The following is a 72,089-nucleotide window of genomic DNA, read 5'->3' as shown; positions in this document are numbered from 1 at the left end:
TTTTTGCTAGTTTCCAGTGTTTACTTCCAATTTCCAATAAAAAATGCCCATTGGGTATAATGCATTTACATAATACTTAAACAACATTTTAAATTTCCAAATAAAAGATGTTCATATCCTTATCTTCATCATGGTTACATATCTCATACTAATCAAGAACCTGGATAAAAAGCCAGGCCTTCAAGGCTTTCTTGAGGGACAGCAGAATAAGCACTGCCTTACAGGGGCTGCCACAAAGAAGAAGGAGTCAAGCTATTCTCCAGAGCACCTGACGACAGGATAAGAAGCAATGGATGGAAACTAATCAAGGAGAGAAGCAACCCAGAACTAAGGAGAAATTGCCTGACAGTTAGAATAATTAATCAGTGAAACAGCATGCCTTCAGAAGTTGTGAATGCTCCAACACTGGAAGTTTTAAAGAAGAGATTGGGCAACCATTTGTTTGAAATGGTGTAGGGTTTCCTGCTTGAGCGGGTAGTTGGACTAGAAGACCTCCAAGGTCCCTTCCAACTCTGCTATTCTGTTCCATTCCATTCCATTCTATTCTAAGACTTAGGGGGGAATGCTATTCCAAAGGGCAGGCCTCAGGACAGAAATGGTTGCTTCTGGATCCCACAAGATGGTGCTGCTTAAGAAATGGGATTTATGGCATACCAACCAAAGCAAAAATTGGAGAGAGGCAGTTCCTCAAATATCCAGGCCCAATGCCAGGTGGGGCTTTGAAGGTGTGACCAGCATTTTGAATTGTACTCCGAAGTTGTTGGGTAACTAGCAGAACTCACATAGCAAAGATGTTACATGGGCATACATACCCATTACTGAGCAGACTGCTACATTTGGAACCAGCTGTGGCTTCTGAGTGGTTTACAAAGGCAGCTGCTGGTAGAGGGCATTGCAATAGTCCACATTTAAGTGTTCTTGGAATGGGTGATGGTGACAAAAGCCTTCCAATTTGGGAGAAGAAATTCTTGCTTGCAATAATATCAGTAACTTGCTCCTCAGTCTAAGCTGCAATGATGGAAGAAGCAAAGAAGTAAAAAAAAAAACCCTTTTTCTCTGGTCATGATCTAATTTAAGTTTCCCTATGCTGGATTATTTTTTTCCAAATGAGTCATGCAAAGAGTTAGTGACATTTGGAGAAAATTAAAATTACAAGCTGGACATCATTATGCACTCCTAACATGCCAAGGACATCTGCAAAATACTTTTGAAAAATGTGTTGTGTTACATTCTTTGGGGGTTGTATTTCTAGTTGATGTTCAGTGTGCTACCCAGAGTCACTTTGTTTGAGTTGGACAGCAATATAAATGCTGCAAATAAAGCAACTAACCAACTTCTCTTATCCTCTGTTATCTCTGGCTGGGGATCTTGGAAGCCACTAGAAGAACGATTTTTCATGGCTCTGCTGCTTTCATAGGAGCAACACTAAAAGAACATTGTAGAATTGGGAAAAGTCTCAGTCAACCTGGAAGAATAGACTGACAAGAAAGGACTACAGTAAAGAAATCAAGGAACAATGAACAGAACAAAGGAAAACTGGTAATAGTATAATGAGAATTAAACGTATTAGTCAAAAACATGAAGCACTAGAATTTATTCTGCATTGCTTCTTCCTTTAAGAGCCATGGTGGCACAGTATTTAGAATGCACTACTGCTGGCTAAATCACTGCTCACTCTAGGACAGGCTTGTCCAACCCGTGGCCCGTGGGCCGCATGCGGCCCAGGTTGGCTCATAATGCGGCCCAGTGCCCACCCCAACCTTCGTGCAAGAGGACGAGCCAGCGAGGAGGAGGAGAGGCAGGCGCGAGGCAGGGAGAGGCGAGCGCCACACCAAGCAGCAACAGAAAAGGCGGGCGCCGTCAGAGTGCTCCTCGTGCCGAGGCAGCCGCAGCCCAAGAGTCCGGCTCCGCCACCTCCTGCTGTTGCCACCGCCGCTGCTGCCGCCAGAGCTGTTGTAGTGGCTTCTGCCCCCGCCGCCAGAGCTGTTGTAGCGGCTTCTGCCCCCACCGCTGCCGCTGCTGCTGCTGCTGCTGCTGCACCGAGCCTCCCGGTCCTCGCCTTCCAGTCCTGCCTCATCCAGCCGGGCCATTTGCAGGAGGAGAGGTAGGCACAAGGTGGGCAAGCTTTCTCCCCCCCACCCCCACGTTCCTTTATCCCTGGTTGACTATTTTTTATGATATCTTATGAAAAAAATGTTTTCTATGGGTTTTTTGGATGATCAGGTATCGTTACTGTTATTTTATTTTATGTGCGGCCCAAACCAAATTTTCATCTTCTAATGTGGCCCAGGGAAGGTGAAAGGTTGGACAAGCCTGCTCTAGGAGTTCAATTCAGAATGGCTCAAGGTTGACTCATTCTTTCAAGGTTGGTAAAATGAGGACTCAGATTGTCGGAGGCAATATGCTGACTCTGTAAATCGCTTAAAGAGGGCTGCAAAAGATTATTTAATGGTATTCCTTGTAAAACACATTTTAGGCTTTGATACCCTTGTCATATGATAGATATGGTTCATTGCACAGAAAGTCAGATCTGGATTTGGCATTTTTATCCACCCATCAAATCCTTCCCAAGGACCTGGGATAGGCATCTATTGATCTTTGATACTGTTAAAGCTATCAATGCAGGATACAAGCTGTTCCAAATAAAGCTGCCTTTTGTAATTGATTAATGGTGATTTTGTCAATGCCAACAAGTTGGCAAGAAAACAAAACTGGTTATGTAGCTAACTTTAAAAACCACTACAAAACCTTATGCCGACAGATAAAGGCTGAATGTACCAATCACCATTGCAAACAGAAGGAAGAGCTGTTAAACTCAAACTCCTCCCAAGCCTTCTATAATTTTGTAAATGCCAAACGTAAAGACTCAAAAATTATCCCACCCCTAAAAGGGCCTAATGGGGAAGACTGTAATGATGAAGTTGTTTGTTGAGGTAATTCCCTGTTAGGAGAAGGAGTGCATACAAGGAGACATAGTGAGATAAGTGTTTGAATAATACACACACAGCACACAGATACACTGTACAGTAAATATAGATTTTTACTTCCAGAAACTTTTAAGCAAAGTTCAAAATAAGCAGTCCAAAGTCATTCACAGGTAAAATCAGTCAGTTTTCAGTCTAGGGATAATCCAATAACAAAGTCCAGTGCCAAAAACAGTTCAGTAACAGACTTACATCAAATCCAGGAATATCAGTCAATTTAGGAAAAAATGGAGGAACGACAAAACTCCCCAACAGAAGGAAAAGGAGACTCACTCACACTCTCTTTTGAGACTAAGACTAAACAACCCAGGTTTCTGGCTCCATCTTATGGCCATCTGAGAAACCACACCTAATTACAATTTTGCATTTTCTTAAAGATACAGTTTTAAAATGTCTATCCTGGTTTATATATTTCCAACCCAAATACCTGTTAAGTGACTTATATTCCTAACACTGTTAAGCCAACTTCTTCAGTTCTTCAGTTCAGTCTTTGTCGACAGCAATGGCTGTTTCCCCCTATTTCCTAGTACCGCAATAAATTGTAACAATTTACTACATATTGATTTTACAGTAGATAACATTGAAACAGCACTACATAAGCTAAAGCCATCTCTATCTATTGGCCCTGATGTGCCTACTTTTTGAAAAAAGCTTTCCACTGCCCTAGCTGAACCTCTATGCACAATGTATGAGGTATCTTTCAGAACCAGCTCCTTGCCTGATGTATGGTCATTAGCCACAGTCATGCCTATTTTTAAAAAGGGTAACCCTAGTCTAGTAGAAAATTACAGACCAATCTCACTGTTGCGTTATCTGTAAAGTCATGGAATCAATTATAAACCAATCCATGACCTCCACTTAGAAACAAACAACCTGCTTTCTAACAAAGTTTGGTTTCAGGAAAAAATTGTCCTGTAATCTGCAACTCCTACACTGCAGAAACATTTGGACTTAGACACAATTTACATCGACGTCTGCAAAGCCTTTGATTCAGGGATGCATGACAAACTACTGTTGAAACTAAGTTCTTACAGCATCTCCGGATCCCTCCACAAGTCGATAGCTGCATTTCTGTCAAAGTCAAACAGGCAACAAATAGTTAAAATAGGGAGGGCCCTATCAAATCCAGCACCAGTTAACAGCGGTGTTGCCAAAGACAGTGTTTTAGGATCCACACTTTTTCTGCTTTACATCAATAACCTATGCAATCATATTAAAAGCAGCTGCATCCTCTTCACCAATGGTGTAAAATTATTTAACACCATTAACAATGCTGCTGCCCTACAAAGCAACCTTGACTATGTGTCAGAATGGTTGTATGATTGGCAACTCCAAATTTCAACTAATAAATGTTCTGTCCTACACATTGGCAATAAAAATCAGAACACCAAATACAAGTTGGACAGAAACGATTTTATAGATGACCCTTACTCTGTCAAGGACTTAGGAGTACTCATCTCAAAAGATCTAAGCCCCAGAGCTCACTGTAACAGCATTGCTAAAAAGGCATTAAGAATTGTTAACCTTATTTTGCAAAGCTTTTTCTCCGGTTACATTGAATTGCTAACTAGGGCATACAAAACCTTTGCCAGACCAATTCTTGAATATAGCTCATCCACCAGGAACCATACTGTATATTGGACATTAACACAATTGAGCGGGTTCAGAGGTATTTCTCAAGAAGAGTACTCCACTCCACTACTCACAATAGAATTCCCTATGCCTCCAGGCTTGAAATTTGGGGCTTGGACAATCTGGAACTGAACCGCCTGCAGTCCAATCTAGGCATAGTGCACAAAATTGTCTGCTACAATGTCTTGCCTGTGAACGACTTCTTCAGCTTCAACCACAATAACAAAAAACAGGCAAAAAATCGATACAAACTCAAGGTAAACTGCTACAAACTCAATTGCAGAAAATATGACTTCAGCAGTAGAGTGGTCAATGCCTGGAATGCCCTACCCAACTCCGTTGTTACAGCCTCAAACCCTCACAGCTTCAATTCCAAACTGTCTACCATGGACCTCACCCCATTCTTAAGAGATCCTTAAAAGGGGCGTGCATAAGTATACTAGCATGCCTACCGTCCCTGTATTACTGTCCCCATTTATCTGTATTTACTTCCTTTGTTATGTTTACGTTCATACCTATACTTGTTATCTTGTACTTGTTTGACAAACAAATAAAATAAATAAAATAACATTCAGTTGGTGCTCCAGTTGTTCTGGGATTGTACCAGCATGCCTATTGCTATAGATGCTACCTTTCCTTTCTTTTGACGGAATTGTTTTATTTCTATTTGCAGATCTTATTATTGTTGAAAGAAGCCCTTTCAAATTCAGTTAAATATTCTAGTGCAGGAAAAAAGACCACTTTGGTTTATGAGATTGACAATGTCAAGATAAATCCACATTTGGTGTTAAGAGGGAAAATCATGGGATTTTCCCTTCCAATCCACTGAAGTTCACACAAGCTCATATAATTGTACTAAATTTTTCCACTCATATAAAAAAAGCCTTCCAAAATAATTGATTTTTCTATCAGATGATATTTTTTTTTCTGATGGGAATACATTATTGAGTAGAATAGAAAAATAGAATAGAATAGAATAGAATAGAATAGAATAGAATAGAATAGAATAGAATAGAATAGAATAGAATACCTTTATTGGCATTGCATTCTACAAATACAATGAAATTTGAAAGCTACTCCAGCACAGTGTCCCAAACATCACATCACAATCACACTACAGAGATAATAATAATAATAATAATAATAATAATAATAATAATAATAATAATAATAATAATAATAATACCTAGTCTAAAACCTATCTAAAACATATAGTAAATTTTAAAATGCCACTATATACATAGGATTAAATCATATATGCATTGTTTGATTCAAGACAATTATTGCCTTGGAAAAGAAACTGTTTCTCAGTCTATTAGTCCTCATTTTAAGACACCTATAGCGTCTTCCTGATGGTAACAGTTCGAAATATGAATGAACAGGATGAGAATGGTCTGTGGAGATTTTTAGTGCTCTACAGAGGAGTCTGGTCTTTGCAATCTCTTCCCAAGAAGAAAGAGAGCAACCGATGATTTTTTGTGCTGTGTTTATAACTCTCTGGAGCATCTTCTTATCCACTACAATGAATCAAATACATTGTACTAAAGCAAAAGGAATATTTTTGGCTAAAGGCTTACAGTACAATGTATATGATTTGTTTACAATTACACCAGTATATGAAGACAAAAAGTGATACAAATGTAAGCATTAGGATCAAAAGCGTTCTTTTTGGGAGGATTTCATCAAAATGTTTTACTTATTTTCAGACTGAGGAGCTCCAAATCGAAAAGTTAACAAATAAACCCAGTGAAATGTCCTTTTCAACCTGCTATACTAAAGATGACTAGAGGATATTCAGCATATAGAATGCCTCTTTTGACAGCTGAATGGAGTTTCTTGTTACCTTTAATCTTGAACTTCCACTTGACCTAAATCAGGATTAAGTGGTACTAGTTTACCATCTGTCATTGGTCAGCCCAGTGAAGGACTTTAAAGAGTACACTTTATAGCAAAAAAGCTTGGCCTTGATGTAGAGGCTATATCCGCTCCTACTTACATAAAAGTAAAAGTCTGTATTTAATTTCCTACCAACAGATGGAGGAGTAGGGCTTATTCCACTTTGTTGCTTCATCTGGATGTCTTAGGAGAAATAGAAAAGGGAAAGACATTCCAACCATGCTCTTGTTGTGTCCAGTGAAAAGACAAAGCAAAAGTGACTGGGGCATAGATTGGATCACAAAAAATTAATACATGTCAAGGAGCCCCAAATAAGGCTTAAAACATAATATTAACTCCTGGAATAATGGGAATAAATTCAGGTGCTGCCTCCATGAAGATGCCCTGGCTGAAAGTATTTTGATGTGATGTTGATTTTACATTGTTTTATATCTTTGAATTGGAAAAAGTTTTCCCATATTTATGTAACTGCTTCACAACATTTTCATCTTTGCCCCTCTTTCTTCTACACTAACTGTATTTTCCAGAACACCACATTATTACACTGCTAAATTAAATTTAGGGTTACCAGATGTAATAATCAAAGTTTAGATGGCTTTCAAACTCATCAGGGGACAATATATTGATCTCTATTTAGAGCCTCAGTATTTATGTTTAGGTTAATTGTTTGAGGTTGGGTCTGGTTACTGTTAGAAAGATGGCTCTACTAGTCCTTACCTTAGTCTCCTCTCCTCTAAGTCATATCCATGCCAACAGTCTTTTGATTATTCAGAAGAAATATAAATTATCAGATATAGCAACTTCATGGAGCACCTGTCTTGTTTTTATATTATCTACATACATAAAAACATAGCATATGAAAACCCAATATAAAAAAGGAGGAAAAACTGAAAGAAACAAAAATATACAAAATATATATTTAGAGACATCAATAAATTGAAGCCATAATTCACTGCAATAGCTCATAATCAATTCTGAAAATGGACCTATATATTTGTTTTTGCATTTTGATGTGTAAGTCCATTTTGTTTGTCCAGAACTGAAAATATTGAATCCCAAAGTTGAGTTAATGCAGATAATTGTTTTCTAATTTAATTTAAAAATGAAATTTAATATTAACTGTAGCTTACATTTACAATGTAATTGTAATAAAATCAATTCTAAGATATTATTTCTTGCTGGAAAAAGATGTAATCTAAAAAAATCTATTGCGTTTTTAATATGTCTTCTTTTTTAACCAGTTAAGTAAAACATGAAAGAAAAAAAGAAAATAAAAAATGTACATATACCTAGTTAATGTGGTGGAATATGAAATATATGACATATTTAATTTAAAATAGTTGTTACACAAAGTTATTTGTTTCTTTACAAAAATATTCTATCTGCCATTATTGTCTAAATTTGATTTAGACAATATTATTTTGTGGATTGAATGAATTTAAATTAAAAATTGTTTAATTTTTGTTACAGATGAATTCTAAATAATACAACAGTGTTATTTTTATCTGCTTATTATGAAACCTAATACTGAAAGCAGGGGAAAAAATACTAATTAAATGTGAAAAATAATCCATTGTAGTTAAATAAAGATTTTATTTGTGACTTTTGTATTCCATTTATTAACAAGATTCAAAAAGCACTGTTTCTTTTCTCTTCTCTTCTTTTCTTAACAAAGCTGAGAAAAGCAGGTTGGAACAAGAAAGAAAACAAGATTCAGAATGTACTTTATGCCACCTGAAACACTGTAATCAGTCTCAATTTTTGAACCATAAATCTTAATAATTTCTACTTTTTCTGATTTTTTAGCATTTTGTCATTTCCACAGGCATCTATAAACTGAAGCAAGCTATGCATTTTACCTGTCAATGTAGCATTTGATTTGTTGTAAGCATTTCCAAATACAGGCTAATTTCTTTTATATGGTAACATTTATGTCATTTAAAATAAAACTATTAGAAGAGATTTCTTTTTCTGTCTTTCTGAAAAAGAAAAGAAGAAAAGCCCTCAGGAAATTTCTCTGCTCCTTCCTCCATTTGTAAACTGAATAGTTGGAAGAACTGTTTAAAAATACCCAAAGTCTCCAAGTTACCAGACTGATATGCACCTCCACCAGTTTTATAAAAGTAGCTCTAGAATCAAAAGTACTACTGCCTCCTGTCTGGTGGTTCATCAGAGAATATTCAATCTGTTTCCAAGTCCCAACAATGCTTTTTCAAGAGGCAACTGGACTTTCTTTGTTTTTCCTTGAAGTCGTTTCACTTCTCACCCAAGAAGCTTCTTCAGCTCTGATCGGATGGTAGGAAATGGGAGAATCCACCATCCAGTCAGAGCTGAAGAAGCTTCTTGGATGAGAAGTGAAACTTTTTCAAAGAAAAACCAGAAAGTCCAGTTGCCTCTTCAAAGAGCACCTTTGGGACAATCGTGACCTGGATGACTGAGAATCTCCATAGACAATCTGTTCCTAAGATTGGGACAACTGATAGCCCACCACTGCTTGGATGGACTACTAATAGCCCACCTGTAGGTTACTTTGTGAAACGTTAGCAGCAAGATTGTATATTTCAATCTACCTGTGATTTCCCCGCTCAAATCCCAAAATAGAAAGCAAACCCATGCTTTCATTCCCACCCTTGAAACCTCTCCATTAAATTATAAAAAATTGACCATATGAATAGCACGATTCTCATATTTTTTGTAGGAATGGAAGCAATTTTCCTCTCACAAGATATTCACATTTAACAAATCTGTGAAGTCCCACCGCAATATCCCTGTAGCTCCAGCCCTTAGCAGCTTGTGCATCCCTGTCCCAAGGAATGTGGCCCAGAAGCCAAGGATGTTCCAATTTCAGCTGGGTAGGTGCTCTGGTAAATTCTATAGCAATTGTCTAGGTATAGGCTGCCTTTGAAGAATAGATCAAAAAGTTAAATTAATCCCAAATGCAACTGCCAGGTTACTAAATGAAACTAATTATAAGGTCTTTAAAGTATCTCATGGTATTTATAGCTCAAAACAGAACCCAAAAACAAACAACTGGTACAGATTAGGCAAAAAAAAATCTCAGGTCTAGTAGTATTGGTCATTGGAGAGCAATTTCTTGCACTAGCTAAATTTTTTAGGATAGCGCTACATCACTTGTGCTACTTATATACTACTAAAGCTTTTGTTGACGCGACCTTTAAATGTGAAACAGTGCATCATAGGGCAACAATTTTTAAACCAAGGTTTCTCAAATGCACTAATTTAGGAAATATATACAAAATCTGGGACACATGGCTTCCAAGGAAAACTGCTCAATGAAATTTGAGGCTGTTGTGTCTACCGGCTGCTGCTGTTGTTCATTCTGAATATTCCATGACAGTTTCCCAGCCAGTCTTGCAATCTCTTGCTCTGTCCCCACCCAGCAGAAGCTATGGATGGATGGATGGAAGGAAGGAAGGAAGGAAGGAAGGAAGGAAGGAAGGAAGGAAGGAAGGAAGGAAGGAAGGAAGGAAGGAAGGAAGGAAGGAAGGAAGGAAAATGGGGAAGCTGGCAGAAAGGCAAAAGTTACTTCTGTTCCCACTGCTTTCTGCCAACCCGTGGTCATTCTGCTTCTCTGTTTAGGCAAAGAAATATCTCTGAAATGATGACCCAACAGGGCACAGGTTGTTTAGTAGTTATCTAAAACTGTTATTGGCCTTGTTCCAAATCTCTTGAACCTTGCAGGTTTCTATGATGTGCATCAGCATTTGCTTCTGCAACAAAACACAGCATGTTTTCATACAAAACAATATTTAAGATTAAGAAAAAAAATCACATAATAAAAGACAGGCCAATGACAACAAGGTCGACTTCATTATTCTCCTCTGCCATGAAAAGCAATGGAAAGGTAAAGATGGAACACTTTGCCTTGCATAGCAATTATTCGGTTTGATTACCTCCTGCCCAGCGGCACCGAATATACACTTGCAGAGGTTACATTCAACGTTGATAGATCTAGAAATGCAGGGTATTGCTGTTCCCTTTCCAGCTGCATCTAGTGGAAGCTATTTGCCAGCAATCTAATTTTTTCCCTGCAATTTGAAGAAATGTAGCATAATATTTATTTCTCAAAAAGAAAGAAAATGAAACGCAGCTCTTTTATTAGCATTATGAACAAAGCACTTTCCATTTGAAACCTAACTTGTATAAACAACTAGAGACCATTGTGCCTTTTCCTGCTATTATGCTCAATATTGTTCGTTAATAGTTTATATTCTTTGTAATACATTGAGTTATCTTGTTGATATTTTTATTTTCTTTTTGCCCAAACAAATGAACTTACCAAACCACGGTCATATTGAAGAATAAACCAAATGGCTGAAACTACAGAAATGTAACAACGTATTTTTCTGTCCAAAGTATATCATAGTGTGGCAATTTCTGTTTCCATTTAAACATGAATTTATACCTTATAATGTATGGGTATGTGTACATACACACATACACACACATTTATCATGAATAGTTCTTTCTTTGGTTCCTATTTGAAGTAAATAAGTATTCCCAATGCCCCCCCACACACTTTTTCTACTATGAAGGGAATATTAAAAATTGGTTCTTTGAATTGCAAGGTGGCACTTCAAAATTTCTCTAGCGATATTTCCCAGCATGCAATTTTTCAGACTTTTCAGAACACCTGAGGCAGTTTTTATACCCCAAATATCCCAAGTTAGATTAATCTGCACCCCAAAAGCACCAGAATGGGGTTGGAATAAATGTGGTTTTAAGTGTGCAAGCTTTTGCACACTGAGCTGAAAGCAATTCCTATTTAATTCAGTAGGACTTATTTCCCATAGAACATACCTAGAATTAAGCTGTAAAGTCTTGCAAAACCAAAACCAACCATGCAAACAATCAATCCCAGATCATTTATAGAAATGTGTAGGATTCATGGAAAACCTCTCCCTTCACCATAATTTTCTTTATGAAAATCAGAAGCTTAAATCGGAAAATCCTAATTTGATCAAGGTATTAAAATGGAAATGGTTTAAAAGAAAAACTCCTTGCAGACATCTCTAAAAAGGTTTGTTACTGTTCAATCACTAAGCTGTGTCCAACTCTTTGTGAATCCATGGATGCCATTTCCCACCCCGTCCTCCACTGTCTCCCAGAGTTTGCTTAAATTCATGTTCACTGCATCACTGACACTATCTAACAAATGGGGGGATTCAATTTTTTTTACTACTGGTTCTGTGGGAGTGGCAGGGGAAGGATACTGTAAAATCTCCAGTCAGAGGTGGTATTTGTCGGTTCTGTGAACTACTCAAAATTTATTTATTTTATTTATTTATTTTGTCAAGCAATTATAAAACAGGTATAAGTATAAACATAGTTATGGATACATGAAATGGATACATGTAAGAAAAATAAAAGAAATAAAAATTAAAAAGAAACAATAGGACAGGGATGGTAGGCACGTTGGTGCGCTTATGCACGCCCCCTACAGACCTCTTAGGAAAGGGGTGAGGTCAATAGTAGACAGTCTAAGGTTAAAGTTTTTGGGGTTTGGGGAAGAAAACCACAGAGTCAGGTAGAGTATTCCAGACATTTACCACTCTGTTACTGAAGTTGTATTTCCTGCAATCAAGTTTGGTTCAGTTTACCTTAAGTTCATATCTATTGTGTGCTCTTGTATTGTTATGGTTGAAGCTGAAGTATTCTTTGACAGGTAGGACATTGCAATATATAATTTTATATACTATACTTAGATTGGACCGAAGGCGGTATAGTTCTAGATTTTCTAGGTCTAGAATTTCAAGTCTGGTGGCATAAGGTATTCTGCAATGAGTAGATAACTCCTCTTGTGAAATATTTCTGGACTTTCTTGACTGTGTTAATATCAGATACGTAATGCGGGTTCCAGACTGATGATCTGTATTCAAGTATTGGTCTAGCAAATGTTTTGTATGCTCTCATTAGTAGTGTGATATTACCAGAGAAAAAGCTACGTAGGATTAGGTTAACAACTCTTAATGCCTTTTTGGCTATGTAGTTACAGTGGGCTCTAGCACTTAGATCATTAGAGATGAGTAATCCAAGGTCCTTGACAGAGTTTGGATCATCAACAAGGTCTTGACTATTCAGCTTGTATTTTATTTTCTGATTATTTTTTTTTACCAATATGTAAGACAGAGCATTTGTTGAGATTTGAAATTGCCATTTGTTTGACCATTCTGATACATAGTCGAGGTCTTTTGAAGGATAGCAGTATTGTCTGTGGTGTTGAATAGCTTTACATCATCAGCAAAGAGAACTCAGTTGCTCTTAATATGATCACAGAGATCATTTATGTAGAGTATGAAAAGAGTTGGTCCTAGAACACTGCCTTGGGGGATACCACTGTTGACAGGTACAGAATTTGATAGGACGCTCCCAATTTTGACCATTTGTTGTCTGTTTGACAGGAATGTTTTTTATTATTATTAATAATAATAATAATAATAATAATAATAATAATAATAATAATAATAATAATAATAATAATAATATTTCCGCTACCGGTTCTCCAGAACTGGTTAGAACCTGCTGAATACCACCTCTGTATCTAACTATCTCATCCTCTGCCATCTCCTTTTCCTTTTGCCTTCAATCTTTCCAAACTCTAAAGAGGTGATAGATTTCAAACCTGAAAGAGAGAGAGCCCAAAGAAGCGTATGGATCATCCCTTCCACTCCAGTTGATCCAAGATCTCAGTGTCTAATAACATTTGTCAGCATATAGAGCTATATGTTTAAGTTGCTAATTGTTTTTCATTGTCCATCTGGCCAATGCTATTAAAAGTTTTAATTCATTATTAAAAGGCTATGAGATTCTCATCTTTACATAAGATACCCAATGAAGACTAACTAATTATCTTCTTTCAGTTTACCCAATCTTTAACCTTTGATTCAACTGCTTCCTATCATGCAAGGGTGAACATATTGTCCTACAGATATTTAAGATGATCCATCTGCCAGTAGTTGTTAGTTAGCCAGTATAGCTGTTAGTGATTAGAAATTGTAAAACTTGTATTTCCAATTATCTGGAGGGCGCCAGATTTTAAAATGGTGGTTTGGGACAACTATTTCAGATTTGCAATTCCTATACTTTTTTGTACAGTCCTCTCATATATCATGTATGAACTCTAGCTGAAATTTTAATTCAAATGAGAAGTCCCTGGAGTTTTCAGATGCATCTATTGGCAGTTCAGGGAATTACTCCTATCAGTATATCACACTTGAAGCCAATTGCACAGTTTAAAGCTTGATTGCAGAATTTAAAGCTATCAGGAATAGACATTCCCAAATGATTCCTGGCACTTCACAATCGGTGGCACAAGGAGCAACAAAGCAATATGCTAATGTCAGGCCAGAATACAGTCTATTTCAAATGGTGTTCATCTTAACCACCAGCAGCAGGCAAGCAATGCGATGGAAATTTAGTTAATTGCAGCTTTGTCATTTGCTGGTCTTCTCTTATTTCAGCTGTTGTTGACTTATGTGACCTACTTTACAAAGTGCGTTTTTATTGGTGCAATTTCAAAGTGATGGGAACATGTGATATAATTTGGCCACATGCAAAAAACATGATTTCCAACATTCCAGGAATAAAACAGAATCACACATTAACAGAAAACAGGCCTATTAAATTATAAGAGTTGATGGGAAGCATCATCATAAAGTCATTACAAATGTAAGGAAAAAATGTGCATACAGACCATTTTCCCAGAGTTGCTGCACTTGTACTAGCTAACACAACTGAATTAGTAATTCTTTCTTAATGAACCTTTTGTAATGAACCATCATTTAGAAATATTTCATATATTTTTGGTCCTTTACATATTGCTTGACTTTGCTCTGCTGGCTTGGAGTAATTGGACTTGACATTCAGAGAGCTAAAGGGTCCACTTCTACTTCTTTTAAAAGAATTGAGCTTCAGCACAGCAGTCAAAGAAGTGAGATCCATGTGTGGAACAACTTTATATATAGTTCAGCTTTATTTCCCACTGAACTAAATCCAAACAGAAAGGTCATGGCAAGGAAGTATATGTGTGTGACTAAAGCCTTCAATTAGAAGTGGTATTCACTACCCACATGTTGACATTATATGTTTCCCTTCTCACCTTAAAATAGCAAGACAATTTATAAACTAACCATTGCAAGATTACAATTCCATTAGATGGTGCTTTGGTTATTTTTGCTAATGATTTAAATTACATAGATAAACTAGACCACCAAACTCATACTTTCAAATCCCGAGGACCACTAATACGATTTTTAAAAAAATCTAATATATTTAATATAATTTTTTATTATATATATATATGTGTGTGTGTGTGTGTGTGTGTGTGTGTGTGTGTGTGTGTGTGTATACATACATACATACATACACACACATACACACTTATTTAATTATAACAAAAATGTAAATTCTTAATGATAACAAAATAAAACTTCAGGGCTGGCACTTTCCAAAGAGACAGAAGAGTGGGTGGTGTGTGTGTGTGTGTGTGAGAGAGAGAGAGAGAGAGAGAGAGCTGAGGGGCCTCAGGGCCACTGCCGCTGGGAGAAGCAGAGGCAGAAAGGGGGCTTTGCTCTCCTTGGGGGGCAGCGCCCCTTGGCTGCCACTCCAGGGGCTTCTCAGCAGGCATCTGCCTGCAGAAGGACTGCCACTCTTGGTGATTAATTGGGGGAGGGGAGTGGGACAAAGTGGGAGCTCCTTTCAGATCCCGGGTGGAGGATTGAAAGGCTCAGATCTGCAGCTGAGGAAAAGTGTCACCTGAAGACAGGCAAGGAAAGGTGTCCCTGGGGGCACTTCGCTGCCAAACCCAGCCACAGCCAGTGATTATTTGGGGGTGGGGGGGGAGAGAAAGCATCTCTCGCATTACCAGGGGAGGAAAGGAGACGAAACAAAGCTCACTCTTTCACTGAGACCTACAAAACGCCAATCTACCGTGTTCCAGGAGTTTTTCGAAATCATTAAATGCTCCCACTTGCAGTTCCCATGCCTCCTGGCTCAGGTCCGAGATGCGCGCTCCCACACACGGCGGTGGTGGCAACAACAGTCCCCTCCCCCCAGTGCCCGCTGTCAGCTCTCCCCATTAGTTTTCTAGCTTTGAATTGCTCCCGGCTCTCTTTCTCCCCCCCACGTGCGAGCAGGAAAGGAAAGGGAGATGGAGCCGTGCACAGCTCTCTCCTCTTTTCCAGCCCTTGCTGCCTCTCCCAACATCGAAGCCTCAGAAATGCAGGCAAAGCCGCCACAGCGGTAGCGCCCTCAGTTGCTTGCTTTTCCACTACTGTCTTCTCCTCCAGCACCACTTCCTTCTCTGGGTAGGGCGATTCTTCACTAACCGAGCTTTCTAAGGCAACTCAGGAGGCTACCACTGCGGCGGCTTTGCCTGCGTTTCCGAGGCTTCAATGTTGGGAGAGGCAGCAAGGGCTGGAAAAGGGGAGAACTGTGCATGGCTCCGTCTTCCTTTCTTTTCCTGCCTGCATGTGGGGGAGAGTGAGAGCTGGGAGCAATTCAAAGCTAGAGAACTAATGGGGAAGAGCTGATAGCAGGTGCTGGGGGAGGGCACTGCTGTTCCCGCCGCCGGGTGTAGGAGCTGGTTGGCTGTGCATCTCAGGGACCTGACTCCGGGGTCCCTTGGAGAGCCGCAAGAACTGTGTGGCCCAGATTAATTGCTTTTGGGGGACATTTCTTCTGCGGCCCACCAAAGTTTTTCCACGGTTCGCCAGTGGGCCACGGCCCACTGGTTGGCGACCGTTGAACTAGAGGAAATACTTTGGTTTTAGCTAGGATCACATGTACTTATTGGATTTCCTAAACTAACATGCAATTTTATATTCAGTCGCTTTTTTCCAAATGAACATAGAAAAAATTGCAGCCCTGGTTTGGTAATTCCTCGAACATTCTCGAAGTAACATGGAACATGATCTTTTTAAAAACACCACTGAAGGCTACCATTGCTAGTGTTGCAAACATAACTGCTAACTACTATGTATTGGCTTTTTGTTTTAATAGCCTTTTAACCAACTTTCTTAATGGACTGAATACTATTTAGATATAGAACTTGGCTAAAACGTAGCTTCAATTGACTATTAAAATTTAAGAGCCAACTTAGCTAATTACAAAAAATAAGAGGAAGAGTGAGCTAGCTCTGGTGATAATGCTAAGCAGAGTAAGTAATAGCAAATGACAGTCTGTCTAGTCTTATTCTCAAGAGGAGATAAAACTTTTAACTGAAAAGTCAACCACACAATACACAACCTTCTCCCTCACCACCCACCCTCTACCAGTTCTAATTGTATTAATGGTGTTATGGCATGTCAAATCTGACAGCTCATTCCAACTTAAATTTTAGCGTATCAAAATAGCAAACTGAATATGAATTTATAAATACAAACAATTATATATGTGTAGTCTGTATATATGCAAAATTACCATTCATATGAGTATATAGCTGTATATATGTTTTAATAATAGTTAAGACTCAATACAAGTAAAGAAAATACAATTATAAAGCAGGCACGTTTGCACATGGTTAAAATAAACTATGCTTACAATTAAATTGGATTCTCTCTGCAGATATTTTAGATTAGAGGGTAGGAAAGTAAACAAGGATCTGCTGAATGTTTACCACCAAAAGAACTGTTGAATGATTCATTATCAATACTCTCATTATACCATCAGCTGAAGAGCAAACTAGCTCTCCTGTGAAAAGGTCTCATGTATGGTGACCACTATGAAAAGGGACAAGGGGGAAAAATCCCAAGTATGTGGCGTTGTCTTTAATATTCCCTGACTCAAGTGTCTCCCTGCTGTGCCTGTAAATGTCAGTCCGGTTTTTTCATGGCTGCGTGCACAGATTAGAAACAGCAGGAGAGCTTGGGAATATGACTACAATACCGGTAAGGACTCTCGTCTTCATGGCAGTGCTCAAGTAATTCTTGGAATGCAGGACCCTGCTGTTTTCTAATATTTACACACAACTGGAGTCATCAAGAGCAGTAAATGCAGGCTATAAGGGAAGCTTACTTTCTTTGTGTAAGGGACTTTGCATTCAAATCAGGACTCCCAAGAGCTGCCACCCCCTTTCTACCCCACCCTCAAAAATACAGGTTATTGCAATATTTTTAACATTGTCAAATGCTTTTCCATTCTCTCGTTGCTTTTTAAAGCATCAAAGCTCCTAGGAAACGTATGTGTTTGTTCTTGAAGCTGCTCTACGGGTAGACAAACTTCCTGGTCTTTATCTTCAAAATCACATTTCCTGCCTGGATCTAGCTTCTATCCCAACATTCCCTTTCTGATAATTTCCACTTATCCACTTGTAATATATTTTCCCATCCAGTGGTCTTCTGTTCCTTGAAACGATTTAGAGATTTGTCCCTTGTTAATCCATACGTTTAGAAGTACCTCTATTTCTCTCCTACCAACCCACTGCTCAAATCTCATTTTCACGGAAGCATTGGGAAAACTGATGTCCTATTCCAATTAAACCAAAATATGTATCTTTGAACTATCAGTACATTCTTCCTGTTCCTCTGCCTCCATTTGATTTTTTTAACCTGGTTGTTCCTTTTTATTACTTTTTTAGACAATAAAATTGTAAGTATAGGTTTGAGCCAGACTGTGATTACATACACATGCACACATATGCAACCAACAACTTATAATTAAATTTTTAATATTTATTTTACGCAGACATTATTTCCTTTTTATTCAAGTTTATACAAAATAGCTGAATGCAAGAATGTGCAAAGAAATGCCAAAACACTGAAACTTTTGTAAAATCATACTAAACCAAACATTCTACATATAAGATTTAAAAACTTTCAGGCTAGCACTATAGATGTCTGTTTAAACAAATATACAAAAGATGAAAAAGCTAAATGGTACTGTAATAAGGTAAAATTAAAACAAAAGAAAAAAACCAACAACCCACTACGCAGTGCAAGTAGGAAACTCATTCTGGGCTTTTTAACTTCTGAACTCTCTTCCTTGGTTTCAAGTTTGTCTTGGGTTTGGGTGACATCTTCTGTAATTTGGGTTTGGTGGCTCCAATCTCTAGAGTTATTATGAATAAAGACAATTTCATTATTAAAAAGGCAGTTCACAGAAATTCTGAATTTAACCAAATACTTTTTTTTTACTTACCAATACTTTACAATCCACATCAAATTCAGGATATTAATAACTCTAAAAATGGCATACCTAGCTACACAAATTATATTTGATTGGAGCACAGGAGTTACTCCATTCCTTCTTGTACCAATTGGTTTATTCGTATCCAATCACATACATACCTTTTGGTTTTCTCCATAATTATTTTAAAATTTAAGTAACACAAATGAAAAATTTGAAACTGGGCTTTACATGTCTTTGCCTAAAGACATTTTCTGAAACCATTACAAAATAAAATCGCCTAAGGGTATACACTTAAAAAAACTAAAACTGAATGCAAATATTTAGGGCATGTTACAATGCTATCCTCCTGAGAGTCACTCATGAGTGTAGAGTTCCAGCAAATGGCATCATCAATTAAAGAGGGCCAATTTCTTAATATTCCATATAATATGTCCCTCTGTCCATGTTCCCAGGAAATTATAGAAGATTTTACACAATATTTATTATACTGTACTATTTCTGCTTTCAGCATACAGAAGATTTTTGGAGACCCTCTTGATAAAAAAAATAAATCATTTTGACCCGAGTCACATCAAATTGAATATTTAATGAATTTAGACAAGGAGCTATCACTACAGAGGCCAGTAAGCTTTGCACAGGCTGCTTCTAACAGATATGGTTTTATTAAGTTTCCAATATTTCTCCACTTTATCTGCTATAATAAAGTTTTAATATTCTTAATGATTTTTGCACATTATGATGTATATTATTAAAGTATGGATACTTTTATGTAGGTTTTAATTTATATGGTATGGCTGGTGATCAAAAATATAAATATATTGAATTGAATTGGATATTTGATTAGAACAAGGAACTGGCAACCCATCAAGAGTAAATATCTAGCCAACTTTCTCTGGCTCCAGCAAAATAAATTTCCTAAAGGAACAAAAAATGTCAAGGAAAAAATGATTTTGAAGACAGAAGCAATAGTGAAGTTGCTTAGTCTGACTTACATTGTTTATATTCAAGTTTTAAGTCTTACTCCAGCAACTGATGTGGAAAATGAAGTAAACAGCTGTGCTTTCAGTTTGATTGCTCAAATGGAAGCATAGGGAACATTTGTGTATAGCCACAACAACAAATGTGTGCTTCCCATGCATCCACATAAACTACCAGCCTTGAAATTGAGGGGAAGATACACTTACAGAAAAAGTATAATCCATCCTGAAGCAATATTGAAATACTTCAGTTTAGCTCTTTATCCTTAAATGAACTTTGCATCTAATCAAGTGTCCAGTTTTCCATGTTATTAACATGAGGATAAATACAGGAAAACATACATTTTACTTGTAGTTTCTTAAATCTGATTTTAACATAATGCACTTCAATAACACTTGCATTACCTCAGTATCTAAATTACTTTAATAATCACAAAAATTCACAGGCCTTTCATGCTGCCTGTTATGAGTTTCACATGTAATTCCAGACCATAATCGGAGTTCTAAGTTAGAATTCAATTCAAATAACATCTCTGTAGTTTCCGTATAACTTGTGACTAAAGCGTTGGGCAATTAATTCTTTATATGGGTTTTGGGATGTAATAATGCCTTAATAATATATTTCCCAAGATTGACTATTAAGGTCAATGAAAATGGGGTGCATCTAGAGTAAGGGTCTCCAAACTTGGCAAGTTTAAGACTTGTGGACTTCAACTCTCAGAATTCCTGAGCTAACAGGACAGGAGGAGGAATTCTAAGGAGTTGAAGTCCACAAGTCTTAAAGCTGTCAAATCTGAAAACCCCTGATGTAGAATATAATAGATGCACTGATGGGGTGCAACTAGAGTGTGATAAATTTCTTATTACACTAGGAGAAATTTCCCTCTGTTGAAAGAAATGGGAAAGTATTTTAGAATGATAATCTTACTACACAAATATGGTGGATCTGACTGCTAAACTAACTGACTGAGTTCGGAGAAGGTGCTTTTCTTCACTGGTTGCACTCATATGTATGATCAACTCTTGAGGGTGGCTTTCAGGAGTTTCTACTTGGCCTCATGGCTGTTCAACTGTGAGATACCACAGGAATCCATTCCATCATCCTTGTTGTTCAACATTTTTATGCAACAACTCATTGAGTTCATTGGAGTCTGGGGTTAAGTGCCATCAGTATTTTAACATCCAGTCAAGTGAAACAATATAGGTGTTGAATATCCATTAGAACCTGCTGATTGCCAATAAATTGAAGATGTTCCTATGAATAAGACATTGTGAATTGACTAGGAGCAGGAATCTGATCTCAGATTCTGAATAAGATTACTCTCCCTGGAAAAGCATGTATGCAGTTTTGCTATACTAGTGCAGAACACAGTTGGTACATTCTTCAGAAATTATATAACGCTGAACCTAAAATAACTACACTGCCTGCCTAATGAGAGCCAATTTGATGTCGTGCAGAGGGTTCTCCAACCTCCAGACTGCGGAAGCAGCGGGCAATCACGTGCATCTCCACTTGCGCAAGCGCTCACACACAACCCTACCACTCAGAGAACCATCACTTCTCTTCCCCCCACATCCCCGCCAGAAAGGTTGGGGCCTGCTGGTGTAGTGGTTCAGATGCAATAAAGTTGGAGAAGGCAGTACCTTATCTTACTGAGACTTGGGGTTGGGAGAGATCAAGCCTGAAATGGCTTGGAATGAGGTGGGTCCTGCCTAGAAATTGGGCGGGATTTAGTTAACGATGGCAGTGATAGGTCCAAGCCAGGCTGGGTGCATTAGCAGCAGAAAGAAAAACACAGCAATGGTCAGCTAGGCTGGCACAGACAAAACATAAGCCAGCAGGCCTGGCAGAGATAGTGTTGTGTTTAGTGATCAGAAGGGCAGAAATGCGGAATCAGGGTAGGGGGAGCACCTACCCTGTAATTGTAAGTGCAGGTGGGCTGCCAAGCACCCAAATTTTGACTACCTGACCATTAGGAGGCGGGGGGGAATACAACAGTCATAACTTTAGGGACTGGTCTTATACCAGTCATTCAGCACTACTAACTACAAATGATTATTAAACAAATAGTTGTTAAGTAAGGACCACTTGTAATGATATTCAGTCAGGGGTCCCAAACACCTGGACCTGATAGCAGGCTGCAGCCTGTTCAGAACCAGGCCGCACGAGCGATGGGTGAGCACAGAACCATCCTGTCTTCCCCACCCAAGCCGCCAGCAGTCCGCAAAACTGGAAAGATTGGGGATTGCTGCTTTAAGTGTCAAGTACTGATACTTGAAAGAGCATATCTCCCAGTATCTAAATACTCAAATGTTAAGACCTGGATGAGCTACAGTAATATAGTAATAGTAATATTTATAGTAATATTTGCCAACCGAAAGGGAGGGGGGAAGGCGTTTGAAAGAGCAGTGCGGCATCTTGGAAATTGAAAGTGCATTCCTTACATAGTTTTTCAGAGATAGTAACTTGATGTCTGAAGTTTCTGCTGCACAAAATTCTAACTGGAGAACATGATTGATAACTCTTGGCTATGGATGTGTCTCATTGGAGAATATGAATTATGATACACCCAGAGGGTGGGGGGAAAACAGGGTTAGGGGTGTCAAGGAATTATGTGTCTCAGAGTTGGCTACACCCAGGCAGCGCCGGACATGTTAACTCCCAAAAAATCCTTTGAAGTTTTGGAAGCTTGGCTCGAGACTCATGATTTAATTGGGGTAACTGCCAGAATCCTGACAATATGGCTGCAGGTATGCAATGTCATTTGCAGGTTTGTGCTGACATTTTCTGCCTTTCAATATGAGTGATGTGGTGGACTAGAGATGGAGCTCTCGCCTCACAATCAAGAGGCTGTGAGTTCAATCCTAGGTAGAGGCAGATATTTCTCTCTGGGCACACTGAGAATATATGTGCTGAACGAAACTCTGCACTGGCGACAGGAAAGGCATCCAGCCATTAAAATACTCTGCTAACTCCATTCAGTTGCCAGGCTCCATCCTGCAAGGGATTATGGGGTCATTAAATGAAGATGAATTTGAGTTGCCATTACTGTCACAGCCTGTTTATGCCTTCTGGCCTTTAGCTGTATCTTTGTTTTGGTTGTTGTGGCCGTGTCTTAACTTGGCTGTAGTTATATTTAACTTGTTTTACTATTTTTTCTTGCTTTCTTATAGATTGTAGATTGATGCTCTGAATAATAGGTTGGCTATAAATGTTTTAAACAAATAAAAATTAAAAAATGCCAAAAATATTTGCTGTCCAAAGCAAAATAGCTTCATTTTGTGGAGCCAACTCAAAAGATCAAAGGAGGAATATAATTCAAGACAAGCTTTAACTCAAGAAAGTAGGACGCTCTGCTTCAACATTTTTAATAGCAACATTGAGGTGGGTTGGAACCGCCAATCCAAGTGTCTTCTGGGCATGAAAACTGTTGCAAGCCTTTGAAGTGATTTTTTGATGTATACCAGGTGCCACTACATTTCACAGAACTGCCTCAAAAGTGCGCCTTGATTGAGGTTTCTTTCAAAGAGAAGCAATCCTTTGATGCTTTGCACAGTCCTAACTTGGAAATGATACCATCTGCCACAGTGCCTTTTAGAGATGGGCTATAACTCACAAGCAGCGAATGTGTGAGGTCCAAACTAATTCCTGGCATTTCCTGCTAAAAGAATTGGCAAGCCTTCCTTTCAGTCGTCCTGCTGATGTGCATCTGCCGGTCATAAACTACAGTTTATGCCAAAATACTACCAAGATTTTATAGTCTATCTGCATAACTCCCCTTTCTTAAGTAACTGCACTCACTGTTGCAAGTGACTACTACTGCTACTGCTACTGCTACTGCTGCTGCTGCTGCTGCTGCTGCTGCTGCTGTTGGTAGCCTCTGGCTGCAACCTGCTGTGATGACTTGGTTGTAGGGAGTCAGCACTTCCTGACAGTGAATTGGACAAGATAGGTGAGGATAAAAATGAAAACAGAGAGGAAAATAAATGGTGGGAAAAGGGGTAGGGAGCCACCGTCAACAACTTTCATTAACTAACTGTCATCAGTTTTATATGATGAGCAATAAATATATTTCACATTTGCTACTCGCAGATAGCTGACAATCTTTCTTTTTCCATGTTACCCAACAAAATGGTTAACATTTATTGTAGAATTTAAACATCTTTGAATTTTTCTATAGCGATAAATCTGTGACAAACACTAATAAGAATGTTTGACTTACTCGGTGATGCAGGCTTTCTTTTTTTGGCATTTTTCACACTGTCAACAGCTATTTCAGCATTGTCCTCATCAGCAGTAGCTGTCCCTGATGCAGCAACTAATTTTCTTTTTGTCTATCGTCCAAATCAAAACAGAAAAAGTGCACACAGGCAAATTAAACAAATGATAACACCATATATAAAATTGCTAACCATATTTCTCAAAGTTTTCTATCCTCTGAGTAATTAACTCAAAAACCTTTTAACAGAAAAGGCATGTTATCTTAGGAATCATGCTATGATTTTTAATATTTTATACAGGTTCTGGCATGAACCTATTTTAGTCAATTCCACAACAAGAGTGTAGTTTACAGTAATCAGGTACAATTACAACAGCACATTGAGTGTGGACCTTCCATACAACAAGATTTCTTATGCATACAAAATTTGCTTCTTGCACTGCCTAAGCAGCTTCCTTTATATTGAAATTTTATTTTAAGTGATTGGAGGGATTCTTGTCTTGTACAAATTGCAGACACTTCTCTGCTAAGAAATTCAGGCTTTACACACATTTAGGTAAGAATTCAGATATTCACTATATTTCATATTTTCAGAATAATGAAATATAGTGCTAAAACAATGAGAAAAATACATATTCCAATATTATTTTTAAAAGAATACCAATTACTATATAGTGTAGAATTATAGATCATGAATTAGAAACATTCATTTATTATTTAAGATCAAAATTTAAATTATAGTCAGTGAACCCCAAAAGTTAAATTTCAAGCAGCCACCATTGACAGCCTCCTTTCCATACTGATTTTTAATAGTTTGAAAACATTCCAATTAGAAAACAACATAAATAAATAAAGTTCTGGCTCTTCCTGGGATTCATTTTTTAACGTAAAAGAGATTTCTAAAAGCTTTCAGACTTATTTGGTTAAAATGTTGTTTGTTATTCCCTTACCCTCCACAGCGAGAACTGCTTCTCAACCAGAAATGCATCAGGTTAGATCCCTTATAAATGGTGCAGAGAGGACAACATGCTTCAAAAGAAACTGGAACTGTGCATATATTTCCCCTGTTTTACTATGAATGTTAAGAAACCAAAATGTTTTTCAATGTTCTTAGCCTATCAGCATAAAAAGTACTACTAAACTTCCACTCACTTTTTTGGTAACTTTGATCAAAGTATATCCATAGTGAAAGAGCTGAAGTGGCTACAAGCTTATATAGCCGATGCGAAAAGGGGAGACTGCATTACATCTTTCCATCTTTCACGATTACCATCTAAACCCCGCTGGGCTGAACAGATTGGTTCGATAATTACATACAATAACTGCAGTGGGCAGGTAACCCTCAGCTGGCACAGGGCAGCTCCCCTGGGAGAACTTCCATATGCAAATGGCACTGATGGAGTGCATTAGGTACATCTTTCTTGCTGGTGCATAGGCCTGATTAACACCAACTCAAACTCCAAGGTTAGCATGTCAGGAGATTTGTGATGCATTAGGCAGGAATAAATAGAGACATTTTTTCTCATTCTGACCAAAATTAAGAAGGAATCTTTTCAGCATTGTATTGCTTTTATATACAGGATATAAATGCATCCTTCTTGTCCAACTGGAATAGAGCTGTGCTTTTTTAAGACTTACTGTTAAAGCAGCTATTCAGTACTCTCCACATACTAAACTAGTTTTCCAGCTTATACAGTGAAAAGCACATTCTTAATTTTGATTCAGGCCAGCTAGATATCAAGGAAAGTCAGGTATTGTTCTCTGTCAGAGGCAACACTCAAGTCTGATGCAGAGTGCACAATGAACTATGAATTACTAATTCATATTTATTTCAGTTCAAATGTTTTCTAGCTATTATCAAATGTCATCAATGGACTCATCACTAAGCATATTCCATGGCTTGAGTAGTTTACAAGCTCAATAATTGTAATTTCACTGCATGAAATTGAAGGAAACTTCTCTTTTGGCAGAAGTTAACTGAACAAATGTAACTGTTACAGCAACATCATCCAGTTCATATGAAAGTGAATTAAATTTAAGCCTAGTAGGGAATGCTCTCTCATTAATAAATCCCAGAACCAGAATCACTTAAAATGCACAATAGAGAAGATGAATAACTCCCTCTGTAACCAATTTCAATTAGCTGGGCAGCAACTCTTTCTACTATTTCTCAATTTACTAGCCATTATGATGTGGCATCATTATATGTACCCAACAGAATGCAGTTTTGAGGTTCAACTTGGAATAGATTCCTAGCTAATATTGAAATTGAAAAATGTATTGTGCAGTCCTATGCATAATCAAAAGTATGTCATTACTGGAGTTTGTTCCTTAGCAGGTATACAGCTGTACACCAGTTAATGTTCTACAGCAGCTCATTTGGTGGTGGTGGTGGGCGGGGGGAATGGTGGGAGAGAGAAGAGTAGTTCATCTTATACTGGTCTGAGAGCTAAGGAATATGGCATGCTGAGTTAAGAGCCTGAGCCTCCTTAAGCTTGTACACTCCTACCCTTTCCTTCAGATCTAGCCATTGTTTGTTTGAGAACCAACTAGCTTGAAAAATGATGGCATATATATAAAACTTTATACAAGAGCTTCTCCAAAACCAGAAGGGAAGAGACCTTTGTTCAGGTGGGAAAAAGTGTGTGTGAACAAACCAGAGAATTGTTATGCAAGTCTTTATGGGATTACAACAGATTTAAGAAGTAAATCCTTGGAATCATCAGAATAATCAAAATAATTATTTCTAATGAAATGCTACAAGGCTTATCCATCTACCTTTATAATAGCCTGCCTCATTTGAAAAGAAGCATTCCTGACACATAAAGCAGGTTTTTACCAATACAGCATCACTGTAAAGAGAGTTACATTTTATGCATTATGAACTTACTCTAAAGAATTCTACTCTATTTTTATAAATCAAGTCTCTTGTCCAATTATAAACTAAATAAATGCTTTTAGGATTTTTCTTCTACAAAGTACAATTAAACTGACACAGTAGAAATGAAAATCTCAGTACACAAAATCTATCTGGTTAAACCTTGGAATTATATTAAGACAACCATTTCTAGTTTTTTTTCATTTCACATGCTAATCAAAAATAAAGAAAGCCCAAAGCATAGAGTAATAGGAAGCAAGCTGCAAGTTCCTTGAAATATTTAAAAGGATTCATGTTTCCAGTTAGCTCCTTTATAAATCAAATTTTCAACTGAAAAACATTCTATTCATCTGGCTGCAGAGCTGCAATCCCATTAGGTGCTCCTTGCTTTGTAACACCTACAAACAGTAGTCCTCAACTTACAAACATTTTGTTCAGTGACTGTTCAAAGTTACAGCAATGCTGAACGCAGGGACTGAGAACTGGTTCCCAAAGTTACAGCAATGCTGAACGCAGGGACTGAGAACTGGTTCCCAAAGTTATGGCTGTTGCAAAGTCCCTGTGGCCACATGATCAAAATTCAGGCACTTGGCAGCCTGCCATACTTACACAGGGTGGCTTCAACTCCCCAACCTGCCTATCTCTGCTCTTTTGCCCCCTGAACTCTGCAGCCTCTGCCGCCCTAGGTGACTTTTGCCATCTTGTTCTCATTGGCCACATAAGGCTTTGTTGACCGAGTTGCTCTTGGTGGTTTTCTTACGGGACTTGGGAGGATGGAATGGCCTCATATGGTCAGCAGCTGCCTCATAGAGGGTCAGGCTGGGAGTACTTTGCCAGCAGCAAAAGCAAGAAGATAGCAGAGATCACTTTGGGTGACACAGAGCAAAAGGGCCTCAGAATGCAAGAGAGCAAGGGGGCTGTGATTGGGACTGGGCTTCACTGCAGCTCAGGGGCTTCTTGTAGTCCCAGAGCTGCAGCACATGAAGAAGCCCCTGAACTGCAGTGTGACAAGCAGCCTCAGGGTTTGGATTGGGGTAGGTCCGTGATGGCGAACCTATGGCATGCGTGCCAGAAGTGGCAAGTGGAGCCAGCTCTTCAGGCATGCGGAGCCATCACCTGTTGCTCTGCCTGGTTTCAGAGCATGCATGCGTGGCAGCCACCTGGTTTTCAGGTTTCTGGCATGCATGCGTGTGCGAAGACCAGCTGGCTGATGCACATGTGCACACTGGAACCCGGAAGAGCAACAACCGATGGCTCCACGTGACCAGACATGGAGAGGGGATCCCAGCAATCACTTCCTAGGGGAGTAAAGCTGTCGGCCAGGACGGGTGGGCCGGGCTTCTCTCCCTCCCCTCCCAAGTGGGCTTCTTGCGTGGGCCCAGCCTTCCAGCCCGCAGCATCAATGCACATCGATGGTCCAGTGTGCCTGGCCAGCTTGGATGCCGCAGAAGAGCAGCAGCAGCAAGGGGCAGGAGCAACTGGCCAGCCCCCGCAACCACACCCCCACGAACCAGCTGGGCTCTCGGCAGTGTCTCCATGTGTGAGGAGCTGTGCTCTCCTCTGGCCCTCCTGGGGCAGCTCATCTCCCCGATGACGGCTAGTCCACTTCCTCCTCCAGCATCCCGGCTGGAAGCGGCAGTGTGAGGGGCTGGAAGCGGTTCTCGCAGTGCCGCTTCTGGCCGAGATGCTGGAGGAGCCGCTATCGGGGAGGCGAGTTGCGCCAGGAGGGCTGGAGAGCACAGCTTCTCACGCATGGATACGCCACTGAGGGCCCGGCTTGCTGCTGTGGGAGACGCTGTGGGGGCCTGCCAGTTGCTCCTGCCCATCACCCTGCGGCTGCCGCCTTTATAGGGTGATGAGGCTACACAGGAACTGAGTCCGTGTGGGAAGAACAGCTATCTGGTGCCGGGATAAGAGGGGTGGGGGCAGGGGGAGGGGCTTCTGAGGCCAGCTGTGGGATTGGAATCGGCTGGATGCAGGAACCAACACCGTCCATGGCCCTGGTGCGCGGCTCGCTTACGTGAGCCAGCCTTACTGTTTGGAGGCTGAATGGAGCAGAGAAGCACTGCGGGGCCAGGCCATTCGCACCCGTGTCCAGCCAGCCAGAATTTGCTGCGCCGGGGCAGGAATGAGACACTGTCCTGTGGTGCCTGCTCCCGCTTGAGCAGGGAGGACAAGGAGGAGAACAGCAAGAGTTTGCGCTGGCTGGCCAGGCAGGGTGCAGGTCAGGCAGTGCTGGCTGGCTGGTTGGAGAGGGAGCAATCGTTAAGTGGCTGCCGCTGCTTCAGTGGGGAAGATGCGGAGAAAAACAGCTCCTGTCCCCTTCCCCTGCCACATCGCCATTAGCTTAAATGCTCCAGCTAAAGCAGGGATTGCATGCTCGCACTCTCATACAAACACACACACACACAAACACAATTTGTAAAGTCCCTTTCCTCTCTCTCTCTGCAGCAGCAGTTGCACGCTTCCGTGCCTGGCTGGAAGGGCACTCAGAAAAGCCAGTGGGGGGCACAGGGGGCCAACTCCGCACCTCCCTGCCTTGCTTCATACTCCCTCCCCACCTTGCTGCTCAGGAAGATCCTGCTGCCCGCACTGCTGCCAGAAGCTTGGCTGAAGATCGCTCTCTCTCCCATACACACACACAGTTTGGAGAGCCCCCTCCCCGTCTCACCCCATTTGCATGCAAGCTCCATGGGACAACAAGGTCTCATTAAGTAGCTAAGTAGAAAGTAAGTTTTTTGGGGGGGGGGGAGCAGGAGACCGGCAAACACTTTTCGCAACGAGAATGAACATTTCTGGTGGGTTTTTCAGTGGCCATCAAGAAGGTACCGCTATCTATTGAAAGGAGTTGCGGGCGAACAGTGGGAGGGCAGCGGCGCTGCTGAAATGAAAGGCAGAAACTGGCAGGCCATGCTCTTCCAAGCATGGGGAGTGCGGCCAATTCCTATGCCAGCAGTGGAAGAGGAGAAAGAAGAGGCGGCGCTGTTGGCTGCAGCCATAGAAGCTGAAGTGGCAGATTCGCCGTCCTGGTCCTCTCGCTTCTGCTGCCCAGGGGTTCACTGGCAGCAGAACTGCCTTATCCTTATGTGCCTGTTTCGGGAGGAAGGTCTGTCCAACACTGGGGTAACAGGCATGCCGGCTGGGAAGCGGTCGTGCTCCCTTGGCAGAGGGGGAAGGATGGGTGGGGGGGTGCTTCATTAATACTTTTGTGGTTTCTGACACGTGTATGCTCACTGGCCAACTGGTCTGCACATGTGTGTCAGAACCCGGAAGAACAAGTGGCCAGCGCACATGCACGCCCTAGAAACCAGCTACTCTTCTGGTTTCTGGCACATAGGCTTGTGCGCATGCTCCTGTTTTGGCACTCAGTGCCAAAAAAATTTGCCAACACTGGGGTAGGTCCTCACATAATCAGTGGAATTCAGTTAACAGCAATGGGGAGTGTTGGGATTGCTGTTGCTAAGCGATGAGGTCACATAATGTCATGCTTTATGAGCAGATCACCTATGACAGAAACTCAGCTCACAATTGTGGTCATAAATCAAGGACCACCTGTTCATTTGAGATAGGCATCTTCAAGTGGAGTCAATTCAGCTCTTTCATCTAGAAATGGCTATATTAGAAGGAATGCTACCTTGGCAGCCTAGTCCCAACAAACCATTCACTCTAAATCTTATGGTGGGACAGGGACTCTATAATGCATTTTTTATTATGCTGGTCTTGAATATGGCTTGGATTAAGCAATTAATGCAAAATAACTGAGCAGCCATTAGCGAAAATAGGGATTACCATCACTTTATAGCTGTACTTTGCCAATTTCCTAACTTATTTGAGGTTTCAGAGACCTCTACCATATATATCTTTAAAAAACACTACTAGTAGGGAAACTGCTTAGTGAGTTTAGTCTTTTTTCATTCCAAATAATAAATTTCATTTAATATCTGTGTTAGTATATTTACTATAAATTTCCCTCTTCATGAATAAAAACAAGTCTTGGTTTTGGACAAATTGGCCACATATTAGGAGTCAGTATGTGAGATAAAGACAGATATATGAAACTTAACTTAGGTCAGTGTTAATAAAGCCTTCCTTTTAAAAAGAATGACCTACGTTAAATGTGCAGCAGTATTTTTTTCTATCTGATGTGACCAAAGACATATTACATAAAGAAATTTTCATTGCAAAAATGCTTCATAAACTCCAAACAAAGTTACATAATTATCATTGTCCTTGAATAATATATTTAATAATTAGGGTGATCAATTAATCCTGACATCCAATACAAATGCATGGATAATATGTCTGGATACAAAATGCATAGATAACTTGATCCCTATCAAATCCTTTGAAAGCTTAGTTTGAATGCAATTGGGGATGATGACTCATTTTAAGATTTTGTTGTAATTTCTATTTTTCAGTAATGAACTGGTTACCCACATAATTAAGTACTGCATACAAATTGCACGTTTCTACATCTGCTTAAGAGAATTTTGTGGCAAATTCTTTTGCCACCCAAGTACTCATGCTGAGTGTGATTTCAAAGGCAATTTTTGATTTGGTACTCCCAAATTTTAAAATATTTGAACCAAAGAACCACCTCCAAGGTGTGTGCAACTCTCAACCACACTTGAATTAATTCTTTGGATTGCAGATAGCTATAGGAAATTTAAATAAGCCAATGGCCCATTCAAGTCTCCTACACACAATTTTTCTTTCCCTTTACTGTCTTGATTTAACCATTTATAAAACCATTCTTATTTCAGTTGAAAACAAGATACATTAAATACAGATCTGAATTAAGAAGACCTTAGGCTTTGCTGGAACATCGCCATTCAACGAAACTTCAAAATCCAGTATGCCATCATCTTTGTGACCAATGTCTTGCAGACCTTGAAGAAATATTTCTCGTAATTCCTGGTAGGGTGGTTTTTCAGTGTAGGACAGAGTCATCACTTTTTCCATATACCTGGCTATTTCATCTAAAGAAATCAATGGAAAGTCCCAATACATCAATTACATTTTCATGTAGCAATATAGTGATAAGGTATAAAATTCAGATACAACACAGTCATAGCTATTTTCTAACATGCTAAGAAACGTATTTTCTTCTTCTCTGCTCACAGAAAGTATTTTGTTTTTGGAAACAGAATCTATAAAATACATAAAATTCTGCTTGGGATAATCAGTGTAATAGCTAGATCCAGATAAATATCACAGAAGAGTCAAAAGGAGAGCTTTCCTGACAATTTCACATCTTCAAAAATAACTCTGGAGGGGATAGATTTTTCGAATAAAGAAGGGCATCTTCTCCCATATTTGTCAGGTTCTAAGCAGATCTGAGGCAGTCATTTAATCTTTGTAGATTCATTTTATTCAGGAATATTGAAGTCTCGTAGAAATATCAAATTTCATAGTATACATAACATGAACTTTGTTTACAGATGAACAGATCCCTCTTTTAATAATTTATTTCTTAAATCTTTTGACATTTGAAAATGTAATTATAAAATAAATAACCACAGTAAATCTTAAAACAGAACTAAGTTTAATAGTAGTGTGATTTTAAAAATAAATAAGATCAGCAAATAGATTTAAACAGGGAAATTTATAATAACATTGGTCAGATTCTTTTGACTATCTTTTCTGAAAAGAAAAAGATTTCCTAGCAAACTAACTTTATTCAATTTCATGAGATATAGTTTCATTTATAACTCTTTTCTGTGCAGTAAGTAAGCCTGCAAACATATAGACCACAATAGCATCAGAATGCTAGTGAAACAGATATTGTTGGCAAAATGGGTTGCTTTTCCTTTCAACTTACTCTGAAACCTCAAACAAAGTATATGATGAGGGAGGAGAGAAAAAGTCTGTTTCCAGGCTGCTCTTATATCATCCATAAATATTAGACATGTGTTTTTATTCTGCCTGTAAATTACATGTCAGGACTATGGGGGACAATTTATTCACTCCCCAAATAAGAGACACTGGAATATTTTGTTTCAAAGAATTCCTTTATCTTTTTTTTTCCTTACATGAAAGAATTACATTTGTTTGATGAAATAATTTAAGCAGGCTCTTACCTACCTGGCTTGTCTTCTTTAGTGAAACATTTCAACATGAAGTCTGAAATGTTATCTGTATACCTGGGAGGAAAAACAAGATGTCAAATTGAGTTTAACAGATCAATAGTTAAATTTTGATCTGTTAGATTTTCTTTCCTGTCAAATATGCAATACATATATGCAGTACATGCAATACACACATACACTGATAGCAAGAAGAAGAAGAAGAAGAAGAAGAAGAAGAAGAAGAAGAAGAAGAAGAAGAAGAAGAAGAAGAAGAAGAAGAAGAAGAAGAAGAAGAAGAAGAAGAAGAAGAAGAAGAAGAAGAAGAAGAAGAAGAAGAAGAAGAAGAAGAAGAAGAAGAAGAAGAAGAAGAAGAAGAAGAAAAAATAATAAAACTATCCCAGCTTTTTAAAATTACATTCCGTTATTGAATAATATGTCACAATCATGCTGTCATGGGTAAGGACTGAAAACTTTCTGACATAGAAATCTTGTTGTATTAAGTTTTTGATGGGAATGTTAAGAGAAATGGGAATCTATAACATTTATTTTTATAAATAAAACAATGATTGTGAAACTAAAATGACTTTAGCATCTGGCTTTATGAAGATTATATACAGAACATGGCAAAACAGGATAAGTAAGCTAGGACCATGGGATCATAGACCATGGGCTCTATGACAATTCACCACGGCCATCTCGCCACAAGACAACTCACTGCAGGGCAAGAGATACACTAATATAAAAGAAATGGAATAGAATCATTAAAGAAAGGATGCAAAATGAGGGACAAAATGAAATGTGAATGAATGATAAATACTAAAATAATTATTTATTTTAAATAATTAAATTGAATTGTTAAATTGTCCCACAGCAAGTTGGTCGTGATAAGCTGTCCATTTCAAAGACCATGTTCACTTTCAGCTGTCAAAGGAATACTATATAGTGTTTATTTAGGACCGATGTGGATTCAGCAGAGCTAGTAAAAATAGCACTTAATGAATAAACATTTATAATTCTGTTCATATTAGAATTCTGTTGCAAGCTGATGTTAAATAAGCTTTGTGAAGGGAGGACAACAAAAAGCATGCACCACTTAAGAATAATATAACAACATTCAGCATTAACACTTTACAGGATTTCTAGTTTCAATGTTTCTGGCTTTATCTTAGAGTGCAGATAAAACAGTTCAAAAATCAAAATGTGCAGGTGTATCTGTAATAAAATCTCTAAATTTCAACATCAGAAGTGGTATCATTTATGAAAAAAATCTGTTGTACTAATTCAACATGCACTCTTTTGTTTGTTTACCTTATTCTTCTTTCACATTAAGCATTTTTGTCCCTTCTTGTAAGATTCAGCTCTACCTTCAAACCCAAACCAAAGGCTCATTGGCTGATTTCGGGTCAATTGCTCCTTCTCAGGTCAACTAAGCTTTCTAAGTTGTTCATTATGGAGACAATGGGAAGAGACAGTGCTATGTACACCACCTTCAGTTTCAGAAAGGTGATATATAAATCCATCAATCAGTGTTCAAGTTGCAATACGGCACTGCAATATCTAACTACATAGCCGAAATAAGAATGTCATCCAACTTCCACCCAATAATTCAATTTCAATTAAACCTGTCAAGTCTGTCTCACCTGGATTTTTAAGATGAAAATATGATATTTAGTTTCATCTAAACACATCTATACCAAGCAGTTTGAGTACATCCAATAGTATTGTTAAGTATGTTACAATTACCTAATTTTCGACTCTTTGACATAATCTGGATTTTTTAGATTATCTTCCCAAGGCAGACTACCGCTAAGCCAGCAGATCATACAATAACCCAAAATTTCCAAGTCACCGCGTCTTGATGGACCTAAAAAAGAAAAAAGTGCTAAATTCATAGTGAAGATGAAAATAGTTATAAAAAGTATCATTAAAGAACAAAAGGAATAATTAACTTAATACCCCTATGTCTTTTAAAGATGATTAAGAAGTTCTCCTTTAGGAAAAGATGTCAAGTTTATTGCATTGCAATATTAGTTACAATCTATAAAGGCAGAACACTCTCTATGGGTGATTATCTCAGTTACACGGAAAAGAAGTCATTGGTTGGAGAGTTTCAGATTGCCACGACAAATTTAAGACCACAGGAAAAAGTAGTACAGTATATAAAAAGAGAAAATGTTAATTGAATGAGACATGATTGAAGCTTTGACTGAAATAGTTATTCAAATTATATAAGAGCGTAATTGTTTTTGGCCAACATTTTTTCTTCTGAAACAGCTCTCATGAATCAAACATATTCTTGAAAGGCCATCCTATATCATGAATCAGAAGCTATCATAAGAGACTATCATGGTACTCAACAATGTTGACCAACTTTTGTACAGTCTCCAACTTTCCTTTTTTATAGAACGTTGTTGAGAGGATGGTTTGTGGTCAGCCACAGAGAAACTTGGGTTAACTAGGACTTTTCAATCTGGGTTCAGGCTGGGGTTTATTCCTAAAAAATCATGAGCTACACTTGTGGATGTCTTTTTGAGAGTGAGAAGTGATGCAACCATTATAGTTCTTCTCGATCTCTTAGCAGTTTTCAAACCCAAGGTATCCTTTTGGTCTGGCTTTGGAGATTGGGAGGTATTATTTAACTGAGGTTCTCAATCTTTTTCCATGGTTGGTTCTAGTCATGTGGTGGGATGGAGAGATCAAGCCCTAAATCCCTGCAATATGCCGTGACTTAGGTCTCTCATTGCTTTTCTTTAACATTTATATGAAACCGCCGGTATAGTCATTCAATGGCATTTAGTGTGGTGTCATCAATACCTTGATGAAAACCAGTCACACATGCCCACCATGGGACAGGCAGATGAAGCTATCGCAGAGCTGGCCTGGCCCCTCAATGTTATGAAGATCTGGATGGGAAGGAACTGGCCCTAATTGCACCCTGGCAAGAGGGAATGGCTGTATTTGGGCCTACCAGAGTCTGACAATGTGTCATATTTGACTCTGGATGGGGTGGTACTCCATTGTGCACAGGGATCCTCCTAGATTTATACTTCCTACTCTAGGAGCAGGTTGCAACTGTGACCAATGGATCTTTTGCGCAGATAAATCTTATGTGCCAATTGTGCAGTTGTCTGAATTGAAAGGCCTTGCTTATGGTCACTCATGCTCTGGTACTTTCTGGAATGTGGTGAGTGCAGGAAGGCCAGGGAATGAAGAGAATGGCAGAGTCAGAATACAAGAAGGTCAAGGGATGGAGGGTGCATCAGAACATTAAAAAGAGCAATTGTCCATGGGAAACTGCAATTATCATAAGTGCAAGCCTGTTGCCAAGAGCCTAAATTGTGATTATATGACTGTGGGGGCACTACAATGGCCCAAACTTTGAGGCCCAGTTGCAAGTAGCACTTGCTCAACACTGTTGCAACTTCAAACTGTTGCTAAATGAATGCTTGAGTAAGAAAAATGAATATGCATAAAAATAAAAACCATCTTACTCGCTCCCTTGTGTGCATCAATGCTAGTAAATTCAAGAGTTCCATCATGACATCGTTTGGGGTTTTCTTTGTAATCCTTGTGATTGCCTTCTGGAGAGTATCGAAAAGCAAGGCCATAATCTACCAAGTACACCTGTGCAGGTTTCAAGCACAACCAAATCAATCCAAGAATTAAAAACAGCCAACCAGAAGATGTACTTTATTTATATAATATTGACAAGTTCTCATTATTAATGTCAGGAAATGTTATTCAAAATATAAGTATGTATTCTCTTTTTGTACCAAGATTCTTCCTAATATTAAAAGTCTATATACTTATCCTATATACTTCAATAAAAGCAAAACATTATATTATTAAGTTTAACAGGACACCCAAGCAAATTAAAATAAGCCTACCTGCAATCCAGTAACATTATTCTAATATTGATATTAAAGGAACCAAAAAGCAAAATATTATCTGCACCCCTGCCTTATTAACCAGCTCCTGAATGAACTGATGTAGAACAAATTGTCTCAGGGGTGTAGATGGTGATTCTAAATATCATATTACCAGCACAAACCTAATTCAGAATTATTTTTAATAACCAAGGCTCACTTTTCCAGTGGATGCTTTCAATTCCCACCTGAAGTCTCATGCTGCTTTTACCACCAGTCTCAATTTCATTTACATCTCACAAATTGTTATAGAAACAAGTCAGCACCAGTCCTATCCTCTCTCTTTTCCAATTCAATCTGCTGGGCTATACAAAGCTTTTTAGGGCATTGGATCAGGTTATTGAAGGGACCAAGGTCTCATGGTTTCTGCCCTCCAGTAACAGACAGAATTGGTGCTCCCTCCCTCAAACAACTGCATCTATTAAGACCCAGGCCTTCTCTGTTGCAGCCCCTGCCCTCTGAGATTTGTGTAGCTCCTACTCTGATGATCTTGTGAAAAGTTTTTTTTAAATGGCCTTTCTCCCTGGCTACCGGCTAGGGTACTTATGGACCCTGTTGGTTATGGCTTTTTGATATATGGGCTGTGGTTATCCAGTCCATGGGAGGTTTTCTTTACCATTTTCTGTTTTTAAAGTATAAGCTTCCTGGAATCATTCTGGAACTTTGTGGCTTCTAAATTAAATAAGTATGTAAATTCATTTCCTGGCTCCAAATCTGGGTAAGTGGAAATTAATATAGGTTGTAAAAAGTCTGTGCTTACAGAAAAATCTTAGACTGGGGCTGCTAAAACTCCTGGTTTAATGAGCATATCATGAGTTCTCACAAAAGAGTTACCATGTAAGAAGGGGTCATCTTTTCATCAACTTAAGATTAGCCAACTACAAAATACCCATTAACCAGGAAGCCATTTCCCCCAGAATTCTAATGTGCCTGTTCTGAGCCTATTGACACATTTTAAACAAAACACTATATTGTGTTCCCACTGGGAGTAACTGTAAGACTCAGTATCAATGTCTCTGCTTTGCACTATGCCAGCTTCCATTTTACTTTCATTAGAAAAATGTAAAAAAAGTCAAATGAATCCTTCCCAGAAATGTATTATATAAGAAATAAGCCAATAATCCTAAGAATATTTGCATTGTCAGATATACTGTAATTCTGTATCAAGCTAAGAAGATACGTCAAACATTAAGATGGGAAAAGTGTCTTTGAAGAGTGAGCTTCTGTGCTACAAATTTGTCTTGATTACAATGCAAACAGTGCCAATTTAAACAACTAAAAATTTGTCTTTAGTGTATGTAATATATGTATGTGTATATGTTACTTTATTATAAAAATTCTACTATACAACACAATCAATAATTCCCCTTGGATTTTTGAAATTATTTTCATTTTTAGTTAATTCTCATCTTCCAAAATAGTATTCTTTATTAACAATTCATACAATGGTGATAAAAACTGTGGATGTAAGACAATAACTTTGACCTCAGGTTTACAAACAAAAAACAAATCTAAAGTGATGGGGTGATCAATCTCATAATACCTCAAATAATGTGAACAAGTGAACTTGTCAACTAAAAAGATACTCATTTGGCCTTTTTAGCTGCCAGAAAAAGGGACTGGGGGAAAACAAAGCATTCTTGAAATGCCTAGATATCAACTCAGCATCCTAAAGTTGTCGGAGCATCAGGTTATTGGACAGCATGAAGGATGACTCTTGGAGACTGATCTGTCCTATTGGAGAAGTCACTTCCAGTGGGTGGGGGAAAGACCAGGGTCAAGGGGGAAATGTATGATGTGATTTAGTACCGGCTGCACCTAGCAACGCACCAACATGGTAAGTTCTAATAAACCAATTTATTTTTTCTGAGATGCGACTAGAGACTTTTGCTTTGAATTAGGGGGATTTGTTGGAGCACTGACAGAATTATTTTTCCAGATGAATCTAGGAGCAGATCTTTTACTGTCATCCCTGCTTGAATAAAAGCAATGCAATCATCTAGTTACTCCTGGACCTCTTGTCAAGGGACAAAATAAACCTCACAATGTTTCTATCAATTTACATGGAAATATGAAATTGCCATCTCAAGAAAAGTATCTAAACCTGGAAATTATTCATTTGCTAATGATGACTACTATAACTAAATGATGATAATAAATAGACAGCTAGAGATATTTCTGTAAACCATTTGATTTGAACTAATATGTTAAGAAATCAGGTTTTCAAGTAACAGAACATTTATGCTTGATGGATTCTTCGAACAAAGGAAATAAAAAATTGACAAAGCAGACAAGCAAACATAATTCACTGGTGTAGCATATAATTTTAAACTTCCACCCCCAAACAGCTATTTGAAATTCATTTTGTATTGCAAGCATTCTCTTGAATATTATTCAGGGCAGAATAGCCAATTTGATCAACTGCCAGCAAAGTGAATAAAAAATGTACAACATTAACTAGATATAAATGTCAAGCAGAAATATTAACGCTGTACACATTCATAAAGGTAAGATTTCTGCTGAGGTTCACAGCAGTTCCATTTTCTTTAAAACAATAGGTTAAACACTGAAGGAGGAAAAGATTGAAAGTTACCTGATTTGGAATGTCGTGGCCCAGGAGAAGATTCGAGGCCTTGATGTCTCCATGTACATATTCATGTTCATGAATATATTCCAAAACATTAAGCTAAAAAAGCACAGAATGTCAGAGAAAAAAAACTTCAACAAAATTGATTTCAATGAGGTCTCTACTTACATTAACATAGAAAAACATTAACTTACTATTCTCAATCCCAACTGTAACACTGTTTTGCGCGAAAACTGCTTTCCTTGTTCTTCAAATATCTTCTGAAGATCTTTCCCTAATCTGTCCATCACCATAAATCTATAACTGATTTCAAAAAATACATTTAAGAAAATTGAAAATAAACATCGTACAAAAAAAATAACATTCAATCATGAGGACTCTAGACATGAAATTTTCTTAGCAACAATTAACAATTGTGTGCCATTAACTTCTTCCAGATCTTTTTTGACTTCCCAGTCTAATTTCCAGACCTGGTATTTCTTAATGGTCTCCTATCTACATACTAAGCAGGACAGAGCATGGTTAGCTTTTATGATGACAAAGGTTCTAGATGCTAGTCCTGGGCAATGCAGTGGCATTAAAAAAAGAAAAAAGAAAGAAATGTTTAAAAACTACTAAAAATTAATAAACAACCCCCTTCCATATTTTTTACAATTTCCAGAAAGTATGCAGGAACAAATGAAATCAGAACAGGATAACAGTTCAATTGATACTAAAGGCAAATTTCTGAAGTATAACAGAGAAGAGATCAGGTATGTCTCCTGACACCTGAACGAGATGAAGAATCTGTGCTATTCTAATTAACCAAACTTCTGCACCATATTCTGGGGCACCTGAAGCATGATTTCATTTAAATACCCCCCTTAGGAAACAATAAAAACACAGTTCTGTTTTCACTCATTAAATAACTTATAAAAAAAATATCAGTAGAAAAGAAAGAGGTCTTTTCAGTTTTTTTAAACAAATCTGTAATGCCTGTCACTAAACTACAAGCCAAAGAGAAGAATTAATCTCATTAACATCCCTTTCAATTAGTACATCTCCTGTTTGATATATTCTTAATGGTTTAATTTTAATGATAGTCAAATTTTGTTACTTTTTTATTTCACATATCTAGCAAGGTATTTTCAATTATCTCTTTGGTCAGATATTGCTGTAATTTAGTTGTTAGGTAGTACTCAAAATGGACTATTGCCGGTTTACTCTGTTCTGGCCTTGGGATGAAAAGCAAGAGAACAATAGCCAATATTGAAATCCTACTATTTGGCCAGAATTCTTTAAACATATTTAATTTTATTCTGATTGAATAAAGCTAACTTGGAAAGTTTAAACATCCTATCTTATACTTCCTGAGAACTACTAAGCACATGTATTAAATTTAATAGAATATCATAAAATTATTTAAGATTCACTTAATATGGACCACAATGCAAACTTCCAAGTTATCTAAAAAAAATACACATAACGGTACCAATTCCTCAATATGTTGATCATGATAATAGAATCACATTACATTATTGTTATAACTCATCACTTCACATTATTGTTATAACTCATTTTAAGAAATATTGTAGAGTTTGGAAATTTGAAATTAAGGGAAGTTACATTATAAAAAAATCTTTTACATTCTAAAATAACAAATGGTTTATACCTTTTGCCATTCTTTTGATGCAAACCAGAACCCCAATATTTTGGTACGCCTAAATATTTTAGTTTGTGAGAAGAAATCCATTTTTTAACTGAAAAAAAAAATAGATATTCAATATACATTTGTTACCATATAAGGCTGAAAACTATTATTACTGTCTATTAAAGCTTAATACAAACAGAAGAGGATGGTTTTTTTTTTTTAAACAGGGAACCTCTCTTTCACTGAAATTAATGGCACTGAAAAGTTTAGAATTTAAACTGTAGATCAAGGGTGTCAAACTTAATTTCACTGAGGGCTACATCAGGGTTGTTTTTTACCTCAGGGGCAGGGGGGCCGGTGTGTGTGTGGCCAGTGTGGGCATGGTCAGCTTGACGTCACTCATATCGGGGGCACCTGTGGTAGCCTAAGCACTCTGCCAGCGAAAACGGACTCCTGATCTACATTTTCAGTTGTGATGGCCTCCTGCAACTTTCTGCCAGAGACAATGGAGCTTGAGAGGACCACATGCAGCCCACCGGAGCTCCATTTTCGCTGGCAAAGGCACCACAGACGGGTCCTTTGCTGTTTCCAGGGCAGCCCCCTGGGCCAGATCTAAGCACCCCACAGGCCGGCTCCGGCTCCTGGGCCTTGAGTTTGACACTCCTGCTGTAGATGGACCGCATTTTTTTAATGTTTATACATTTTATCTTCAATTCCTTTTATAGTTTTAGCAAATTAAATATAATAAATGTATACCACATGAGCAAAAACTAGCAAACATGCAAGTGTGTTTAACATATCTTTTAAATAGTTGCTTATTATTCCTTCCCCTTTTCAAGCAGCTTTTAGGGACAAGTCTTAGATCCATTTATAAAAAAATATTTCCAATAAATACTCATTCTATCTTTATATTGTTATAATTAATACTCTTAAAATAACCATTTAGAATCCTATATGAATTACAATAACTTAATACTATATATTTCCCATAGTATTCTTATATTTAATGATTACATTGTTTTATTGGAAAAAATAGATTGATTTACTTACTTAGTTCAGGTTTAGCAGCTCGCATGTAGAAACTTAACTCAGTGAAAAGTGGTCCATTGTCATGGGGCTCCTTTAAATATGATTTTATAAATAAATGCAAAGTTTTAAATTTGATTTATTTGCTTTTTTCAAGCAAAGTTTTTACTAATATATAACACATTCTTCTACTTTCCTATAAAAATTGTTCTTTTAACTATTTAACTTTTCTTCCTTGTAATTCAGTTCACTGATAATTGTTATGTAATTGGGAATGAGATAATTTTAAAATAAAGCATTTCCATATATCACAATATAAATGTTTACATAAATATGGGATCTAAAAACCTAAATAATATATAGTACAGCTAGGTAAGTATTTGAAGGATCCAAGCAAAGCAACCCATCTAAAATGGAGGCATCTGCATCCTCCAGAATGCTTATCAAAATTATTCTATGAACATTCCAGGGTTGTATGCATACTTCTGCAGGTACAGTGAATGGAAGAGACAACATGGGAAAGACTTTGAAGCAGTAATAAAAAAATCTTTATTGAGCATGAGGTGGCCTTTCTGCTTTGTTCCTGTCAATATACTTCATCAAGCACTCTCATTTTCAGTATCCAAAATAAGACATATTAACCTAGTTGTCTCATATCAGGTCAAGCTACTACCCTATCTAGTACTGTGCATTCTATTCTGCCTACCAACACCTTTCCAGGATCTTAAGAGTTCTTCCCAAATAGGGATTGAACATGGGTTCTTATACATTATGACTTGAGATATAATAGTTATAGTTATGGTACTTCCCATACCTATAGATATTTTAATCAGAACATTTCTTATTAAAAAAAGAATAATGTCCTTGCCATTAATGGAAACAAATGTATGCATCAAGCAATCTACCAGAGAACTGAATTGTTGTACATGGCTTATGCAATTTTTGCTGACCTTCTCATTTTGAAATTGGTGTCATTTTTTAACTAAATCAAAATATGATTATAACAAGACTAAACCATTAGTTTTATTTATTTTTATAAATAAATTTTATTAATTTTACAATTAAAACAAACCAACAACAGATACACAAATGAAAGAAAAAGAAAGAAAGAGAAGAGAAGAGAAAGAAAGAATAGAAAGCAATTAAAAACAATTAAAAACATTATTTTTGTTTTATAGAACTATTAGAAGAGTTTTGGTCATGAACAGTGTGTTACTTGTGATAGTCCTTTCCCAGATGACCCTGACTTAAGTGACTGTTATCATAATGCAAATAGACTTCAATGTCTACACATACTATAGTTAACTCTATTCTATAAATCTATAGCTAGTGTCAAATGTCACCATCTCCAAGAGGTATTTTTTTCAAGCTATCTATTCATGCATAAATATAATTTATCACCTTACATTTAAATTCTAAACTATATCACAAAGCAGATTCATATAAATATTTATATCAGCCACCTCCTCTACTCATGCAGCTCATATGCATCACCAGTATGAATCACTATGCATTAATACTTTTCAATATATTTAACAGTAAAAAATGTGACATATACATTATTTTACATAATTATAATTGATTAATAGCATCTATAATTCCATACTGCAGATAAAAAGTAGCAAGAAAAAGACAAATCCACCTGATGCTACAATTAAGCAATATTATTTGCAGCAACATTATAATGCACGTTATAATTTGGCTTTTTTAATCGATAGTTTTCTCCAATATCACCACATATTGAGAATGTCAAAACTAAAGGACCAGGAAATCATAGTCCTATCTATCCACTCACCCATATTGGTTAATGGGAATATAAATGGGGTAATGAAAGGCAGATGAGAGGAAAATAGGCTCAACTTTTTTGAGGCATCCTGCATGCACTATTACTAGTTATATGGAAATCACTGCATGATCCCAATTCCTACTATTAATGAACTCATGATCAGAATGATCCTTAATAGTTCATAGATTCCGTAGCACACCATGTCTGCAAATGCCTTATGTTTATCCTCCTTAAGAACTCTAATTTTCCAAATACAAAATTAGAGTACAATAATAAATTCTACTCCTTTACCACATATCTCTAAAGTAGAATAGCTCTTAATTACAATTAGTTAAAAAATAAAATATACAGTGATTGCCCTAGAGAAATACATACATACAAGCTACAAGTCAGATTTCAGATTGTTGGTCCCAACTTTACATAAATTTTATTTCCTATGCAATTTCTGAACACTTCAAAGGAAACCAGTGTAAAGCACAAGACATTCCACTATTCAACACTCAATCCAAGGAATATAATAAAATTAGAGATTTGAGCAATTTGACAATAGCATTTATTTTAATTAAAATATATTAGCAAAGCTTAAAATACATTCTAGTTTAATTTAATCTACTTAAACAATCCATATAACACTGGCTGCTTAATGATTTTCAAGAATTTTACAAACCTACAAGTGGAAAAGTTTGTCTTTTCCATTTTATTCTTCAAATGTAGACTATTTCAAAAGAAAGAAATTATTTCCAGAGTCAGTCTGGCGTCGGGCACTCAAAAAATGAATGAGTGAATAATTAAACTAAACTTACCACTTTTATAACATAGGGTGCATCACTGGTGACTGATTCAGATGAATTAACATCAGCTGTTAAAATATAAGTAGATTCTATCAACAGGATTTAAAACTATCTTAATATCTCAGCAGCAATTTTTACAAATCTAACAGAGTAATTGGATGAAAACCAAATACAAATTCAAGAGTATATTTAACAATATTGTATTGGGAAGCCTTATGCATTCTTTGCACAAATCCACCTCCATATCACAAACACTCATACAATAATATAAATTGATACGTTTTGCATGTAATATTTCAATTATGCATGTAAACAATGAATGGTACATTCCATTTTTAAAAACTGTACGAACTTGCCAAATCTAACTACCGTCAATCAAATATACTACTCTGCTTTAAGAGCAGCCAGCTGGTGCTGCCAAATGTAAATAAGTCAATTTAAATTTTCCCATTAGTGCAACATTCAGTGATTTGGGTGCGTAAATTGAAGCAACAAACCCTTTCCTAAAGAACAAGATTATGAATACCAACTCCTAATAGGAACATGGTAGTAACAACCATAACAGATATTTTAATTAACATTGAGTCCATAGCCACCTTGCCCTACAAAAAGATTTCATGTTCTTATATTTATCTGCTGGAACGGGCTAGGGAAGATAGAAGAAGAGGGGGAACCCATTCTGCCAGAAGAGTCCATTCTACTGGCAGCATCACTGGATAAAATACCAACAAAAAGTATTGTGACAAAGGCCTTCTTGTAAGGGGAGCATGAAGGCAAGAAAATCAGAATAAGCAATAGAATCAGGCACACACACCCAACTACTTTTTATTCAGTTCACCAGATGCTGCCACCAACCCCGCAGTCCCCTCATCAATCTGCTAATCAGCTGAATGGCAGAATCCCAAGAACACTATTTGGCCTGTGGACATCCTTTCCGCAGCATGATAACCATGCATTCTACAGCAACTACTTGTCAATTGATTGGCAAGCTGGCTAGTGCTGGAGAGGCTTGAGGAGTGCTACACAACAACACAGCAAGCTTTCTACGAATTGTTTAAAGGGAAAAAGATAGTCTTATTGTCCCTTTTTTTTCTAAGGTCACTGCTTTTCTACTGTTACAGGAAGAGAGAAGCTGCAAAAAATGATGAAGTTCTCCTCTGGGCAATTCTATTAGTTGAGTATTTTGAAACAAAAATGCTTGTTCTGTAATGTTCACAGAGCTTCTGAAAATGTAAAGAACACACATTCTAAAATAATTATATGCTGCCAATGCCTATATTTTAGCAATCTTGGCAATATTCTTACCAAGGTACAGACAGCCAAAACCACCTTTGCCTATAACTGGACCAAGCTTCCATTTTTTCTTTAAAAGGTCAGTAAAAACTTCTCCAGGAGGAAATTCTTCTGCAAGTTTCCGTTTTCTTGGGCCTCTTTTTCCTGTCGACTTTTTTATATTAGGCATAGTCACTAAAAACAATTAAAATAAAACAAAGTAATTAGAAATAGGATAAATTTGACTTATTTTTAGACCGAAAAGGTCTTTATTGCCTTTTTCTATCCTGTTCTGCAAAACAGAAGAACGAGTTCTGATCCTGGAACTGATTTTAGCACTGAATTTTTCTAGGACAAATTGATCAAAATACAAATACAAAAATGTATTGTTTACTCCCTATATGATGCTCACACCTCTAATAATGATGTAAAAACAGCTCTGCATTTTTAAAATAATGTATATTCTTACCAATTTCTCCTATCATTCATAGTGTAGCAAATAATTACATTTCTGTAAAAGTTCAAAGACGGGCATATCTACAGAAACATTACTAACATGGACAGCTTGTATCCTTCCAGATATTGCTAAATGACATTATTATTCATTCTAACTATGGTTACTGAAAATTCTCATTCAGCTATACTTAATGACCACAGTTCGCCTATCTTTTGGTATATGTCACAGAAGTGCAGCACAAAAGTAGTGTCCACTTTCTCTTTTTTCAATCTCTGAAAAAAGAAATCTCACTAATCATTCTCTTCTTTTACTATAGCTTTATTTTGATGTGCTATTTAATTAATGGGAAATTAGCAAAAACTATCTTCCCTCATCATTGCTTCTATTTTGCCATTTTTGAGTTGGGCTTTTTAAACTGAGAGTCAGCGATTAGTTTTACCCCTACTATTGCCATCAACTCTTCCAAAACATAGATGAATCTCAGTTCAATCATATGCAATCAGGCAGATGAGGTTTGCTTTCCAGATTGCATAAATTTTCATACTCGTACCTCTGACAAATATGAAAAATGACATTTTTCGCACTATAAAACGCACTTCCCCCTCAAAAAAATTGGGTGGAAATGTCTGTGCGTCTTAGAAAGCAAATGTTGCAGTGGGAGGGAGGGGGTTGGTGTGCTGCCACCACTGGGAATGCTGGAGCCTTCACTGCCGTTCAGCTGATTGGTGGTTGGATCAGCCTCCCAGAATACCACCGATCAGCTGTTCTAGGCATCTATCACCGCCCGTTCATCACCGATCCGCCATCACCCAATCGGGCAGCAAACGGGCAGCGATAGATGGCATTGGCAATCCCCACTACCAAGAACAGCTGATCAGCAGTATTTCAGGATGCCGATCCACCAATCAGCTGCTTGGCAGTGAAGGCTCCAGTGTTCCCGGTGGCGGCAGCTCAGCTCAGTTGACCGGTGGCGGGCACAACGGAGCAGAGCCCTGACGAGCCACGTGCTGGGGCTGCAATAACCTGCTGAAGTTGACCAGGCTGTTTGCTACAAGAATGCTAGCCATAGCTGGCTGAGGAATTCTGAGAGTTGAAGTCCACAAATCTTAAAAGTTGCCAAGTTTGGGGACCCCCCGGCTTAGACTTTGTCATACAATACTACATTATGTTAAGCATTTACCATTCCATGCTTCTTTGTGGAACTTTCAATTTCTGTATCACTTTTGCATTTAATGTCCACGTTTCATGACCCTATGTCAGCACAGACACTATACACATTTAAACAATTTCCTCAGAAATGCAGTGGGTAGCCATATTACATAATGAACAGGATAACAATAAAAATACACATTAAAATATCCAAAGGAATGCTGGGCAAATGTAATGCAATTTGAAGGTGTTAACTGTAACTATTTGCACTGCACATGTGAAATTGAAAACCAGTTAAAGAATCCGTCTTGCAATGTACTCATTTGACCTAATGAAGATAAATTTATCCCTAAGTAAAAAAATATAATATAAAATGTATGCACTGACAAAATTTCCAAATACAAAAGTCCACACTACTTACATTTTCATATATATTACACCATTACTATATCCTAGGTTCATTTTGGGAAGAACTTGATGTGCATGAAAGCCAACACCAGCTACACAACTGGCAGCTGTGATTTCACATTGTTGTGCTCATTATATTAAAGTATTAAATTTATATGCTCCCTGATTCTCAACTCTGAGCACTTTACAAATTGTGAAAAGCATTTAAAAATAAGGAACAGAAAAAGAACAGAAAAAGAAAACAATAGAGCAGAGGAACCAAACCTAGATGGTAGCAAGTAAAAGAAAGGAATAACAATTGTACTTGTCAAAGGCCTGGAAAAAGAGTCAGGTCTTTATGGTCTTTTGAAATACCAACAGGGTGGGAGCCTTTCAAACCATCATTCCACAGGACAGCATTGCTACAGGGAAGGTGTACTTCTGTGGCCTTGATAGGTGTTATTCTTTAATCAATGGAATCTAGAGGGTGCTAAGTCTGCCAGATGAAAGTGACAAACAATATGTAATAAACTGCATACCTTATTCATTTATTTGTATATTTAAACAGACATACCTATCGTAGTGTAGTATTGTTTAGATGAAATGACATTAATTTGATACATAAACATCGTAAACTTATCAATCTTAAGAGAGTTAATAAAAAAGCAGAAAAATAGGTGGAACCCCATCTTTTCCCATTAGCTTATATTCCTCCCTCTTTGCTTATTTTGTTTACTACAAAATTAGCACAATGACACTAGGTAATTTATATTTGAATGCTATGTGGCATAATTCCACATTCCCTCTCCCCTTGCTCTCCACCAGACTTTTTGTTAACATATTGATGCATTCTTGTGTTTCATTTTATGTTATTGTTCTATTATTTTACTTCTATTTTGTTTATACTCTTTTCAATTCTTCCTTTTTATTGTTGTAAGCCACCTAGAGTAGCCCTGTGGCAAGATAGAGACAAATAAATTTAACAAAGAAAAAAATACAAATTGAAGTCATAGCAGCTTAAATTATATTCTACAGGCCACTGTGTATCACTTGAAAGTAGCCTAACCCACCTCACAGGGTTGTTGTGGTGGGAAAAACAGGAGGTAGAAGATGTATTGGATATGTTCTCCACCTCAAGTTATTTATAAAAATAATACAAGTGATAAATGAATAACCCTGGAAAAACCAGCAAATGTGGTAGATATTGGGTGGGGATAGGAATATTTGAAGACCTAGTGCAGATTTCACCAATTCTGTAACTTCCAGAAACTCTTAACCTACAACTATAACTTCCTTGAATTCCTTGCATATGTTTTAGGAAGAGACATCAGCAGAGCCCTAGTTGTTAAAACAGATGGTTTTTAAGATAAATGTTACGACCCTGAATAGCAAAAGGCAGGCTTAGGAGTAAACAAACAATAGCAATCTTAATATTAAATATCACTAGTCATATATTGTACCAAAAATAGTTATGCTCACCATCATTTATTACTATTACTAAATTAACAATTATTTAGCAGGTCCAAAATACGGCTTTGAACCCCACTGCTATTGTAATTTGTTTTATCTCCCACTTTTTATTTAGTTTTCTTTCTATTAACTGTTTCTATTACTTGTTTCCAACCACATTGTTTCTACATTGTGAAATGCAAAACTTATGTCCTTCATTCTCTAATACATTACAAACTGTTGTTTATGTCAGCTCCCTTCTGCAAAACCCAAGATACTCCATTGAACAGAGCACATACCACCTCCCCACCTAAAAAGGAGAAAAAGTTGGCTTGTATTTTACTTCAACAAAACTAGTCACAGAGGCCTCCTGAACAGTTTTAAGAATTCAAACTACTGTATGATTGTTGAAAACTAATGAGGAGTTTCATTAACCTCAGGTGGGATGTTACCATCCCCAATGCTCAGCTTGTATTGTAGACCTACTCACTTACCCCAAAATGTTTCACCTTGCCCTTAGCATCCAAAGGCTACTCCCCCCTTATTTTAATAGATCACCATTTATAAAAATGGACGAAATCAAAATGTTTGGAGCAGTTTTTCCCAAACTGGACCTTTGAACTGTTAACATTGGATCTCGTACTAGTTTTCACTATTAGCCAAATTGAATTAAGGCTTAGGAGGAGGTACTTTCAGTTTGAACTAAATCTCCTGTCCTGGATCGACTTTATCCAGCCCGTCCAATGGAGCGGAGCCAATGGAAAAAAAGCAACGGAAGACACACCAAATCCCGAAAAATTCACCTACCGGTATATAAAGATATCTCAATTATATTGCTAATTGGCTGGTTTTTACGCCGACATGCACAACTAAGGGCGGAAAAAGAGAAACACGCAAAGCGTTTCTGTGGACAACGGCTTCTGAAAAGGGCTGCCAAACAGCAGAGTCGGGCTACAGAGGGACTAGTAGGAGGAAAGTAAAAGCAATAAGATCCCCCTTTGGGCAAAGAACATAGGCACCACATGGCTTCCCAAGCTCTCTTCCCAGGGGAAAGGCGATGCAATTCTCGCTCTCACCCTCCCCACCTCCGCCGCTCCAGAGTCCACAGCGAGAGAGCGTTTCGGGCCATACCTCGTCAGCCAAAAAGACTCTGGCGAGAGGGTCACACCAGGCGAAGAGCGCGACCACGCCTGACCGTGTCACAGACAAACCTCACTCCACACCGGAAACGGGAGAGCGGAAGTTCGGAGTTACCGCGCAAAACGACCTTCCGTTTTCCAAACGGGATATAATCCCTGTAACTGTCACAGCAAAAGGGCGGTCTCGCCTCCCGCGCGCCAAAAAGTGGGCGTGGCTCCATCTTGGCGCCGGAGGCGTGTGTTCAGCTTTCGCTCGCGCGCATGGGCGGCATCGCGTGTTGGCTGCCCGAGGAAAAAGGCTTCATTTAGCGGCCTTTCCGTAGTTGCCTCGTCCGCTCAACCTTAGATGAAGTCCCGAGGGGCCTTTTTTTTTTGCCGCAATCAGAAGTAAATCCCATTACTTTCAATCGAATTTGATCCTGGCAACCTCATTCTGACTTCCAACTTTCGCTCTTTTATTGCTGCGACCTCGGTTGCCCCACTTTCTAAATCTTGTTTGTGAACGACACAATAATAAGCGAAATAAAATACTTTGCATTAATTTATCCTTGGAATCTTCGTTGTACCAACCTGTTTCTATTAACGGCAGCTTTTTATTACTGTTCAGAAAAATTGCATTGATCTACCTGTTGCCAGGCTGATGAATTATCTAGTATTTTTCTTTTAAAGTGATTTTATTATATTTACCTTCTTACTGTTTTGCCCCAAAGATAATAGGTTTTGTTGGGAAGATTGGTTGTAGGTTTAACAGTTAAATTAACATTTTTTAAAAATAGTATATAATGTATTTAAGATGTAGAACTGGAATATGACATCTTTTAACAACCATGATAATGATTACATTATATGAAAATATTTTAAAAGAAAATATTAGTATGTAATATTAGATATTACTTTTTTAACAGAATATTTTGGTTTAATACCAAATAAGTAACAGAAGAAAATAGATTATCAAATAATTCAGTTTACTGTATTACCTTACAAAAATAAATTCACTCTGTTTAATAAGGGGTTATTCATGGATGTGCAATAGAGTTGTAATTTTAAATTCCTATTATAAAAACAGTTCTTATGCATATAATGGACCTTTTTATAAGAATATATATGCTTTGAAGTTTGTTATCTATGACTACTGTGGCGTATCTTGCATTTAGGGCTAAATTGAGAGTTGCTATGAACTTTTAGTCATGCTACACAAATTACTGCTTTTCTGTAGTGTCATCCAGCAAAGTTGGTCCTGAATTATTTTACTACAAAACTCTTAAAAACCCTTCTGTTCTAATACCACATTCTGCATTTTATATCAAAAAGTTCCTACATGGAATTTCTGTCAGGCTCTAACAAATTTTTGTATTTAAATTTGGTGACATCCTCTGAAACAGCCTTGGTACAAAGACGATGACAAAATATCCAGAGAGCTATGGAGTTTATGTATAGGCAAGATAAAACAGGAAAAGTATATGCATCTCTGCCCAATACAAAACTCGCAAGATACAATACTGTGTTTACTGTATTTGGGGTATTCACTTGGAATTTTCTGCTATTTTTATAATTTCATCTTTGTACTTGCAATTTCCCCCAGAGTCCTTTGGCGGGGGGGGGTTATAAATATGGTTAACAAGTGGAATTAAATAATTTGTAGCTTGGCATAATACAGGAAACATTGGCAGCATTTGCTCAATGCTTTTGATCTGAATAAAATAGAATTGAGTAGTTTGTAGTTCACTATGTTGTAGGAAACCTAATCTTAGTCTTATGTATAAACCATGCTATCACATTAAGATGTAATATGATATATTCATAAAGTAGCACATTATGAAAATGTAGCACTTGTGATTTTATGGATAGAAACATATTTTAATCACCTGAGGAAACAAAAGAGGAAATTGTTTACAGAAGGCTACCAAACAAGGGTCCCTGAGCAAAGAGAATTAGAATTCTTTATTGGCCAAGTATGATTAGACATACAAGGAATTTGTCTCCAGTGCATAAGCTCTCAGTGTACATACAAGTAACGTGATAAATCATGATTATAATCATAAAATTCATAAGTCATAAGGTACAACACTCAGTGATAGTCATAAGATATTAAATAAGTAATCAACATAAATCATACTAGGATGCTAAATAAAACAATATAAATCATAAGATACAAGCAATAAAGTTATTGTCATAAAAAGATAGGGAATAGGAAATATGAGAAGGATAATAGTAATAATGCTCTACTAGATAGATTGAGAGTGTGGGAATTAGTTTTGGAGAGTACCATGGGGAATGCTTGCTACCTAATCCTATCCCCATATACTTCTCTCAGACATGAGAATGGTCAGTGGTTTCTTGAGAAGCCAAAGGAAATGAAACATTTAGAGTGATGTGCAGAATGTCTTTCTCTTCAGGGAAGAGAAAACCCTTTCTATTGCTGCCTCCTGCTTTGGAAAGTATGGGATATGATCAGGCTGAGCCCAAGAGAGGGGTCAAATGTGTCATCAGTCTCGAGTCCTTTTGTGCCCACAAGAGATCTAAATTCAACTCACCTTCAGTTCGCTTTACTATTCTACCACCAATTTGGGTTAAATGTTTAGTAGCTCAGATTCTTATACAGAGCTTTAGCATACAAATCTATTCATTTGAACTGCCTGGACTCCTGATTTTTCTGTGCTTGACATTCTATCTGAGATTACATTCACTTCCATGCTTGTTTTTCTGAAAGTCATTGAAACCTGGCTTTTCTAGAGAGACTTCAGAATAGACCATGACGGTGAGAAAGTTTCTTGATATGGGTTGGTATTGTAGTTGTTCCCTGAGGTACTGTTGTATTTTAACTTTGTGAAAATGGTTTACATTTGCCTATTTACAAAAACACTTTATTTTGTAGAATGCATGTACAACCATAATTAATATAAATTAAATGCAATCTGAAAACTACAAAATGTTACAATAATAGGATAAAAGAATCAAATCCTCCACAGCTACTAATCAAAAACACCTTTAAGCATCTTTCAAAGCAGTGGTTACCAACATGGGGCCCATGCCCCAAAAGGGGGCAATTTGATTTTTAGTGGGGGCAATTCAATAATGAGCTATTAATGGAATTTTTGAAAGCCCGCTAATTGTTCTTATATATTTGTGATGAAACAGCTGCGTTTCATTTACCTATTGTTGTCTTTGTTAAAGTGCATTTCCTGGGGCCTGGTCTGAAAAGAATCATGGGACTAGCAGAATCTCTCTCTCTCTTTCCTGTGGGCTTTGCTGCCAGGGGTTTGCAGAGATAGAGGCTCTGTTGGGAGACAGAGTGGATGGCTGCTGGGGAAAGCCCAGCAGTGAGGATACAGAACCAGGACCCAAGTGTAAAAGAGAAATTGTTCGATTTACAGTTATTTTTAGTCTGTGCTTTCCCAGGCCATGTTTTACAAGACTTTTCCTCTCAGAGCAATCTGGGGCTGGGCCACGCATGTGTAGGCCTTACCAGGCCTGTGTGATTCACTCCACCTACTGAACTACCAAAGCATTTCCCCACTGACCTGCAGGTTCAAACCGAGTGGGTCATAGGTTACAACCCCCCTTTCATTCATGACAATCTTATTCATAAATTAAGCTAAGAATGTTTTTTAAATTTCCCTCTTTCTGCGCCATCTTCTTTTAATAGTTGTTTCTTTTAATAATTTGCATCATTTTGTAAGTTTTTCTCACATTTCTTTTAGTCACAAATTCTATGCATAAAATGAGTAGTGCAAGCAAGAAAAAAGTTTTAATATGTATAGTAATTAATGTGATCAAAGTATTACAGAAAAAGCTTTCATTAAAATTATTTTATATGTGTGCATTTCAGTTCTCTATTATATGTTTTGAAACATTATTTGCTGTTTTTTTCATATCCCTTCATACTATTATTTTTTAAGTTCCTCAGTACTTCTACTGTCTTTCATTCTTTTATTTTTCTCTTTCATGGATGCCATGTTCTTTGGAACCTTGTTTAAACCAAGTTAATGGCCTTTTAGGCTTCCTCCGCGTGAGGAGCAGTTCACTTTTTGAATAGTAAGAACTATATGTCATGGGCCGGGGGGGGGGCATAAGGATTTTTAGAAATGCTTAGGTCGGGAACCACTGTTTTAAAGGTAGTCAGACCTTCACAGAAATGAAGGAGGAAACTGATTCCAAATCACAGGACTAACTCCCCCAAAGCCCAGAACTAGAGACCCCAATCCTGGCATAGGAAACAGAAGACCTTGTCCAGAAGAATATGAAAAATTAGTAGGGATGTAGAAAACAATAAGGACAGGTACTGGAGCTGTTATGACCAGAGGCAATAAAGATAAGGATCAGTAAGTTAAGCTGGGAGCCAGTGAAGAGTCCTGAGAAATAACAAAACAAGGGAATAGTGATGAAAGTCAGAACAGCCCTATTTTAGACTAGCATCAAGTAATGAAGAAACTTCTATTGATTTTTCAAACCATTGGAGCATCCCCATAGTCACGTGATCAACATTCAGATGCTTGGCAATTGACATATTATGACAGTTGCAGTGTTCTGAGGTCACATGATCGCCTTCTGACAAGCAAAGTCAATGAGGAAGTCAGTTTCATTTAATGACTGTTACTAGCTTAACTAGTGATTCACTTAATTGTGTCAGGAAATGTTGTAAAATAGGGCAAAATTCACGTCTCAGTAACAGAAATTTTGGACTCAATTGAGGTCATAAGTCAAAGACTGCCTATATGGTAGATTTGTTAGGATGGGAATTAATTTGTTTGGGACAAAGAGTTTGATATTCGGAATTTATCTTCCAAATAAAATTAGCAAAGTTTTGTTTTACAAGTAACTTATGGAGAGATAGTAGATGTCTTACACCAAGGAAAGTATTTGTCAGGATGTGGTATTCTGAGCTTCCACAGTGAAAGACGAGGATCAAACTATTTCTCTCCAAGCTACATTTATTGTTTTATCTTAGTTTTATTTACCCGTTTGGCCTCAGTCTCAGTGAAAATGTGGCAACACATGCTTGTGGCCTCATAGTTTAGAGGAACCAAAACCTTGTGGCTTGAATATGTCACAACTAAACACCCATGTGCATCCTATTGAAATCTTTGAAAAACAGACTAAACTGGGACAAACAGCAAAATTTTACTTTCTTCATACTCGGATAAAGTGTGCAGGTAATCTTATGTTATTCTATTTTCACCTATAATAATTTGTATCTTGTGTAAATAAAGTATTCCGCTTACTTATTGTTAATTTCATTTATTTCCCAATTCTCTGATTACCAGATATGTTTCCTGGTGTCTTTATATTTTACTTTTCCAGATAAACCAGACATGAAACCTCTGCAGAGCTCATCCACAGGTGTCCTACCTGTACAGGTTATCCTACTCAGAAAGTTAAACTACAAGCTCACTCAGATACACACGCTTAGTTAATCACCACTGACATCTCTCATTTGTTCCAGAAGCACACCAAGGGTTTAATCACATGCGCTATTGTAATCAACTTGCCAATCACATGTTGAAGTGTTTTATTTTTTTTGACAGAATTACAATACAATCCCTCATCCCAATCCATCTAAAACATCAAGATGAAAAGATTGATATTGCGTTACAAAAATGAAAACTGACAAAAAAATACCCATGCTTCCTTTCAGAAATGCTAGGATGATTGGGAAGTATTAGCATCTTTGCCCTATAAATGGGCTGCTCTGTAAAGATTACCAAGAACTTTATCACATTTAGTTCAACATGAAGCAGTTCTATTCCTAGCTAGCCCATCTTTTCCAATTCATTTATATCCTGACTTTATTATGTTTGCCTAGATTATATTGATTGAATGATGACAGCTTTCCAGGGTTCCCCCAAAATATGCTGTATGTTTGTGTCCTCACTGGGAATACAAAATCCTTGTGCCCAGCCATGTATTCTATCACTAAGTCACAATCATTTCTTTAAAAAATAAACCAGTTTCTAGAGAGTAAAGCGACTGCCTCTTATGTACAATAGTTTCAATAATAACAGCAGTTACTTTGAGCTTATCCACAACCAAGGTCAGCCACTAAGTTTTGAGGGCAGAAACAAACAATATTGCTTTTTATTCAACTCCCTCCCATCCCAGATCAAATCTCAAGTATAGTTTTCCCCTTATGTCACTTGAAGTATTCTGGTCCCTTTGGCCTGGTATGCTCTACGAGACTAACTTCAGCTGAATGGAAAACGATGAAATGGTGTTGCATAGTGCTGAAAACAAACAAACAAAAACGCTCTAGGAAAGAAAGAATAATGATTCTGCTAGGTCTCAAACTAGCCCTCTTCTATTTACAATGAATGTGCTCTAAAATAGTTGTAGCTTTGAGACCCCCAGGATCAGGATATATGACATCTTTGATTTCTGACAGTGTAGCACTCTCACTTGTTCTTTAAATAAAAATTCCAGAGCTGGTGCACAATTTGGGAGATGGAGGTCCTCCTGGACTCATGGCTTCTGTTAGAAGAGCAACAGAGGAAAGAAGCATTTGGGGGAAGATTAAGATTAGGGTTAGTCAGGGGTCAATATTATGGCTGCTTTTAGCAACATGGGGGAAAGGATTTTATGTTCTTTTTTCTGGTTTGTTTTCTGTTCTTTTTTCTGGTTACTGTGAACTGACTTGGATCACTATGTGAGATAAGTAACCATGTGAGTTCTTTAAATAAATAGGGCTGTTTTAGTACTAATGATAAGAGCCGCTGTAAAGGACACTAGAAAGAAACAGGGCAGGAAAAAAGCGATTTACTTAAAGCAGTTTCTTGTGCCTTCTGTGTTGTATTTCAAGGGAAAGAGAGGCTTAGACCAGGGCATGCAATTAACACGTTTATTGAAGGAACAGTGGTTGTCGCGTCTGCCAGCCAAACGGGCAGACTAGCTTGCGAACAACGGCTGGCTTGGCTTGACAGCCGGCTTTTTATAGTCGGCTGTCAAACGATGCCAGCCAATAGGAACGGCTGTTGAACTTGCTTAACGAGTGGACCCGGTTGGAGCCCCAACCGGTTCCCAAGACATAACACCCCTTCCCCCCAGATGAGAACACACATAATCTTTGAGATACGCCGGTGGTCTGTGTTGGCGACCCGAGCGACGTAACTCAGGAGATTCATTTGGCGAAGACGAGATCGCGGACTCCAGGTCAGGGTACGTAGTGTGGCGACCAGGGCTCGGTGCAGGAACTGGAGTCAGTGCAAAGTCTCTGCCTTCACTGGGGTTAAATGGTGGTGCTCCCGGCTGGCAGTCCCAGTCTACTGCCTGCTCTCTCTGCTCCGTTGGTGCAGGTTGGTCACTCTGGGAACCCCTAGCTGGACCTTGGAGTGGCGCCCGCGGCTCTTCTGGTGGAGACGGGTCTGGGCCGGTCAGGCTGCTCCGTCGTCTCCGCAGCTGGTCCAGGTGTCTTCGCCACATACGACCGTCTTCAAGTTGGACCCGATAAGATCTCGGACCCGTGACAGCCATGACTTTTCCGGCCACCCACAGTGGGTCCCCCGCGTAGTTCCTAGCAAACACTAGGTCCTGAACTGCGAAATTCCTGGCCAGACTGTCAGACCCCAAAGGGGTGTCTGGGCAGTAGTGGGGGTGCAGCCTGTCTAAGGCAGTCCTCAGGCGTCTCCCCATCAGCAGCTCAGCCGGGGATCTGTTCGTAACCGTGCACGGTGTGGTATGCTGGCTTAGGAGGAATTGAGACAGTTTAGAATGCCAACCCACTGGGCCGAATCTGGCTAACGCCTCCTTGGCTGATCTGACTGCCCGTTCAGCCAACCCGTTGCTGGCGGGGTGGAAAGGGGGCCGTGAGGACGTGTCTGATGCCTAGATTTGTGACATACCTACTAAATTCGTTCGAGGTGAACTGGGGGCCATTATCGGATACCAGTGTGTCAGGGAGTCCGTGAGTTACAAAAAGGTGAGTCAAGGCTTTAACAACTGCCTGTGTGGTGGTCGTGTGAAGTAAGGCCACATCTATCCATTTTGAATAGGCGTCCACGACCACCAAGAAGGTCTTGCCGTGCATTGGCCCGGCCAGGTCGATGTGAAGCCGTGACCACGGGGCATTGGCACTTTCCCACTTTGTGGGTGTGGCGGTTGGCGGGCTGCCCTAGATTCTTGACAGGGTCAACACGAGCTTACCCACTTGGCGATCTGATCGTCCATCCCGGGCCACCAGACGTAGCTTCGAGCTAACGCCTTCATCCGCACGATTCCTGGATGGCCCTCGTGCAGCATCTTCAGGACAGGTATGAGAAGGGTGGTTGGTATGACCACTCTGGTACCCCACAATAGGCATCCCTGCAACTTGGAGAGCTCTAGCTGGCGAGTTTTAAATGGGGCGAAATCAACTGAATAGTTAGTTTCCGGCCACCCCCTCCCTACCCAGTCCAGAACCTGGGCGATTGTTCTATCCTTCTTGGAATGTGATGCTATGTCGTCTGCAGTCACCGGTAGGTTTAGTTCGTTTACATCAAAAATAGTATGCACAGGAGCTGGGTCCTCGACTGGGGCTGGCAAGGGGCAGCGGCTGAGGGCATCAGCGTTGTTTAGATTTTTTCCGGGACGATAGACCAGTTTGTATGAGTACGCCGCCAGGAATAAGGTCCATCTGGTCATTCTAGGTGACAATATCTGTGGGGTTTGCTTTTCCCCTGATAATAATCCTAAAAGCGGCTTGTGATCAGTAATAAGTTCGAATTGGTGTCCGAATAGAAATTCGTGGAATTTTTTTACTGCTGCTACTGCAGCCAAGGCCTCCTTATCAACCTGGCTGTAATTACGCTCAGTCGTTGAAAGGGTTCTTGAAAAGAAGGCAATTGGTGCCTCGGAGCCATTGGGAAGCCTGTGACTTAAGACAGCTCCTATCCCAAAAGGGGATGCATCTGCGGCTAGGACCAAAGGAAGGCGTTGGTCAAATTGTATTAAGACAGCCTCAGAGGTGAGTAGAGATTTGACTGCCACAAATGCTTGGTTTTCTTTGGGTCCCCAGTGCCATGGTGTGTTTCTGTCTAAGAGTCTGTGCAATGGTTCAGCAACTGATGCCTTGTGTGGGAGAAATGAAGCGTAGAAGTTCAATAACCCCAGGAAGGCTTGTAACTCGGTTTTGTTGGTAGGCGTGGGCGCCTCGTGGATGGCCTTGACTTTCGATTCCACCGGGTGGATGCCTGAGGCGTCCAGCCTGTAGCCTAGAAAGTCCACCTGTCTAGTGGCGATGGTGCACTTCTCCCGTTTTAGTTTGAGGCCATGCTGCCTGAACTTCTCTAATACTGCCCTGACTCTCTGGATGAGTTGGGGTCTGTCCCTGGCTGTGACTAAGATGTCATCGAAATAAGGCACTACGCCGGGGAGACCTTGGAGGATTCGCTCCATCAGTGATTGGAAAATACCTGGGGCTACACTTACGCCAAACTGGAGGCGCTTACATCTGAATGCCCCTCTGTGTGTAACTATGGTCTGTAAGTCAGCTGTTTGGTTATCCACGGGGAACTGTTGGTATGCCTGTGACATGTCCAGTTTGGCGAAAATGGTGCCAGGTTCGAATGTGTGTAACAGGTGCTGGATGACTGGGACTGGATATGCGCTAACCTGTAGATAACGGTTGATTGACGTCTTGTAGTCAGCACAAATTCTTAGATTACCGTCTTTTTTTAGCGGGGTGACTATGGGGGTCTCCCACTTAGCGAAATCTGTGGGTTCTATCACCCCTTGTTTTAGTAGTTTGTCTAGTTCCACGTCCAATTTGGGGCGGATGGCGAAGGGTACTCTACGTGGTTTTAAACGAACGGGGACTGCCTGTGGGTCTACTGAGAAGGAGATGGGAGTGCCCTTATAGCAGCCTAACTCACTACTGAAAACGTCAGAGTAGTCTGTAAATAAGGAGTCAACATCAGAAGTTGAGACAGCATGGACTCCTTTTATACTAAGGCCGAGAGAGGGGAACCAATCCAACCCCAAAAGACTAGGGAGGGCACCATTAACAACCACTAAAGGCAAATGGCCTTTAAAGGTTTGGAATTTCACGAGAAACTTGCCTTTCCCGAGGACGGGGATGTTCTTTCCTTGGTAGTCTCTCAAGGTGAGATGGCACTTTTGAAGCTGTTTCTTTGTCAGTCTGGGCTGGATCTTCTTAAGCGTGTCCCAAGATATGATTGAGAGCGCTGACCCCGTGTCTACTTCCATGCGGCAGGGATTACCTTCTAGTAAAACAGAAAGTGTAATTTTATTTGGGGTATAGAGTGTGTGGTTGGCTTGGTAGCAAGTATGGCATTTTTCTACTTGCCTTCGGGGAACAGGAGAGGAAGGATATCTTTGTGGAGATGTGCGCGCTGCCTGGCAGACTCTTGCGAGGTGACCTTTCTTGTGGCAGTTGTGGCAGGTGGAGTTTCGGAACCTGCAAGATGTCCGGGAATGGGAACCTCCACAGGTCAGGCATAACAGAGTTTGTTTTGGACCACTGTTGTTTCTTGGCCTCGCTCCTACCTGCGGCTGTCTCGTTGGTTTGAGGCGATGCACATCGGAGTATTCTGCCGGGTCATCCTCACTTACCGCTTCTTCAGAGTGTACAGAGGAAGTGCTAGGTCTGGGAGTGGTGCCCTGGATCTCAGCTGCGGACTGTGCTGCAAGTTCTGCAGCTAAGGCTTCCTCAACTGCCTGGGGAGGTTTAGGTCTCTTCTAGCCAGCAAACGCCTCTGGAGTTTTAGATCCCTCACCCCACAGATGAGTTGGTCTAGTAGCATGTCGTCCAAATAGTTCTTGAACTCACATTGTAGAGCTGCTGTCCTCAGGGCTGCCATATATTGGTTTATGGATTCCCCCTCAGCTTGCTTCCTCATCCTAAAAGCGAGCGCCTAGCAATCTGAGACGGTTTTGGGGAGTAGTGGTTGGATAGTGTTTCCACCAGCTCTGCCCATGGGACATTCCCTATTTCTCATGGGGCCAGGAGTGCTGTGGCAGTGTCATATACTACAGCCCCACAGTAGCTGAGGAAGTAGGATTTCTTCCTCTGCTCTGAAGCTTCAGCCAGTCCAATAGCATCAATAAAGTGGTTGAAGCGATTTTTATATGAGTCCCACTTTTCCTCATCGGGTTTAAAAGGGAAATACTGAATTGACATTCATTTTGGGTCCCTCAGTCTCTTGGTAGACTGGTCTGCCTCACAGGGAGCTCGTTGTCTTGGATTGATGCTGCTTGGGGGCGTGGGCGACTGTGGCTACAGTGCCCTATTCTCACTCAAGGACTTGGCTTTTCTGAGGTGTTTGGATTTTAGTGCTCTTTTGCGGCGTTAGGCGGCTGTGGCTGTGGTGCTGTACTGACAGCGCTTTAAAGTCGAGCCTTTTTTTCTTATTATTAATTTTTTTTTTTTTGGCAAGGCGGCTGAGGCGCTCGCAATTTCACTGGGGAGTCTTCACTTAGAGACGGCTTCTGTAATTAGTGCCCAATTGTGATCGAGGCGGCTGAGGCTCTCAGCGCCGTAGCTTGCTCGGGGCTGCAGCTCAGTGACAGCCGTTAGAATTTTCGCGCCTTTTTATTTTCGCGCGCGTGGGCGGCTGCGGCTTCAGCGCCCGACTTTCCCTATCTGTGGTGCTCTAACCCGGTTGATCTAACCTGAGCTTTCACTTTTGCGCTGACAGGCTGCTGAGTCCGATGGCTCGGTAAGCAAACGGCAAGCGGCTGCGGCTTCCGATGAGAGGCTTCTGAGTCCGAGGCTCGGCAGCAAAACGGCAAGCGGCTGCGGCTTCCGCTGACAGGCTCCTGTTCCTTTAGAAAATGCTCCTGGCTAGCCTTCAAATCCCACCTTCGTCGCCAGTGTTGTATTTCAAGGGAAAGAGAGGCTTAGACCAGGGCATGCAATTAACACGTTTATTGAAGGAACAGTGGTTGTCGCGTCTGCCAGCCAAACGGGCAGACTAGCTTGCGAACAACGGCTGGCTTGGCTTGACAGCCGGCTTTTTATAGTCGGCTGTCAAACGATGCCAGCCAATAGGAACGGCTGTTGAACTTGCTTAACGAGTGGACCCGGTTGGAGCCCCAACCAGTTCCCAAGACATAACATTCTGTATGTGCATTTTGATTCTTTAACAGTAGTAAGCTTAAATTTAATGCACATGCTCAAGTAGAAGTACATCGGGGTGTCAAAATCAAGGCCCAGGAGCTGGATCCGGCCCACAGGGTGCTTAGATCTGGCCTGGGGGCCACCATGGGAACAGCGAACGTCCGGCCTGCAGTGCTTCTGCCAGCGAAAACAGAGCTCAGGGGAACTCCATTTTCAGCGGCAATGGCCTTCTGCAGCCCTGCCAGCATAAACAGAGCTGGGGGGGGGGCTTTGTTTTCACTGGTAGAGGACTGCAGGAGGCCGTCCCAGACAAAAACTGAGTTTGCAAGGGCCACGTGCACACACACCCCATTCGATTTTCGCTGGTAGAGGGCTGCAGAGGATGTCATAGCCGAAAATGGAGCTTGGGAGCCCATTTTTGCTGGCAGAGCACTTGGGCCACAGGCGCCCCTGACACAAGTGACATCAAGCTGGCCATGCCCACCCTGGCCACGACCACCATCACCCCTGAGGTCACGCACAATCCTGATGCAGCCCTCAATGAAATTGAATTTGATACCTCTGAAGTACATAATCCAGGAAGATAGGAACGCACAGAATTGGGGAAGGTGGGAAGGCACAGCAGCCGAGTGGACCTTTAGCTTGTACACTGAATACCTTGCAGCTGTTACCAGAATGTTTCAGCCCAGAGTCCAAATGGAGCTGGCAGAAGCAGCTTAAGGGATCAGCCTGGATGTGCCTAAAAAGATTAGATAGTCTGGAGATAGCAATGGAAATAAGCAAAGGGGACCTCCGAATGAAGTAGGAATTTGTCCTAAGGAGCTTTAAATGAGATTTGGAGCCATGTTTGAAAGCAGTGTAGAGGGTAGGAAAGAAAAGGAATGGGGTGAACTAAGCTGATATCATCAGGGTATGAAAAAACATCTTAAAGTTTGCTAGAAAGAGGAAGCCTAAGGAGATAAGGGGAATTAAAGAATATACAGGGTGGCCTATTCTCTAACTCAAAGAGAAACTACTTCTGAGCAAGAAAGAGGGTGGAAAGAAAACACAGGAGTTTTCTTTCTCTTCTCATCACATCATCCAGCCAGGAATTCCCTTCCTGTTGCGATAAAGGAGAAGCAGCCGGGGAAGCAAAGGTATCAGATCAATTGGCAGTGCTCCAGCAATGGAGGAAAAGAGGTTGTAAATAACCCAGGGAATCAAGTGGGTAAGGACTGGATATAAGAAGTCAAGAAGAAGTAGGCAGGATCAAAAGGGTCAGGATGAGGGACAGCCAACTCAGAAAGATTAAACAGCCAAGCAAGGCAGAGGGTAGGATGGGGGTATTGTTTGTTTGAAATGTACTGCGCCTTTAAGGTGACTGACATTCTGTTGTGTATTTGAGTGTGTGAAAGAAGAGGGATTGTTAGTTTCCTACAAATCCAACCCAGGATGGCTTATGCATTAAAGCAGAAGCTACAATGCTAAGCTATAAATTATAATTTGATAACTGCCTTGATTAGGTTAATACAACAGGTTGAGCTTAATATAATTCAATTGTTTTTATTTTCCTGTGAGAACAGCTTTAAAATGTGTTTTCTTTAAATATGGGCCTTAGGAATTTTGGTTCTTGCTCTGTTTCTTGTTCTGAGGAAGTGAAAAGTGTGTGTGTGATTTTTGGCTCAGTCTGTTTATTATTCTGCTATTTTTAACTTTGTTTTGAAATGCATGAAATGCACATAACCAAGAAGGGGCCCAGAAAGGACACAACTTAAAATCAAAATTTTACTTCCTTTTAAAATCTGAAATGCAGTTTTTGTAGTAAGGATTTCTTGGTTCAGGATACCAACTATTAATATATTGTGAAAGGGTCTCTAAGGATATTCCTGATATCACAGACCACAAGGGTACAATAGAATTCACATCCAAAACAAGGATTTGCATGCCAGAATTTTTGTTAGAGTTTTGTGTGGGGTTTTTTTCATAGTGAAATTTATGATCCAAAATCTTTTTACATACTTTCATATGTCCTACACTTCACAATACATGGAAAAATATAGAAGCAAAAAACTGTTGACATACCTATCCATCTGTCAAGAGATGACTTCCCCTATTAGAAAAAATTACACTATATAGTACACTACACTTTTCAGAGAATTAGAACTGTTTCTCCTCTGAAATGACAAGAGGTTACATCAGAATCAAGCTAGTAATATGAAGAAGTTATTACAATGTGATGACCATTTTGATAGCCTCCAGGAAATAATTTTTTCATCCCACTCCAGTTTTCTCTGCAGACAGATGTCCCCTCTCACACCAGCAACTGTCACTGTTGGCAGAGGTGTCCTTGTTGGCACTTCAGCCATTCCCTACTTAAGAGGCTGGGGACTGAACAGACTGGGGACTGATGTCCAGCATGAAGTTATTTATCCTGCCTATATGATATTTGCAAAAGCTGGTTGTGTTTTCTTCTGGAATATTCCAGGTCTTTTTTGAAATGTTCAACTTCTATTTTTCTTTAAAATAAATATCCAGCCCTTTATAATTTTAAATAAGAAGATGCAAAATGAATTATTCTACTGGTTATGCTATATGAACTAATATTTGTTCTCTTTAGATTAGGGGTGTCAAACTCACGTTGTCATGGCATTGTCACGTGACATATTGGGACTTTCCCCCCTTCGCTAAATCGGTTGTGGGTGTGAGCTGTGTGTTATGCATCCGCTTATAGGCCGGAAGATAGACAGCCCTGCTTTAGATCCTAACTGATTGATGAGGTGTTATAAGCAATGACAAATAACTATTTAGGCACATGGCTCTTATTTATTCAACTATTAAGTTGAAATTATTTAAAGCTACAGAGATAGGCTTTGTTTTTTGTTGGATTTAGACTTAGTTATGCTAAACTCACTGTAATCAGCAGATCTTGGTCATAACCAAATCCCACATATTTTTTCTGAGTTCACTCTAAACCTGAATCTATTAAGTCACAAAAAATGCCTGGGCAGCAGGAATGAAGATGAATGTTTAGCACATCGTTTCTAATTATTCTATCCCTACTAGGGTCTGGAAGAGACTTCAGACACCTGTCCCATTAATGGAAAGAAGCAATCATTTTGAAATAGTCCATTATTATTATATTACATCCCAGAAAACAGGATGAATACAAGATAAATATAAACAAATCCTTTCTCTTTTTCTGCACAGCAAGTGGTAGCATGTTAAGCCATAAACTAAGATTTCCAAACCACAGTGCTTGGGTTCACACAAATGAAGGCTACAAACATCATTATGTGTGATATATTAATTCATGCACTGATATGTTTAAAGTTCTTCAGTACTTTAATAATTGTCAGTACTTTAATAATTGTTGTATACAGTACTACCATTGCTCATTTAGGTGTTATTATCAATAAATTTCACATTCCTGTGCTTTTTGAATAGAAGGATAGCATTTGGGTATTGGAAATAGGTGAATGAGAACAATTAGTGTCTTTCCAGAAGAGCAAAGTAATTGTCATGCCTTCAATTTTTTTTTGGAAACTAACATACCAGTATGGCTGAGAAGTACTGTAGGTGCCAGGATCACAAGGAAAGGTACCCCCCCACCCCCAGTTGTGTGGCAAAACATAAATTGAGCTGCAAGAAGAATCAGACTCCATTACACTCCCAATGACATCATCACAGTGAGACATTATGAGTCCAAATTGCCCCAATATTGTCTTGCAATAAACTGAACTATCTTCTGGTTAAAATAGTCAAGCCTGATCTAAAATCTAATTCAAGAAAATGACTCTGTAGTTCTAAATTACAGTATGATTCTTCCACAAGCGTGGAAAGAAATGGGCCAAAACCAACTGAGATGTTCCTGGCGTCATTCAGAAACTGGAAAGTGATCAGTGCAACCTTTCATATAAGTTTTATTTTTAAGAGAAATGTCTTATATAGGCAATTCTTCCAATGTAAAATAGTTTAAAGGATTACAGAATGTTAGCAGTTTTTAAACAATTTCTATTGCATTTTTGACATGGGATAAACAAACAGGAAAGGAAAGGAGGGGAAGAGAGAGAGAGAGAGAGAGAGAAAGAGAGAGAGAGAGAGAGAGAGAGAGAGACTTAATTTGTTCTTAAAAGTAGGTATATGAGTTGAAACCATTTTGGAATGAACTAGAATTTAATTTCAATCCTGAAAAGTGTTGAATCGGTATCATTGCATCATATAAAACCTGCTATATTATATATGGCTCTATTTTAGCAAACAGCAAAAATAATAATGTACTTTTAAAATAAGTGTGAAATGCTTCTGCCAAGATATAAAGCTGCAAAGTAATAAATATGTGAATATGGCACTTCTGTCCTGACTTAATGAAGGCTCTTGACTTCACCACAAGAACAGGCAATCTAGTATTGACTGTAAGGAACACTGGAAGTATTTCTTCTTTTGTAATATACTTGATGGTCTCCTTCAAGAAATTATTTTGCAGCTGGCACAACAATCTCATTTCCTTTGTCAAATATGTACATGTGGATCCAACTTCAATAAAAGATAAATGCTAAAATATTGAAAGTCTTTGAATGTTAGAATTATAGGGAGAAGAAATGGGAAGATTGCTAATGTTATGGTATATAGTATACATAGTTGTCAGTTGAAGTTCAGTGTCAGTCTGGTCCTCTGTTGGAGTGGGAAAATGTTTTCTCCTGATCAATTGTTTGGCTATAAAAGGAGCTCTGCCAGCCAGGGAGTTACAGTTCCATCATAGGCAGTAGAGCTGTTAGAAATCACTCTGGCCTAGCTTTTATTCTTCACCCAGAACATAGCAGTTAATTATTGTACCCTACCAGACATTGAGCATGTAGCCATGATTCAGAGTGTAATGAATAAGATGTGCATCAAACTTGCACACTGCAGATCATTTAAACTCAGATGGAATACATGTATAGAAATGCAAGCTGGATTCATGCATTGCTCTAAGAAGCCATAATTTGTTAACAATGGTTTCTTGAATAAGCCACAATTTCACAATTATGGATGGTAGATTATCTTCCACAGTTTTGGAAACCACGATGAATGAATACACAACACACTAAGTAAAACTACATAGATCATGGCATGAACATAGTATTGTATGTGAAAAGAGCCATGGGATTTTCTAAATAAAGTGTTGCTGATGCAGATGCTCTGTCTGATTCATGGAGTTTTATTATGGAATCCAGATGTTATATCAGGGGTGGGATACGACACGGTTAACTACCAGTTCGGTGATTTACGAGGTTCGGTGATTTATGATGTGCTTCCCTGCACGCTGCGAGTGCGCGCTTGTAAATCGTCATCAGCATGCTACCTGCAGAGAAGCAGCCTTTGAAACAGCCCTCTTTAACTGCTTTTTTAACTGCAGCTGTGCCTCGTTCGGCAGCTGAAGTTGAAAAATCAGGAAATAAAGGTCAGGTAAGACCCCGGGTGGGCGGGTGGCCAAAAATATCAGCAGACATAGAACTGGTTCTATATTTGCTGCTCTTCAGAGCTACAGGTTCTACAGAGGTGCACAGAACCAGTAGAAACCCACGCTGTGTTATATGCCTTTCAAAGCACCAAATAAATTATATTTCCTTTCTTTTTTCCCTTCACTAGATTCCCATTTAAGAAAAACAGATAAGCAGCTGTACAATGGCTTGAAGGCTTGAGGAAGTCATCTCTTGAAAGCTTCTACAACTTGACTGTTTATCTAAAAATATTCCTGTACAAATTTGTGGATTATATATATAAAACTTCTCAATGGGAGTTCAATGGGACTGTAGAAGACAACACTGGAAGTCAACTCAAGACAGTTCACACAAATGGCCATCAAGTGTAGCATATTCTAAGGTGAGGCACTGTCCTCACTGCTTTTCTATATAGGGTTGAACACTCTTAGCCAGATAATGACAAGGATAGGATACAGATACAAATTCAAGAGTGGAGCTATCTTCAGCCACCTCTTCTGCTTGGATGACATCAAGCTGTATGCTAAGAGTGAACAAGACATTGACTTGTTGACCCACCTGATGCAGATTACAGTGAGGACTTTGGAATGTCATTCATAATGGTGAAGATAATATGGCCATACAGCCAGATAGTAGTCAAAGAGAGGGAAAATAGACAAGATTGAAAGGATAGAACCACCAGTGGGACACATAGCAGAAATATAGATCAGCTACAAGTTAGCTGCAGATGTCTATGTTCTTGTGTATGTGTGTATGTGTGAGAGAGAGGGAGTGCAAGGGAGGAGGGAATTCTGGCTAAAGAAATGGAGGTGAATCAACCTGTTCATGTCTTTTAAAATGTCTTCCAGTGAGTTAAACTTGATTATCCATAATAAAGAATGGAATGTTTAAGGAATTACTGACAAAAATTCTGAGGAAGAGTCTTTTGCACTTTTGTCCACCTTCCAATTATGATACTGAGGAGAGCCAGTTTGATCTAATGGTTAAGGAACCAGGCTGGAAACCAGAAGACCATGAGTTCAAGTCTGGCCTTAACCATGAAAGCCAGCTGAGTGACCTTGGGCCAGTCAGGCTGTTTTAGCCCAATTCACCTCACAGGATTGTTGTTGTAGGGAAAATAGAAGGAAGAAGTATTATTAGATATGTTCACTGCCTTGAGTTGTTTATAAAAATAATAATGGCAAGATGTAAATTAAATAAGTAGGGCTTGCCTCTTTCCAAATAAAACAGAATATAGAGGAATTTCTCTGGAGAAAAGTGGTGGCAGAATTATTGAAGTAGCTCTTTGCAGAAATTGTGGTACAGTAGTGTTGTGCTAAAGAATTTAGAGACCCTATCACAGGAGCTGGAAAGCCAGCAGCCCAGGTTTGAGACTGAATGCCATGCGACGGAGTGAGCTCCTGTCCTTGCCCCAACTTCTGCCAAGGTAGCAGTTCAAAAGCATTCAAATGCATGTAGATAAATAGGTACCACTTCAGTGGGAAGGTAACAGCGCTGTCTGATGTCATGCTGGCCACATGACTGAAGAAATGTCTTCAGACAGTACTGGCTCAATGGCCTTGAAATGAAGATGAGCACTGCCCCTTATAACTGGCAATGACTACTGGAGTAAAATCTGCAGGAACTCATTTAGCACAGGAACTAGTGGAATCTAACCCATCACATCACATATATTGTATCATTTGTGTATGTGCACACATGTCTGCATAGGCTATACACCTAGTAGACATATACTTAACTAATTTACCAACACACTTGTCTTTCTGTCAATTCTATCTCTTAATAGGGATATATAAAACTTTTTGCCAAAGATCCTGCTGAGAGCAGATTTGGTTTTTGCTTGTAGCAGATTCATAACAGGCTGAACAGTAGGAGGGATCAGTCCAGCTAATGTTGGGGGGTGGTGGTGGGCGAGGAAGGGAGAGAGAGAGACTTTAAAAAGATATGAAAGTGGTAGTGGCATATGAAACCACCCATCTCACATAAGGACTCTGGGTAGTGTAGAATTAAACACACAAAAGGCATTCATTGGTGTCTATCATACAAATTGACAAAATATATAGCAAGACTGAGGTTTACACCAGATTATTTTTCCCATTTTATGAAGCCCTTCTTATCCCAGGTGCTATTTTTCTTCTTTATTTGTCGCTATCTCTTGTGTTGTCATACGTTGCTACTGCAATAGTCCTATGCCTTATAGCAATTCACTATCTAGTGATAAGGACAATCTAGTATAATGCAGTATTGACATTATCTACATTTCTTCAGATTAGCATTCCCCAGTCTGGTGACCTCCTCCACCTCCAGACTGGCAGCAGAATTCCCAGGATACCTATCCTGCACTAATGTTGGCAGCTGGTCTGGGCATTATATCTGGAAGGCATCAACGTAGAGAAGATCACTTTGCTCATATCCTCTTTGAAGCAAAGCACCCCTTTAGTATTTTATACCACCCATTTCATATTGTGCTAGTTTATTAAAACGAAGTATCATTAAATTAGATTTTGTTAAAGGTAATCTTTGTCCATTTCTTTGTACCTGTTTTACTTGCAGCCCACAAAAACAAATTGTACCCCCAATAATATAGGTACTTTTTTAATGTGTAATTTAGTGTGCTTTGCAAACCCAGTTCATTCACACTATGGTTAAATAACAGTTATGATTTAATACAACGCACCAGTCCAGTCATTGTATGTGAAACAACCTTAGAAAGAGGGAAAGGCTGGGCTAAAATGTAATAAATATTAGCAAAAATGGAGCAACACAAAAATTAAATTTTAAATATATGGTTTTTATTTATCACTATAATGTTTTATATTGTATTTTAATTATATGTCTGTAAGCCGCCTAGAGCTGCCTCGGTGAAATGGGTAGCATAGAACTTTAATAATAAATAATTGAAAATGAACACAAAAATAGCATTGGATCACATCCTACAAATACAACTCTTAAGCAATATCAGTGATATGAATGAGGAAATTTTTCTCTTGAGACTTAAAAGAATGGTGAGTCACTCTTTTGTGAATACTGCAATTATCATTAGTACAGGACAAACATGACAAAATATACCTTCAATCACATATTGATTTTACATTCATATCACAAATAACAGGAATTCAATGTGATGTATGTTTGCTAAGTTCTCCACTGATGTTCTGCTTAGCTCATGAGCAGTAAGTCTTAGGTAGCAAAGCACAAGGCATAGAAAGTGTTTAGAACAGGGGTGTCCAACCTTGGGAACATTAAAATTTGTGGGCTTCAACTCCCTGAATTTCCCAGCCAGTCAATTCTGGGAGTTAAAAGTCCATAAGTCTTGAAGTTCCCAAACTTGGACAGCCCTGGTTTAGAATTTCAAAGACAATGCTGGCATTATAGGGATGTACAACTTGAAGCCCAGACACACAGAGTTCCTAAAGCCTTTTTTTTTTATCACTCACATTGAAGGGGGGCAAAAAACAGTGTTTGATTTCTTGTCCATTTTTCCTTTTCTTCTTACCCTTGTAATAAAACTTTTTTTTTTCACTTTGAAAGGTGAGATATTTAAAATGATCCACTACTATCCATTAAAGCCAAAGTTAGTAGCTGGTGCTGCTATGATCGTTGGATCATTGGTCAGTAAGCATACAGATTTTGACTGCACTCCCATATTCTCGGTGCAAAACTGCCCAGCTTTAAAGCCATGTTGTGGGCCCTCCTCTAAGTTACTCTAAACTTCCAGAATCATGACCCACAGTTTGAATGCCTCTGCTGTACCTAAAATAAGCCTACTGTGATTTTTAAAAGCAAACTCTCAAAAAAGAAAAAAGAAATGTTGCAACAATGGGTAATCCTTAAAACTAAAGAAAAAGTTTTTTTTTAAAAAAAACAGCACCTTAGATTCATCGCTGAGATGATAGGAGAACATTAATTCTTTTTTATAGTTCAAAATTTATCTCCAGAAAGCCAAGCTTTTCCACCTGAATGTTAATTTTCGCCAATTGAGCCTAGAGCTAGAGCGGTCTGGCTGAGCCTTACGCCGCTAGAGGGCGTGCCAGGGCCATAGCAGCTTCCTGCCCTGCTTACCGAAAGAATGCCTGTAAGCGCGCAAGGAAGGAGAGAAAACGAGCGGCATGTTGCGCGTTTTCCTATTCTATTCTTACATAACCGGTGCATTTACAGGTCAATATTTCTTGACTTATTGTCT

General features: G+C 38.9%; 1 protein-coding gene across 8 annotated transcripts; it reads right to left on the bottom strand.

Moving 5' to 3' along the window:
- Positions 1-18,187: 18,187 nt before the first annotated feature.
- On the bottom strand, positions 18,188-50,587 carry VRK1 (VRK serine/threonine kinase 1). Of its 8 annotated transcripts, none has more exons than XM_087922157.1 (14): positions 50,394-50,577; positions 48,193-48,309; positions 45,854-46,015; positions 44,561-44,616; positions 41,996-42,065; positions 40,967-41,054; positions 39,510-39,618; positions 39,322-39,414; positions 36,294-36,426; positions 34,546-34,666; positions 32,819-32,877; positions 31,541-31,713; positions 23,860-23,971; positions 18,188-18,578 (listed from the first exon to the last, which is right to left on the bottom strand). In XM_087922157.1, the coding sequence occupies exons 3-14, from the start codon at positions 46,008-46,010 to the stop codon at positions 18,478-18,480; spliced, it is 1,272 nt and encodes a 423-aa protein (XP_087778283.1). In that variant the 5' UTR covers positions 46,011-46,015; positions 48,193-48,309; positions 50,394-50,577; the 3' UTR covers positions 18,188-18,477. The 8 variants fall into 8 exon arrangements, with proteins under 8 accessions (XP_087778283.1, XP_026572770.1, XP_087778284.1 ...); XM_087922155.1 differs by lacking the exon at positions 18,188-18,578 and adding an exon at positions 23,342-23,565 and having other exon boundaries at positions 50,394-50,534; XM_026716985.2 differs by lacking the exon at positions 48,193-48,309 and having other exon boundaries at positions 50,394-50,587.
- Between the last annotated feature and the right edge of the window lie 21,502 nt (positions 50,588-72,089).

The sequence above is a fragment of the Pseudonaja textilis genome, chromosome 1 (genome assembly GCF_049901715.1).
Source record: "Pseudonaja textilis isolate UNSWEBS1 chromosome 1, rPseTex1.2, whole genome shotgun sequence".
NCBI lineage: Eukaryota > Metazoa > Chordata > Lepidosauria > Squamata > Elapidae > Pseudonaja > Pseudonaja textilis.
This window is presented reverse-complemented; position numbering and strand designations above follow the sequence as displayed.

Bases quoted from the DNA above. Each gene is read 5' to 3' on its own strand.
- VRK1 (XM_087922153.1), bottom strand. The intron at 44,617-45,853 runs GTAAGAATATTG...ATATTTTAACAG, and splicing joins TTTTGGCTGTCTGTACCTTG to CTGATGTTAATTCATCTGAA. The intron at 39,415-39,509 runs GTAAGTTAATGT...GTGCTTTTTTAG, and splicing joins TACAGTTGGGATTGAGAATA to CTTAATGTTTTGGAATATAT.